Here is a 72,089-nt window from a genome sequence, read left to right on the forward strand (position 1 = left end):
ACAGGCATGCTGCACCTCACCAGGTGGGAAGTTTGCTGACACTGCATACTTGGGCTTCAGTTAAGAGGCAGATGCCCAGGGCCTCCTGCCAATGGGATGTCTTAAAGAAGTCTTTCCCAACATTAAGCTGGAACTCCAAAGGGTTAAACCTAAAGGGAGGATAAAGTAATGAAACCCTATTGCCTCCCTGCCACAGTGATGGGACTGTGGAGAAGTCTGCCTTTCTACTGAACAGAGCAGGAAACAAAAAGAAGAAAAAGATAACCCATTCCTGAGAAGTTGTGACAACAAACTGGCCTTTGTGTAGATATACATCTGCCTATACTGGTTCCCTGGGAGTACTGGGCCACCTCAGGCCATGCAGTTGGCTGAAAGTGGTCTTCTTTCCAGGGGACCTGGCAGAAGAAAGCAAAAAGCATCTCTGGAGGAAGACCATTCATTCTAGACCTCGGGCACTCTTTACAAATTATTTCTCAATGTGCAGGTAACAGTAAGCAAGCTCACGAAGAAATAAGGCAACATAAATGAGAACCAGCTGCTTACTCACACCCCTACCACCCCAAAAATATAGGAATAGGCCATAAACACTTCAAATGCTATAATTATGAGGCACAGATTCTGAAACAATTGTTTCCTGATTTAAAGAAATAAATGACATGTTTAAAAATATTAACAGAACAAGCATCTATAAAAACAACAGATTTGCAGAAAAAATATATAGAACTTCCCCAAATGGAAAATTCAATAATTAGCATTAAAAATTCAGTGAATATGTATGGCCAGATTAGACTCATTAGACAAGTAAAGTACTATATACATCAGAAGAAATTATCCATAATATAACACAGAAGAAAAAATAAGATAGAAAATTCAGAAGAAAGAGTAAGGGACATGGAGGAGATAGAGATCAGAATCCCCCAGAAGCAGAGAAAATCAGGCAGAAGTGATATTTGAAGGCATAATACATGATATATTTCCAGAATTGATTGAAATGACTTAATGCACAGATTCAAGTGAATCAGAAGCATAAAATGAAAATATAAAAATTAAATAACAGTAGAAATCTTAAAAGCAGTCAGAGGAAAAAAAAAGTTGACTTCAAAGAAGTGGCAATTAAAATGACAGTTGACTTTTAAACAGCAAGAAGTCAGAAGGTGTGTTAAATATGCCAAAAAAGAAGGATTACCAAACTAATATTCTATGCCTAGCAAAAATACATTTCAAGAATGGGAACACAATAAAGCCTCTTTAATATAAACAAAAACTGAAGTTTTTTTTTTTTTTTTTTATCACTAGGCAGTATTAAAGGATGTACTTTAAGTAAAAAGAAAGTTATGCCAGATGAGACTGAGGAACAGAAGGAATTATGTGCAAAGAAAGTAGAAAATATGTGGAAAAACATAAACATTAGATGTATGAAGCAGTAATAATATGTAATGATTTTAAAAAAAGAATCAAAATATCAATTTTCTAAAGTTTGTGTATTATCTGAAAACAATGTGAAAGTTTTGATTAACTTTAGACTTTGATCATTTAAGTGTACATATTATAATTCCCAGAACAATCTCTAAAGGAACACAGAAAGTACAATTGCCAAACCCACAGAAAGTGTAATAGAATGAAATAAAAATATTGGCAATCCAAATGGATGCAAGAAAGGAGAGAAAAGGAAGGAGAACACAAGAGATGGAATGAATGCAATGAGCAAAAGGTGATGACAGACTTAAACCTCACAATATTAGTAAAATTGCATTAAATGTAAATGTCCTAAATGTTCAAGTTAAAATTAGAAAGATTATCATCCTAAATTAAAATTCCATCTACTAGCATATGCTATTTACCAGAGTTCGTCTAAAATTTTTAAGGACTCAGAGAGTTTGAAAGCCAAAAAATAGAAATATCAACCAAAAGAAAGTTGGCATAACTAAATTATTATTAGAAAAAATAGACATTAATACTAGAAGTGTTACTAGAGATAATGAGAATTATTTCAAAATGATAAAAAGTCTAGTTCATTGTGATAATATGATAATTTAAATTTGTTATAATTCTCATAGCATTGTCTAAAAATATATAAAGCAAAAGTTGATAGACTTATAAAGAGAATAAAGTACACAATCATGGTGGGAAATGTAAACATGTCTCTCTTATGGAAAAAGTGTTAACATAAAATTTAAGTGAGTTGTTGCCTCTGAGTGAGAAGAGGTTTGCATTAGGAAGGGTACATACATAAAGGGCTTCTGGAGTTCCAGAATGTTCTATGTCTTTGTGTAGGTGGTGCTTAAAGACTTTACAATTATTGAACTGAGCATATGAACTTTACTTCTAAATGTATATTACATAGACATATTATTTTGCCTGCATATCACACATATAATAATATTAAATGATAAACAGAAAGATGAGCAACCAGTATTAAGAATTTAGATGGCACAACTTATGAGGTAGAAGGAATATTTAAGGAAATGGTGTCTTAGCAGGCAAGTGCAGAAAGTATGTCAAGAAAGTTGGTTGAACAACTGTTTCTGTTGATAAGTCAATTAACAAAGGATTAAACATCAGCCTCTTTGTTCAACAATGTGGATGCCATTGGAGACTTAGAAATGAGTTGTTTTATTGAAATAGTGGAGGCAAAACCTGAATGGAGTAGGTTGAGAAGAGACAGGAGGAGAAAATCAGATTGCCATTGTATTCGTTTGTTAAGGCTGCCATAAACAGAGTTCCACAAACTAGGTGACTTAAAAAACAGAAATGTGTCTCATATTTCTGGAGGCTAGAACGCCAAGATCGAAGTGGCATCAGGGTTGGCTTTTTCTGGAGGATTTGAGGGAAACTCTCTCCATGCCTGTCTCCTAGCTTCTGGAGTTTGCTGGGAGTCTTTGGTGTTCCTTGGCTTTTGTTGCATCAGCCTGATCTCTGCCTTCATCTTCACTTGTGTGTGTCTGTGTTCTACAAGGACACTAATCATATCTGATTAGGGGCCCACTCTACTCCCATGTGACCTTGTCTTAACTAATTACATTTGCAATGACGCTATCTCCAAATAAGGTCATATTCTGAGGTGGTGAGGGTTTAACTTCAACATAAAAGTTTTGATGGGACGTAAATGAACCCATAACAATGAATATAGGCAAGCTTTAAAGTGGACAGAGAAATGGAATTTGGTAGAAGGAGATGTAGAATAAAAAATACATATAGTTAAAGATGAAATGATTAAAATTATGTATGTTGATAGAAATTACCCAGTAGAAAGGAGAAAAATTGGTAATTCAGGATAGAGAAGGAACAATGGCTTGAGGGAGATCCTTGAGTGGATAAAAGGATACAAGATCCATTGTCTAAGCAGAAGCATAGGCCTGAGAGATGAGTGAGGACAACCTTCCCACAGTAGCAGGAGGGAAGGCAGATGTATATGTGCAGATAGGGGTAGGCTGGTAAACATGGAACTGGAAGGGTGTGGAAGTTTTCTTTTGTTTGTGTTTTGTGAGGGAATAGAAATAAACTGATAGGGTTGGGAAGAGGTGAGAGGCGTTTGTCAAAAGAAGAGAGGCTGTGAAATAGTCTCATGGGATAACGAGGTAAAGGAATGTAGCAGGACTGCCAGGGCACACTAAAAGCTTGATTTAGTAACTGTGAATTTAAGTCAGTATGTTTGGGTGCTGGTTTCCAGCTGCAGTTAATTGTGGGAGTGCAGGTAGAGAGTAGGCCCAAAGTCGGATTTAACTAGGAATTTTTTTTTTTCCAGATGAACACGGCAGAGTGAGAGAGGCAACGGAGTTGAGGGAATTTGTAAGGGAGTGATTATAGGATGGACAATGAGGTTGGATGAGTGGACTGAAGATCCTGGTAAGGTTAAAAGATTCTGAGAATTGAGTATTGTGGAATACATGGGGAAAATCACACCACTCCTCTGTTCAAAAGCCTCAATGGTGACAGATCTGAGTAATAGCAAAAGTCCTTACCATGGCTGATTAGGGTGCCCTACAAGATCTGCTTTCCCATCCCCTACCCATGTTTCTACCCTTATTTCCTCCTTCTTCCCTCAGGGTCCTTTTTGACCACACTGGTCTACTCATTGTTTCTTGAACACCCGGATAAGCTCCCATCTCACGTCCTTTGCATTTGCTATTTGCTCTTTCAGGAACATTCTTCTTCCAGATGCCTTCCTGGCTCAGTCTTACAGCATTCAGGTCTTAGCTCAAATATTTCTTGTGTGTATGTGTGTGTGTGTGTGTGTGTGTGTGTGTGTGTGTGTACCCCTGGCCACCCTTTAAAAAAGTGGACCTCTTCAATACTGCCTAACTTTCTTTTTTGCTTTATTTTTTTGTAGCACTTATTACAAATTAAATAGTATACATTTGGTTTATCATCTCCCTCAACCCTGTGTAAGTTCAAGAAGGGTATAGATTTTTGCCCATTTGGATCAGTCCTATATCACCAACATCTTGAACAGTGCCTGGAACAACATTCATTTCGCTGGATGACTGAATGAAATATAGAAATGATGAACAGAGTCTAAGGCTTCAAACTGAGCTTACAAAGAAAGAACAAATATGGATAATGCATAAGACAATCTAGAATATGACTTTGAGAGTCATGGCAGATATATAGTAGAGGACAAATTTTTTGGAGAAGAGGATGTCAAGAAAATTCGAGGCCTGGGAGTCTTACTTCCAAGAATTTCAAAATCACTAGGAATTATGGTGAGTCACGTTAGAGACAGTGACAAGGAATGTGGAGACAAAACCCAGGGATGCCGAGGTCCATTGAAGACTTCAATAGGAGGAAATTGTCTAACGGTGTGGGCTTCAAGACTGGGTGTTTAGGGAAGAGAAAGGGAAATAGTTTTAGGATCTGCTACAAAGAACAAGCAGAATACCCTACCCCATTACCAGGCCCAGTGATAGGAAGCATGTGCTTGAGAAAATCACAAGCCCTGGAGAGGGCTGCAGGGGAAGCAGTGTTCTCAGGGAGAACAAAGTTTCTGCAAAGTGGAAAAACAAAGGGAACTCTTCAAAAAAACATTGTTGAAATAGAGATTTTGCTGATATTGCCTTGTGATTTTATACGTTACAGAGGAAAGGGTCTTTAAGAGTTGGAGTAAAACCAGGGATTTGAGAAGGAGAGGATCTGAGTGACGAGGAGTCTGAGAGTCTTGGTCTTCTTGTGATGATCAGGTAGCCAGCAAGGAGGAATTAGCCTTGCTGGAATCAATGTAAGCTGTTTGGCAAAGCTGTGAATGTCAGAGGATGGGGAACAAAGAGAGAGGTGGTAGAATCTGGCCAGGATTATTACATACTTGGGCATTTCCTCTTCCCTTCTGCCAATGGTAATGAGGAGGCTGGGGAGGATGGCCTTATCTGGAGCATACAGGACTGGAATAAATCCATATTCCCTTTGTATTAGGTTGCTAGGGCTGCCATCACAAAGCATCACAGACTGGGCGACTTTAACAATGGAAATTTATTTTCTCATGGTTCTGGAAAGTGGAAGCCAACATCAAGATGTTGGCAGGGTTGGTTCTTTCTGACTTGCAGATGGCTCATGCAAGTCAAGGACCTAATGACCTCATTTTACCTTAATTACCTCTTTAAAGGCCTTATCTCCAACACTGTCAAAATTGTTAGGGCTTCAACAACTTTGGGGAAACACAATTCAGTCCGTAACACTTTCATTCTGGAATAAATACACAGCCACCCAAGGGGACCATTTTTAGGTAATTGTTATTATTACTCCTTTGTTGCAGAAGAAGAAACAGACCCAGAAGTTTCAGTAAGTTGCTCAATCACATTGCCAGGGCAGATTCTGAAACTCATTCTAAAGCATCAAGACAATCTTCCCTGTGCAGATCTAGACCAGTGTCTGGAACATAGTGGGTACAATAAAGAGTAAACAAGTGAGTAACTTTTATTCCAAGTGACTTCTCTGTATTGCCAAAAATGAAATCTGAATAAGAAAGTTCATCACTATTGAGGAAAGACAAAAAAACTTCAACATTTATTGATTATCTGTAGCGTCCAGTATATTAACCAATGATGTTATACTTTATATTGTTTGTTCCAGAATAGCTGTGTTCGGATTGTAGCATAAGAAGCCCTGTGGATTATTAAAGATATGGTAAAATAATTCAATTCCAAAATATAATTTCTGAACAAACTTGGGAATAAATACATGGTTTTCCACAATGATGACTTCAAGGAAATGGTGCTCACTTGGATCTTTGATGGGACCTCTCTCTGTTGCCCAGGCTGACTTTGAACTCCTGGGCTAAAGGGATTCTGCCACCTAAGCCCCCCACGTAGCTGGGATTACTGGAGTGTGCTACTGTGCTTGGCCATGGATCTTTTAACATTTTATATACTAAAATGTTTTATGGTTTCAGTTCACATACTTCTATTTGTATTACTGTAAGCAGATTACTGTGTTTGGAAAGGTCAATTCTCAAGACTTCTCTTTCTACTTAGCAATTAGTTCCATGCTTTATATGTGCAATGTAAACTGTATATCAGTTACCTGGAATATTTTTGTTTTGAAGTGTTTTCCTTTTTGTTTCATCTAAAGAAATGCTCATAACCCATTTTATTAGACTCAGAAAAACCTTCTTGTTCTATTCCTAAATCATCCAATGTCAAATTTGCCAAAGTTGACAGGTATGGGAGAGGTCTTTACCATACTGGTGAATTACACAAGGTCAAATTTATTTGCTTTGATTTTTAAAGACATCCAAGGGGGAAAAGGGAAGTAAATGCTTGGTTATTTATTACAGTCCTGACTCTCAATGTGGTTTCTAACTTCAGCATCCTTTCTTTGTTGACTGTACCTTCATGTTTCAGTGCTCCTCCAAGGGGGCTGTTGGGCTCCTGGAGTTATCTGTCCATCAAAGCCAGAAGCCAACTCGAGGCTGAGCTCGAGCCCAGGCATGTCTAGGAAATGTCTCTATCTAGGTATTACCTAACAGGTGATTTTCTCATTCTACCATGGGTAGCTATATTAATACAGCAGATACTTGGGACAGCAAAGTACCACCCACATTAGCGCTATGATGCTTGGGTCTGGAAAGCTGAATCTTTGAGGCTGTGTAACTCTAACTCTCTAGATGGGACTGGGTTCATAAGACTTCGGATCCATTGGTGATATACAGGCTGCAAAGCACAGCACAGCATAGGAAGGGCACTACATCTATTGGATGGCTATTCAGCTCTTCTTCCCCTGCTCCTCCAGCTCAGCCCACTTGCACCTATTGATACATTTTATCTATTGCCTTTTAAAAAATGTATTAAGGTAAAACTGTTGTACGGTAAACTGCATCCATTTAGAGTACACAGTTTAATGGTGCGTTTCCGGACAAATGTATATATCCATGAAACCACCAAGATAATCCATATATAGAGCATTTACATCATCCCCAAATTTCCGCCATGCCACTTTGTAGCCCATCCTATCCTGCCCTCCTCTCTAGTCTCAGACAACCACTATTCTGCTTTTTGTCTTTATAGGTTAAGGAGCATTTTCTGAAAATTTGCATAAGTGAAATCATCCAGTAGGCATTCTGTTGGGTCTGACTTCTTTCACTTCTTTCACTTTTACTTTTGAGATTAAGTCTACCATTTTTTATTTATCCCTTTTGTGTCTTGTTCCTTCATTCTCCCTTTCTTCTTGTTTTTGAGTTACTTAAATTTGTTTTGAATTTTTTTTTTTCTTTGTGGCATCCTTAGGAATTAGTCTATACATTTAGGCCAGTTATCAATTTAGTGCCTTTCAATTCCAGATCCACCCTTTGTTTCTCCTTTGCCAACTGGTGCAATCTTATACTCTGCCAATAGAGGGCACGAGAGGGCTGCAAGTCTGGCAGAAAAAAAAAAGCGCTTTTCCTTGTTCTTGGGGTCTTTTTTCTCCTATGGTATGGCTGCCAGCCCTCCAGTATGCAGAAGGTCCAGGAGTCCTCACTCTCCAGAGTGTTTTTCTGCTACCAGGAGGCCTCTGCCTGTTGACTAGCTCAGGTCCACCAGCACCACAGCAGGCCATGCCTTGTGGGTGAGCTGCAGCTGGCTTGCACCCTCTGGTAGGTTTCTGTGCCATCCCATGGGCTGCTCCTGCAGACCAGCTTTATTCCACATAGCCTGGCAAATTTCTTTACCTCTGGAGGCCTGTGTGCTCCTGTGGTTGCTATGGCCTCTTGGCATTAATCTCAGCCTTGGAGGGAAAAGGGGTCTTCCAAATTCTTAGTTCTTTCCTTGTGTCATCTCGTTCAGTGCTAGAGATACAGGTTGAACATCTCTTATCCAAAATTCTTGGGGACAGAAGTGTTTTAGATTTTTAATTTTTTTTGGCATATTTACATATACATAATGTGCTATCTTGGGGATGGGACCCAAGTCTAAACACAAAATTTATGTTTCATATACATCCTATACAGATAGTGCAAAGGCAATTTCATAGGGTAGTTTTTTTTATTATTATACTTTAAGTTCTGGGATACATGTGCAGAACGTGAAGTTTGTTACATAGGTATACACATGCCATGGTGGTTTGCTGTACCTGTCAACCCATCATCTTCATAAGGTATTTTTTCTAATGCTGTCCCTCCCCTAGCCCCCCAGCCCCTGACAGGCCCAGTTGTGTGATGTTCCCCTCTCTGTGTCCATGTGTTCTCATTGATCAATTCTCACTTATGAGTGAGAACATGCAGTGTTTGGTTTTCTGTTCCTGTGTTAGTTTGCTGAGAATGATGGTTTCCAGCTTCATCCATGTCCCTGCAAAGGACATGAACTCATCCTTTTTTAATGGCTGCATAGTATTCCATGGGGTGTATGTGCCACATTTTCTTTATCCAGTTTATCATTGACGGGCACTTGGGTTGGTTCCAAGTCTTTGCTATTGTGAATAGTGCTGCACTAAACATACGTGTACATGTGTCTTTATAGTAGAATGATTTATAATCCTTTGGGTATATACCCAGTAATAGAATTGCTGAGTCAAATGGTATTTCTGGTTCTAGATCCTTGAGGAATTACCATACAGTCTTCCACAATGGTTGAACTAATTTACACTCCCACCAACAGTGTAAAAGTGTTCCTATTTTTCCACATCTCTCCAGCATCTGTTGTTTCCTCACTTTTTAATGATCGCCATTTTAACTGGTGTGAGATGATATCTCATTGTGGTTTTGATTTGCATTTCTTTAACGATCAGTGATGATGAGCTTTTTTTCATGTTTGCTGGCTGCATAAATGTCTTCTTTTGAGAAGTGTCTGTTCATATCCTTTGCCCACTTTTTGATGGAGTTGTTTGTTTTTTTTCTCATAAATTCGTTTAAGTTTCTTGTAGATTCTGGATATTAGCCCTTTGACAGATGGATAGATTGCAAAAATTTTCTTCCATTCTGTAGGTTGCCTGTTCACTCTGATGATAGTTTCTTTTGCTGTGCAGAAGCTCTTTAGTTTAATTAGATCCCATTTGTCAATTTTGATTTTTTTTGCCATTGTTTTGGTGTTTTAGTTATGAAGTCTTTGCCCATACCTATGTTCTGAATGGTATTGCCTAGGTTTTCTTCTAGGGTTTTTATGGTTTTAAATTTTACATTTAAGTCTTTAATCCATCTTGAGTTAATTTTTGTATAAGATGTGAGGAAGGGGTCCAGTTTCAGTTTTCTGCATATGACTAGCCAATTTTCCCAACACCACTTATTAAATAGGGAATCCTTTCCCCATTGCTTGTTTTTGTCAGGTTTGTCAAAGATCAGATGGTTGTATATGTGTGGCGTTATTTCTGAGGCCTCTTTTCTCTTCCATGGGTCTATATACCTGTTTTGGTACCAGTACCATGCTGTTTTGGTTACTGTAGCCTTGTAGTATAGTTTGAAATCAGGTAGCACGATGCCTCCAGCTTTGTTCTTTTTGCTTAGGATTGTCTTGGCTATATGGGGTCTTTTTTTGGTTTCATATGAAATTTAAAGTAGCTTTTTCTAATTCTGTGAAAAAAGTTAATGGTAGCTTTATGGGGATAGCATTGAATCTATACATTACTTTGGGCAGTATAGCCATTTTCACGATATTCATTCTTTCTGTCCATGAGCATGGAATGTTTTTCTATTTGTTTGTGCCCTCTCTTATTTCCTTGATCAGTGGTTTGTAATTCTCCTTGAAGAGTACTTCACATCCCTTGTACGTTGTATTGCTAGGTGTTTTATTCTCTTTGTACCAATTGTGAATGGGAGTTTACTCATGATTTGGCACTCTGTTTGTCTATTTTTGGTGTATAGGAATGCTTGTGAGTTTTGCATGTTGATTTTGTATCCCGAGACTTTGCTGAAGTTGATTATCAGCTTAAGGAGATTTTGGGCTGAAGCAATGGGGTTTTCTAAATATGTAATCATGTCGTCTGCAAACAGAGACAATTTGACTCCCTCTCTTCCTATTTGAATACCCTTTATTTCTTTCTCTTGCCTGATTGCCCTGGCCAGAACTTCCAATACTATGTTGAATAGGAGTAGTGAGAGACAGCATCCTTGTCTTGTGCTGGTTTTCAAAGGGAATGCATTCAGCTTTTGCCCATTCAGTATGATATTGGCTGTGGATTTGTCACAAATAGCTCTTATTATTTTGAGATACATTCAATCAATATCTAGTTTATTGAGAGTTTTTAGCATGAAGGGCTGTTGAATTTAGCTGAAGGCGTTTTCTGCATCTATTGAGATAATCATGTGGTTTTTGTCATTGGCTCTGTTTATGTGATAGATTATGTTTATAGATTTGCATATGTTGAACTAGCCTTGCATCCCAGGGATGAAGCTTACTTGATCGTGGTGGATAAGCTTTTTGACGTGCTGCTAAATTCAGTTTGCGAGTGTTTTATTGAGGATTTTCACATCGATGTTCATCAGGGATATTGGCCTGAAATTTTCTTTTTTGTTGTTGTGTCTCTGCTAGGATTTGGTATCAGGATGCTGCTGGCCTCTTAAAATGAGTTATGGAAGAGTCCCTCTTTTTCTATTGTTTGGAATAGTTTCAGAAGGAATGGAACCAGCTCCTCTTTGTACTCCTGGTAGAATTCGGCTGTGAATCTTTCTGGTCCTGGGCTTTTTTTTGGTTGGTAAGCTATTAATTACTGCCTCAATTTCAGAACTTGTTATTGGTCTATTGGACTTCTTCCTGGTTTAGTCTTGGGAGGGTGTATGTGTCCAGGAATTTATCCATTTCTTCCAGATTTTCTAGTTTATTTGTGTAGAGGTGTTTATAGTGTTCTCTGATGGTAGTTTGTATTTCTGTGGGATCAGTGCTGATATCCCATTTATTGTTCTTTATTGTGTCTATTTGATTCTTCTCTCTTTTCTTCTTTATTAGTCTGGCAAGTGGTCTATTTTGTTAATCTCTTGAAAAATCAGCTCCTGGATGCTTTGATTTGTTGAAGGGTTTCTCGTGCCTCTATCTCCTTCTGTTCTGCTCCGATCTTAGTTATTTCTTGTCTTTTGATAGCTTTTGAATTTGTTTGCTCTTGCTTCTCTAGTTCTTTTAATTGTGATGTTATGGTGCCAATTTTAGATCTTTCCCGCTTTCTCCTGTGGGCATTTAGTGCTATAAATATCCCTCTAAACACTGCTTTAGCTATGTCCCAGAGATTCTGGTACATTGTGTGTTTGTTCTAATTAGTTTCAAATAACTTATTTATTTCTGCCTTAACTTCGTTATTTACCCAGTAGTCATTCAGGAGCAGGTTGTTCAGTTTCCATGGTATTGTGTGGTTTTGAGTGAGTTTCTTAATCCTGAGTTCTAATTTGATTACACTGTGGTCTGAGAGACTGTTTGTTATGATTTCCAGTCTTTTGAATTTCCTGAGGAGTGTTTTACTTCCAATTATGTGGTCAATTTTGGAATAAGTGTGGTGTGGTACTGAAAAGAATGTATATTCTGTTGATTTGTGGTGGAGAGTTTTGTAGATGTCTATTAGATGTGCTTGGTCCAGAGCTGAGTTCAAGTCCTAGATATCCTTGTTAATTTTCTGTCTCATTGATCTGTCTAATATTAACAGTGGGGTGTTAAAGTCTCCTACTATTATTGTGTGGGAGTCTAAGTCTCTTTGTAGGTCTCTAAGAACTTGCTTCATAAATCTGGGTGCCCCTGTATCAGGTGCATGTATATTTAAGATAGTTAGCTCTTCTTGTTGCACTGATCCCTTTACCATTATGAAATGCCCTTCTTTGTCTCTTTTGATTTTTGTTGGTTTAAAGTCTGTTTTGTCAGAGACTAGGATTGCAATCCTGGCTTTTTTTTTTTTTTGCTTTCCATATGCTTGGTGAATATTCCTCCATCCCTTTATTTTGAACCTATGTGTGTCTCTGAACGTGAGATGGGTCTCCTGAATACAGCACACCAGTGGATCTTGATTCTTTATCCAGTTTGCCAGTCTTTGTCTTTTAATTGGGGCAGTTGCCCATTTACATTTAAGGTTAATATTGTCATGTGTGAGTCTGATCCTGTCATTATGATGCTAGCTGGTTATTTTCCCTGTTAGTTGATGTGGTTTCTTCATAGCGTTGATGGTCTTTACAATTTGGTATGTTTTTGTAGTGGCTAGTACTGGATTTTCCTTACCATATTTAGTGCTTCCTTCAGGAAGTCTTATAAGGCAGGCCTAGTGGTGACAAAAATCTCTCAGCATTTGCTTATCTGTAAAGGATTTTTTTCTCCTTTGCTTATGAAGCTTAGTTTGGCTGGATATGAAATTCTGGGTTGAAAATTCTTTTCTTTAAGAGTGTTGAATATTGGCCCCCACTCTCTTCTTGCTTGTAGGATATCTGCAGAGAGATCTGCTGTTAGTCTGATGGGCTTCCCTTTGTGGGTAACCTGACTTTTCTCTCTGGCTGCCCTTAACATTTTTTCCTTTATTTCAACCTTGGTGAATCTGATGATTATGTGTCTTGGGGTTGCTCTTCTCTAAAAGTATCTTTGTGGTGTTCTCTGTATTTCCTGAATTTGAATGTTGGTCTGTCTTGCTAGGCTGGAAAAGTTCTCCTGGATAATATCCTGAAGTGTGTTTTTCAACTTGGTTCCATTCTCCCCATCACTTTCATGTACACCAATCAAACGTAGATTTGTTCTTTTCACATAGTCCCATATTTCTTGGAGGCTTTGTTCATTCCTTTTCATTCTTTTTTCTCTAATCTTGTCTTCATGCTTCATTTCATTATGTTGGTCTTCAATCTCTGATATCCTTTCTTCTGCTTGATCAATTCGGCTATTGATACTTGTGTATGGTTCACGGAGTTCTTGTGCTGTGTTTTTCATTTCCATTGGGTCATTTATGTTCTTCTCTAAACTCATTATTCTATTTAGCAATTCCTCTAATCTTTTTTTCAGGGTTCTTAGCTTCCTTGCATTGGGTTGGAATATACTCCTTTGGCTTGGAGGAGTTTGTTATTACCCACCTTCTGAAGCCTACTTCTGTCAATTCATCAAACTCATTCTCCATCCAGTTTTGTTCCCTTGCTGGCAAGGAGTTGTGATCCTTTGGAGGAGAACAGGCATTCTGGTATTTGGAATTTTAAGACTTTTTGTGCTGTTTTTTCCTCATTTTTGTGGATTTATCTACCTTTGGTCTTTGATGTTGGTGACCTTCACATGCGGTTTTTGTGTGGACGTCCTTTTTGTTGATGTTGATGCCATTCCTTTCTGTTTATTAGTTTTCCTTCTAACAGTCAGGTTCCTCTGCTGCTGGTCTGCTGGAGTTTGCTGGAGGTCCACTCCAGACCCTGTTTGCCTGGGTATCATCAGCAGAGGATGCAGAACAACAATGATTGCTGTCTGTTCCTTCCTCTGGAAGATTTGTCCTAGAGGGGCACCCATCAGATGCCAGCCACAGTTCTGCTATATGTGTTGTCTGTTGACCCCTGCTGGGAGGTGTCTCCCAGTTATGTGGCACTGGGTTCAGGGACTCACTTGAGGAGGCAGTCTGTCCCTTGGCAGAGCTTGAGCGCTGTACTGGGAGATCCGCTGCTGTCTTCAGAGCTGGCAGGCAGGAACGTTTAAGTCTACTGAAACTGTGCTCATAGCTGCCCCTTCCACCAGGTGCTCTGTCCCAGGGAGATGGGAGTTTTATCTTTAAGCCCCTGACTGGGGCTGCTGCCTTTCTTTTAGAGATGTCCCACCCAGAGAGGAGGAATCTAGAAAGGCAGTCTGGCTACAGCAGCTTTGCCAAGCTGCGGTGGGCTCCACCTAGTTTGAACTTCCTGGTGGCTTTGTTTACACTGTGATGGGGAAAACCACCTACTCAAGCCTCAGTAATGGTGAACACCCCTCCCCCCACCAAGTTCAAGTGTCTCCGGTTGATTTCTGACTGCTGTACTAGCAGCGAGAATTTCAATAGTGGACCTTAGCTTGCTGGGCTCCATGGGGGTGGGATCAGCTGAGCTAGACCTTGGTTCCCTGGCTTCAGCACCCCTTTCAGGGGAGTGAACGGTTCTATCTCACTGGCGGTACAGGTGCCACTGGGGTATGAAAAATAACTCCTGCTGCTGGCTCTGTGTCTGCCCAAACTGCCACCCAGTTTTGTGCTTGAAACCCAGAGCCCTGGTGGTGTTGGTGCCTGAGGGAATCTTCTGGTCTGCGGGTTGTGAAGCCCATGGGAAAAGCATAGTATCTGTGCCAGAATGCACCCTTCCTCATGGCACAGTCACTCATAGCTTCCCTTGGCTAGCACAGGGAGTTTGCCGAGCCCCTGGGCTTCCTTGGTGAGGCAATGCCCCTCCCTGCTTCAGCTTGCCCTCCGTGGGCTGCACTCATGTCTAACCAGTCCCAATGAGATGAGGCAGATACCTCTGTTGGAAATGCAGAAATCATTAGCCTTCTGCGTTGATCTCGCTGGGAGCTGCAGACCAGAGCTGTTCCCCATTCAGCCATCTTGCCAGCTACCTTCTCATACAGTATTTTAATAATTTTTGCATGAAATGAAGCTTCAATTGCAACTCATCAGGTTTGGAATTTTCCACTTTCGGCATCAGGTCAGTGCTCAAAAAATTTTGGATTTTGGAGCCTTTAGAATTTTGAGTTTTTGAATTAGGGATTTTCAACCTCCTTTCTGTGTTTGCCATTCCTTTCTGTGTTTGCCATTTTTAGTGGTTATTAACAACTTTTTCTATGATCAGATAACTAGTAGAGTTTCTGTCTCCTGACTATTTTTTTTTTTTTTTTTTTTTTTGAGACAGAGTCTCTCTCTGTAGCCCAGACTAGAGTGCAGTGGTGCCATCTCAGTTCACTGCAACCTCCGTCTCCTGGGGTCAAGTGATTCTTGTGCCTCAGCCTCCAGAGTAGCTGAGACTACAGGCCCATGCCATCACACTCGGCTATTTTTTTTTTTTTTTTTTGGTAGAGACAGGGTTTCACCATGTTGCCCAGCCTGGTCTTGAACTTTTGAGCTCAAGTGATCTACCCACCTTGGCCTTCCAAAGTGCTGGGATTACAGGCATGGGCCACTACACCTGGCCTCCTGACTAAATTTTGACTGATAAAACATCCTTAGCTACTCAGAGTTGTAGCATTTGCCACAGAATGTAAAACGCTGAACCATTGGGGTCCATTTGCCAGCCTCCATTCTTTATACTGTCATTGTCACATGTATCATCTCTACCTACGTTCCACACTCAGCAAGGCAATGCCATATCTACTTAACCGAAATAATGAAGATCTGAGCTTTCCTGGTGTCATTTCTCGTAGGGCTTAAGAACTAACTTTAGCATTTCCTATAGTGTAGGTGAGTTTGTATTAGATTCTCTTAATTTCATACTATCTATAAACATCTTCCTGCCACTTTCATTCTTGAGGGGGATTTTCACTGGATATAGAGTTTTGGGTTGATGTGGTCTTCTGTCCTCCATGATTTCTTTTCTTTTCTTTTCTTTTTTTTTTTTGAGACAGAGTCTTGCTCTGTCACCCATACTGGAGTGCAGTGGCATGATCTCGACTTGCTGCAACCTCCACCTCCTGAGTTCAAGCAATTCTCATGCCTCAGCTTCCTGAGTAGCTGGGATTACAGGCATGTGCCACCATACTTGGCAAATTTTTGTATTTTTAGTAGAGACAGGGTTCCACTATGTTGGCCAGGCTGGTCTTGAACTCCTGATCTCAAGCAATTCACCTACCTTAACCTCCCAAAGTGCTGGGATTACAGGTGTAAGACACTGTGCCTGGCCTCTCCATGATTTCTGATAAATTTGCTGGCATTTGAGTCCTCTTTCTTTCTCTCTCTCTCTTTTTAAACTCTGAATGTGATATGCTGTGTTTTTCTTGCTGCTGTCAAGACTTTTATTTTTAATCTCCCTCTCTCTCTCTCTTTTTTTTTGTTTTGGCAGTTTTACTATGATGTGCCTAAGCATACTTTTAGTTTTCTTTGTATTTATGCTGTTTGGTGTCTGCTGAGCATCTGGACTCCTTAAATTTATGTTTTTCATCAAATTTGTGAGGACTGCTAGCCAAGCTTCAAAGCAAGTCTGGATTCCAGTTCTCTCTCCATGTAGAGGTAAAGCAAAAGAATAGGGGACTTGCTAGTTGGAAGTGATGTCAACCACTGTTTCTTAAATATTTTTCTTTCCCCTTCCCTTTATCTTCTCTTTCTGGGTTATATTGTTTGAAATTGTTCCATAGTTTCCTAGGCTCTTTTGACTTTTTTTCAATCTTTTTTTTCTGTTTTTCCAAATTGGATAATTATTATTTTTTGGTTTTCAAAGTCACTGACCTCTGTCATATTCATTCTGATATTAGGCCCATCCAGTGGATTTATAATTTTCAGATATTGTCTTCTTCAGTTCTAACGTTTCCGTTTAGTTCTTTTTTATGTTTTCTACTCTTCTGCAAAGATTTATTTCATTGTGAGCATATTTTCCCTTACTTCATTGAGCATGGTTATAGTAGCTGGGCTGCAGCCCAAATCTCAGCCCAGTTTCCAGCCCTCCCACTTCTCAAAGCTGTGATGTTTGCGGCCTGCCCTGATATTTGTGACTCATTAGCCAGCCAGTGACTGGGTAGAGTTGCATATGACTCTGAGAACCCCTTCTTTGTCTTTCTTCTCTCTGGAATGTTCCCTTACTTTTCTGTGGCCATGGCTGCCGTGCCTCCTCTTTCCTCTGGCCAGAGAGGTGACTAATTTTCTTTCAGAAGCCACTCCATGTCATGTCATGCCCACAGCTCTCCTGTGGACCAAAGCCACAAAGAGGAGGGACTCACCTGGTGCCAATCCCTTCTCCCAAATTTCAGCTCCCTTGCAAATTCTCTTCACTCCTCATAGGCATCGGGTAATATTTTAATAGTGTTCAGAGTTTATATTATTTTATTTTCTTTTAGAAATGCATCTCACTATGTTGCCAAGACTGGTTTCATATTCCCAAGCTCAAGCAATCCTCCTGCCTCAGCCTCCTGAGTAGCTGAGACTACAGGTATATGCCACTGTGCCTACCTTTAGTTATTTGCAAGAAGGTCAGTGGACTGGGAAATTATGCTATCTTTCTAGAAATGAGACTTCCTTCTCCACTAATTTTTATTATCTGGGTAGTGGGTATGCATCTCAAACCATAAACAGAGGTGTATTAGGACTAGAGTATCTCTTTATTTTCTATATTCAACTTTTTATTTCTAGTTGGAGTCCCCAACCTCAGACATGTCCCCTAGTTCCAGGGTCATATAACACAGGATCATCAGTCCAAACAGGTCAACTGTGGAGCCATCCTTTGTCCCTGTGTCTGTGGTCCTATCAAACGACTTGACTCTCTGCTGCTCCTAACCACACCGGTGAGGCTAGGCTCCAGGAAGCTTAGATGAACACACTGTCAATTTTCCCTTTAGGGCATCCTCCTCCCTAGTAGCACTATTGGGAAGGAGGCACAGGCCCCCTCTTCTCCCGGGACCCCTCGATCTCCTCTTCCTCTTGTTCTCTTCTCCTTTCCTCTGAGCACTAGGAGAACCTTGGTCTAGTCTGGGAAAAATTATTTCTTCAAGTTTCTTTAAGACACACTCTTTTTTTTCCTGTAATATTCAATAATTTAGGCTTTTGGAACATTAGAGCCAGAAGTCATATGAGCTACTTTTGTTTCCCCCTGCTAAATGTTTCCCTTGGGGCTGTGAGCTCAGAGCTGGTGAAAGGCTTGCTTAAAGGAGAAACGAGAAGGTCAGGGAAAGAGAAAAGATAGCAGGAAGAAATCCCATAGCATGATGTCTCCAAATATTATTCAGACAGGGAAAATGTCTTCTTCCTCTCTAGTCCCCCAGTATGTATCTCAATGCCTTGCATGTGGTGATTTCTCAATAAATATTTATTAAATGAAGGAACAAATTTGCTGTGTAATATTGGACAAGTCTCATGACCTCTCACTTTGTTCTCTGAGCTCTAAAATGGGGATAATGATACTGATGTCACAGCGTTGCTGTAGGATCAGATGTGATTACACACACTTTGTAAAGAGTTTTCTAATTATAATGTTTTGTCACTGTTATTATGAATGTTCATTGAGCTGAGAGAGTGCTTGGCATCTTTGTCCAAACTATGGGTGATTCCAGGCAGAACTAGTCAGCTGGAAACAGGCTTTTACCTTTTCCCCAGAGAAGCTGCACAATTTCAGTGAATTTTTTTGTTCTCTAAAATTACTTATCCTCCTGATGACAGTTTTTATGTCAGTTTGCTTGATGATTTCTGCATGATGAGAATTGATTTTGGATTAGATTCTTCCCAGCATGGAGTAACTGGTACAGCATAAGAAAATGATAGTAATATTGTATCTCATCTTAAAGGCATGCTTTGGCTATTTGCATATTTTAGTTAGAGTTGAAACTGAATTCTAATCACATGAAATGTTAAGGTGTACTTTAAATGTACGTTTTGAGTATTCTTATAAAGTGCTTTCCAAACTGCCTGATGAAGCAAAGATTGAATGAGCTGTGTCTCTTGCTGCAACCTCTGTAAATGGGCTCAGCATTTAATAAAGATTTATAATTTTTGATGTTCTTTGTATGTGAAAAGGACATTGCTCAACTCTAAAGAACTCAGAAATAGGAAGGGCTGGTACTTCATGACCTGGTGTCTTCCAAGGAGCTCATAGCACATGGCAGATTGCATATCTGCCTCTTGAAATTCTAGGGAATTACCCAGTGTTTGCTGGATAGCAACATGACAGTTATCCCCAGCCCAGGCTAAAGCTTGGGGTTCAACCACAGCAGCAAGTTTAAGGTTAGCATTTGAGGGATGGGCTTATGGGCACATGAATGCTATGTAAGCTTTATAGAAAGAAACAGTGGATGAGGGCTACTGGCTACACCTTAAAGTAAGTCCCAGGTCCCAAACATCTCTCCATGTGGAGCTGGGGCAATAAGTTGGTGGGAATGACAGCAGGAGGTGATTCCATGCACCTGTAGTCCCAGCTACTTGGGAGGCTGAGGCAGGAGAATTGTTTGAACCTGGGAAACAGAGGTTGCAGTGAGCCAAGATTGTGCACTGCACTCTAGCCTGGTGGCAGAGCAAGATCAAAAAAACAATAACAAAAAAAAAAAAAAAAAAAAGAAAAGAAAAAAGAAAGAAAGAAAGGAAAGAAAATGGCCGTTTGAGGTACTAAGATCAGAAGGGGATACGCAGCAACATGGACTTGGTGTTGAGCCAGGGAGGGGCTCCTACATTTCTCCTGGCTGTGGACAGCCCTGGGTTTGGGACTATGGCCTGGCTGAACTTAGATTAGGAATTAAAATTTTAGTTGTTGAAGTAAAAACAAGAACAACAATGCTGCTGCTACTATTATTACTGCTACTAGTAGTGATAACATTTATTGATGGTGTGCTATGATCCAGTATTAAATGTTTCATTTACAACACCATGAGGGAACCTTACTATTCCTGTTTTTCAGATGAGAACATTAAACATAGAGAAATAAGTGTTTTGTAATGGTCACAGACTAGTAAGTAGAGGGGCCAGGTTTGAACCTCAGCAGTCAGATGTCTTCTCTTAACCATGTATTATACTGTCTTCTAAAACTTGGAAGGGAGTTGTCAGATAGCCAGAGGGAAAGAGATCAACTATAATAGAATTGTAGGAATTCAACACCTTGTGTCTGTAAGAGAGAGGTCAGGAGGAGGGATAAAGAAAGAAAATCACATAAATAGAGCAGTCAATAAAGGTCAATACTACATTCAATGAAGGTATGTTTCAGACCCAGAGTGACAGTCAGATTGAAAACAGGAACTGGTTGTTTCCTTGGGAGGGCTCAGCTTCTGATGATGTCTTATGCAGGAAGCCTCTCACTGTGCTGAGTGTGATGCTAGCATTTAAATGCACAGAGTTTTTGCACCACTGATCCTTACAGGCAAGCCAAGTGTTTTACCTTCAAGTGCAATGAAAGAAGTAGCCAACTCTTCCAAAGCTGGAAGATAAGCTGACTGGTTTGGAATTGCTCGGAGATGGTTTGTAGCTGTCCAACATGGTGCTTGCCCAGGAGATCAGCAAAACAATTTTGACTGTAAGTGATCTTTCCTTGGTACTGACCAACCTTTTGGGCTAGGGCAGCACTCATTTTCCTTATCCCAGTGAGCATCAGAAATGAGCAGTGCTGAGGGTCTTAGTAATTTATCAGACTCAAAGTTAAGAGCATGCAGTGTGATCCAATGTATTCTTTATTAACTACATATTTGAAAGTGAAGCTGGTTAGACTGCTGCCAGATTCAGGTCCTGGAATCCTTTGTTATTTAGATTGCAAATTTTCTGTTTGGCTGAACCTGTCCCAATCCTTATTTCATTTAAATGTATTTTTTCTTTGCGTGAATTTTCCCTACTCACAAAAGAAATAGAAGTTGGCAAATGCAGCCAAAATGCTTGCAGAACTCTTCCAGCATTGTTCAGTGATTATATAAGTGGAGAAGTACATACAATTTCCATTTCAATCAAGTTTTCCATTAATAAGGAGACTGAGTTATTTCTTAGTTCAAGTTGTCAGAGACTGCAGCAGGTCACTATGCTACGGGTACCACTAAGGAGTTGGTCCCATGACAATAGAGAGGCTTCACTCAACTTTCAGGTGAATATCTTTTTAGAGATCTGATGACATTAAGATGAAACAGCACCATTCAGTAACTGGGCTCAGGCTACTGTCTTGAAAGTCCTTGAGTCATGATAGAGCTTTGTTGTAACCAGTGACATAACAATGTCTATTGTGTGAGGAAGCAGCTTCCCTTAAAAGAAGAACCAATCTCAGAGCACTGGAAAGTTTTTGCTGAGAGTGTTTGGAAGTAGACTCTCAGGTAAGGATAGTTGAACATTGGTAATGACTGCCTTCCCAGAGACTCAGGTTTCTTTGGGTGTTGGTCCAACTGACTTCCATGGCCGCTATCATGATGGGTGTGTGTCTTGTGTGTGTGTGTTTGTGTGTGTGTGTTTAAGTAGGAGAGCAGGGCAAGTGGCATTGCTTTCATTTTAGAATCTTCAAGTGAAGTGGGGAAAAATTTTGTTTTTCATTTGGCTCGGCTGAGAAAAGAAGGGAATTTCACAAAAACTATATAAAATATAATGGAGAAAGGAAGAGAACAAAATAAGATAAACTACTGACAGCACAAAAACAATTGAGTGAGTGCAGATACGATCATCTGTTTATTTGGGACTCCCATGCACCTTACCTCCCGGTATGTATGCTGTTGTGATTCTGGGCTTGGCCATTTCACTGCTTTGGTCAATGGAGCATTAACATGTGTGGCACAATTAGACAGTGAGAACCTGTCCTTTTGGAATGGTCATTCTTAGGGTCCAGCTGCCATGGAAAGAAGCCCATGTGGAGAGACCACATGGGGAGAGAGAAACACTTCCAGCCAGACATGTGGGAGAAGGTATCCTGGAAGGTGCAGCCACCTGACTGCAGCCTCAGGAGAGACCCCAGAGGAGAGAACCATCCAACTGAGTCCCAGCCAACCTACAGAATAATAGGAAATGAAAATAAAAAGGAGCGGGCTTTAATTCACGAAGTTTTGAGGTAGTTTTAAATGCAGATAACCTAAATTAGATGTCTTAGATTCCATCAGATTTAACTGTCTTGTGAGTCTCCGGGGCTCTGCCCAGAGCTAAACTGCTGCCATAGATGACGATACTCTAGTCCTATGGGTAGGTGGAGTTTTACAGATACTGTTTCTGTCTCTGTCCCTCTGCTCCAGGTCCATCTCCATGGCATGCCTGCCCTGTTGGTGGCATCTCCTATTTTTCTATCTGGTGCAATCCACCAGAGTCTCCTGGCCACCTGGTGGCTTCTCCTTCCTTTTGTCATAGTTTTCAGGCTGCAAAAACTTCAGTGTTCATGCTTAATTGCCTGGGCTGTGGCTGACAGTTAATCACTTCCTTCTTCTGGAGAAGAGCTCTGAGTGCTTTCCATTACTGTCCTTTCTTAGTCATGAGTCCCAAAATGACCAGTACTAATAATATTAAGCAGGAGAACTTGGCAAGACCAGGGCCTTCTAGTCATTGGACAGAGTGAGGGACACAGTATACCAAACCTTATTGTGTAGCCTGAGTCAGGTTAGGGATTGGCCAATCTGGATTCTGGGGGATTGTCGTTAAGTGGTATAAGATCCGAGTACAGCAAGTCTGGGTTGCCCTGGTAGGTCCAAGGTCAAGGCCAGACCACAGCAGCTGGGGTGTGAGCACTCAGCTAGGCAGTGCTGCTCTTGTGAACTGCAGTTCTTTGCAGCTGGGTTCTTTGGAAAGGCCAGGGTTTCTAATAGCTTGTTCTGAATGATTGACATCTAAAGGTTTACACACACATGCAAAAGTTTGCCTCTCCTTTCCTAAATGTCTAGGATGGCATGTCTCTCTGCCTTTGTAACCAAGAAATAGAACTCAGTCCAAAGAGAATTTGGACAGACATTTCAGGAAAAGCTGAAGATCAAGAGATTATTGTTCTCATAAAAATGTACTTTTTTGTGGCAATCTAAACTCTGCTCATTGCAGTCTCTCTTGTAGCAAATGGCACTGCTGACCTATATTGGTCCTGCTGTCTGAGGTGCAGGCATATGTGGATCTCGCCACTCATTATATTCATAATCTTGATCTGAGTAGACGACCATAGCCCACTTGTGAACTGAAGTGACTATTGACCGTCAGTATGGTTTGGCTGTGGCCCCACCCAAATCTCATCTTGAATTGTAGCTCCCATAATTCCCACATGTTGTGGGAGGGACTTGGTGGGAGGTAATTGAATCTTGGGGTCAGGTCTTTCCCATCCTGTTCTCATGATAGTAAGTCTCATGAAATCTGATGGTTTTATAAATGGGAGTTCCCCTGCACAAGCACTCTCTCTTGCCTGCCACCATGTAAGATGTGACACTGTTTATCCTTGCCTTCCGCCATGATTGTGAGGTCTCCCCAACCATGCGGAACTGTGAATCAATTACATCTCTTTCCTTCATAAATTACTCGGTCTCAGGTATGTCTTTATTAGCAGCATGAGAACAGACTACTACAGCCATACACTTCCTTCACTGCCCGATGGGGCTCAAGACAGAAAGGAAAGTACATTAGTTTGCTGGGACTATTGTGACCCCTCTTCCTAGATTCCTACTACTGCCAACCCCCCAGGGCCCCAGCTGTGTACCATTGGGCTGCTGGCTCAGAGAGGACACCTGTTACCCTGACTAAAGCCTTTGAACCTGAGACAGTAGTTGTATCAGAATCTTCCAGGAATTGAGTGGGTCTGAGAGGCTGCTAATCCTCTCTGTGTTCCTTGGGTTAGTTCTTTGGGGAATCCCAAGAAAACGCTTGAGGCCTATGCAGTCTTGCTGACATATCTGGAAAGCAGACTCACAGAGCAAATTGACAGGCTCAAAATATCCAGGATCAACACTAAATCACTGGGGAGGCTTTCCTTCTGTGGCTTTCCTCCGACTCAAATAAAATACTTCTTTCATGATATATACACCTTTTAAAATAAAAACCTTGATAAAATATTTTGGACATAAAAATCAAAGCCTCCATCCCCATATTAAAATACAGATTGCAAACCCCAAACTGCTCAGTTAATCTAGGGGAGGGAAAACAGGGAAATATGGGAAAAATCGGCAAAATAAGAACAGGAGCCATGGAGAAAAGGGAGAGCACAATATTAGAGAAAGGGAGGGGGAGGGAGAGGGAGATAAAAGATTTAGTAAGACAAGAGGAGAAAGCAAAAGACCAGCCAGGCTGGGAGCGGGAAGCCTCCTCTGGCTCTGAGTGGAACGCTTTTATGAGTTGGATCCTTTTGACCCAGCCTGCCATTCATTTATACTGTGGGATTTGAGTTTTCTGTTCCCTTATCTCTGAAATGTTAATTAACTGATTATCCAGTATCTGTTCTATAATTGCTCTTTATTCTTAATCCTTCTGAGCTTCAGCCATAAAGGAGGTGGCCCCAAGGGAGTATGAGTGGGGGAATGTTCACTCGGTCCCACGGAAGGAGCCGACAGCCGCAGGGGCCACCAGGTGGCGCTGTCCTCACCTCCATTTTAGAGGGGAGGGAATCTCATCTTCGTTGGGTGCCAGCTACTCACTAGGGACACCTATTTTTGCTTTAATATCTTTTAGTCCTCACAGAAACCCTGTGAGCCGGCTAGTAAAGTTCAAGGGCTCATCTAGCCAGTGAGTGGCCAGCCAGGTCTTGTATCCATGTCAGTCTGACAAATGCCCAAACTTGCCCCCACCCTTGCGTTCTAAGATGGACATGAATGGGTGGAATGCTTGTAAAATACTGAAAAGGATGGAGAAGGAGAAGATGGCGGTCCTTATTATTCAACTACCCAGAATTAATCACTACTATTACAATCATTTTTGGGTATGCTTTAGGTTTTTTGTTGTTGTTGTTGTTTTAACTGTCAATGTGTTTAAAACAATTTTCTTCTTTATTTCATATTATTTACATTTATGTATATCCTGAACATGGCAAGTAGAACCGTAAATTATTTTTAGTAAAAGGGGAGAAACTATGAAACCAACCTAATTATGAAACTAAAGGTGCGAATTGTCTGAATTTGACTTCTGTTTTTTTGTTTTGTTTTGTTTTGTTTTGTTTTGTTTTGTTTGAGACAGGGTCTCGCTATGTCACCCAGGCTGGTATACAGTGATGTGATCACAGTTCCCTGCAACCTCAACCTCTCAGGCTCAAACAATCCTCCCACCTCAGACTCCTGAGTAGCTAGGACTACGGGCGTGTGCCACCCCGCCTGGCTAATTTTTTAAATTTTTTGTAGAGACAGGTGTCTCACTGTATTGCTCAGGCTGGTGTTGAACTTTTGGGCTCAAGCAATCCTCCCGTTTTGGCCTCTCAAAGTGCTGCAATTATAGGTGTGATCCACTGTGCCCAGCCTGAATTTGATTTCTGAAATTGTGTGTGTGTGTATGTGTGTGTCTGGGGGTGTAACAGAGTTGATCCAAAACAAAACACAACTTCAACTCGTTTGTTGTTTCATACATTTATATTTGAGTAAAAGATTCTGCAGTCATACCGCCTGAGCTGGAAGAAGAAGCTGAAGCTCTGTCAGATATTTTGGGTGACAGCGCTTCTCACTGACAGGAGGCTCATGATAGTCTTGCAGAGAATGAATGACTTAGAATTTGAGAATTGTACAGAAGCCATCCACGTCACTTGACACAGGAATATAATTTACCTAAGAGAATTAAAGAACCGACAAAATACAAAAAAAGTTACATGGTAAAGAGACATATTTTTACTTGCTCTCTAATAGTGATTAATTGGCAACAACCTTTGTATCAAATACTAGAAGACGATTAAGTAAAGTAATGCAACTATTCATTATGATGCCATATTATGCAGCTGTTAAACGTGACCGCCACATGTAATGTTTCAACAGACCAAAGATGAACTGAATGCTAATCATAGTAACTTTGATTTCCTTAGTGCTTACTATTTGCTATATACCCTATCTTATTTCATCTTCCTGCAAACCTCAGTGTCAGGTTTTAGTACTTTTCTCGTGTTAAAGTTAAAGAAATTTGGGCTCAGAGGTACTCCACTGAGGACAAATGCCTAATGCATGCGGGGCTTAAAACCTAGGTGATGGGTTGATAGGTGCAGCAAACCACCACAGCACATGTATACCTATGTAACAAAACTGCACATTCAGCACATGTATCACAGAACTCAAAGTGAAAAAACAAACAAACAAAAAAACTGGTATGTAGAAGAGAGTTAACACCTAGCATTGTGTGATCCTGAAGAAGCCCATAATTTCTCAGCTGACTTGTGTTGCTATATAAGATTGCTAATATAGTGCAGTGCTACTGATCCCTATGCTGTGGATTCCATATGCTTGTTGCATGCCCAGATATGGCCTTTGGGATCAAGGCATTCTTTCCCCCACTTGCCAGGAATGTTGGCTGCTTGTGACTCACAGCTGAGCTCTTCTCTGGACTTGGCCTTTGTGGGAAAGGAACCTTCTCACTGGTGGTGATGGCCTTCCCTGGAGGTGGTCTGACTTCACTCACTGGTTGGTAAATGGGAGGGGCGCCTGCCTTCATCTGGGGGAACTCTGAGGGGCTACTGCATTTCAGGCCAATGTCTTCTTCTGGCCAGCTGTGCTTCCCTTACTCCCAACGATGGCTGCTGTCTGTGCCCAAGAACCTCCAACATGGAGATCTGACTCAGAGTCTGCTTTTCTGGGGAACTGGGCCGAAGAAATATATTCCAATAAGAACTCTAAAATTAGCCACCCAAGTGGAGAACAAGGGCTAGGAGTGAATGCACGAAAAGGAAAGCTGATTGTGTTAAGATGATGTGATTACAGGTGACTCACTGTCTTTTCAAATGTATTTCTTTAAATATTTTATACTTTTACAATTTAAAGGAGAGGGAGCAAGACGGAGAAAAAAATGGCATAAAAGGCGTTGCATGAACGTGTAGCAGGGAGGGCCACCTGAGAACGTCTGCGCTGTCTCTTTTTCTTGCTTACTTTCTCTCATGCCCTCCTGTTCCTGGAGTCCCATGCTCCATTCCGTCTTCACTACTTGAATAGAAAAAATGTTAGGAAACCTGGAGCCCTTGTATTAGAAGTCATATATGGTTGGTAACTCCAGTTTTCTTGGTAGGGACATTTCTTGATGAGTTGCCCTAGACAAGGGGATAAAAGTTGGATGTAGAAACCCTGTGAAAAATGGGACTCTGTTGAAATGAATAACCATGTCACCTTTATAAGATTTATCTCACAACTTGTCCCAGAGGCACCTCTCCTTCTGAAAGGAATGCTCTGGGCCGTAGCCATAAAATAAGGCTTTTTATCTCACTGCCTCCAGTCCACTTCTAGAGACACATAAACATTCATGATAGTATCCACAGGGGTTTCACATGCTGGCTCTGTGCAGTGTGCCCTGGGGATATAGAGATCCAAGGTTGCAATTTAGATGTTTTTAATGGAATATTATCTCCTCTAGTAGAGAGGCAATGTATTGGTGAATCTGCTGTTTCTTCTTTCCTGATTAAATCAAAATCTCAGCAGAAAAAAATCAATCTCCTCCCCCCATTCCATTTATACCACCACTGCTTCAACTTCGATCTTATTACCTCTCACCTGGACGAGTGCAATAGCCTCCTAATAGTTCTCCCTGCTCTGGTCTCTCTCCCACCCCGCATTCAATTCTCCACACCGCTGCCAAGGGATCTCCCGAAAATGCTAATATGATATTGACAGTCTCCTGCTTAAAGTCATTAATGGCTCTCCATTTATTCAATATATAAATGCCCAATCAAGGCATTGAAAAACCTTCATGATCCCTGCCTGCATTTTCAGCACCCTCACTAGTCACTTTTCTTATGCTGCAAATATTTCAACCACATTCACCTTCATTTCCTGAACAATGCATGGTCTCATATGCTTCCTAGCCTTTGCAGATGCAATTCGTTCAGTCCAAGATGTCCTTCTGGAATGACTCATCTTTAACATCACTGCCTCTGAGAAACTTTATTTTTCCGTTTAACTTTAAGTAACCTTGAACAATCTTCATGTATCAGTCAGGTTCTTAATGGCCGATGACAGAATCCACTTTAGTTAGCTTAAGCAAGAAGGAATCAATTGAGGAAATTAGAAAGCTTACTGAGTTGTTGGAAGGGCTTGGGAAATAAGTTTCAGATTCATTCTCCAGCAGCAGCAGCTCCCAGCATCATACCAGGGTCGGGTTCTCCTGGTAAGGAAGCAGCTTTTGCCTTTGGTCCCAAAACCGTGCTGGCCTCCTCTGCTGCCACCACTACCCATGGAGTGCGTGTCCCGCCCTCTTCCTTGTCCCCTCACATAACTTACTTACCAATCCAGGTCTTGTGTAGATGTGTCTGACTGGTAAAAACAAAGCCACATGCCTCCATTCTAACAGCAAGGGAGATTCGGAACTTTTTTTTTTTTTCCTACATCGAGAAGGCAGAATTCAAAATGTGGAGATCCATCAACATGTCGTAAAGATGTTTAAAAGACATGAAGCAGCAGGAATGTCAGCCTTCCACTGTCACTCTCTTTTTTAAAGACTACTATTGCATTTTGCTATTGTTCTCTTTATACACGTGTGCTTTCCCTGCTAAACCAAGGACTTGAGTTAAAGTGATGTCTCACTCGTTTCTGTGTCCACAGCCCTCTGGCACACGGCCTGACATATCAGTAATTCTTTGTTGATTGTTAAAGCAATAGAGCTGTGAGAATTCCTTGCCTAAAACGTTTTGCATGGTCAATTATATAAGATGTTACATCTTGTCTCAAAAACTACTCCCCAGTCTGTATGCTCCGAAATGAATTAAACCAAATCTTAAATAACTCAAGCTGCAGGAAACAGGACTGTAAATACAATTTCAAATTTGGCCTCTAGAAGCAAGACTGCAGATTCAGCGCTCATATTCAGTACCATCTTATACATCATGTGCCATAATAAACAGAGTGGCCTTGCAGCAAATGAAGGAGTAAGGCAAGGTTATCTCCAGTGCTCTCTGCTTCCCTTCTTAGCCCTACTCTCTCTTCTCACCTATGTCATGCTTTCTTGTCTGTAAAGGACTGTCACACCTTTATTTATTTAGTGCTCATAGCTATCCCATGTGTTTTTATTGTCTCCATGTAATATCCTAGGCCAGAGATTAGCAAACTATAGCCTCGGGGCCCAAACCAGCTGCAGTATGTGTTTGCAAATAAAGTTTTATTTGCGGTGTAGCCACGCTCACTCATTTATGTATTGCCTGTGGCTTCCTTGGGTTATAATGGCAGAGTTGTGTATTTTCTACAACCTGCAGAGCCTGAAATGTTTGTTATCTGTCCGTTTATTAGGTCCTGGCCTAAGTCTCTGGAACACAAGTATCAGGTGAAATTGTCCATGTAAGTCAGGACTTGCAACTAGGTCTTCTGATGATGAGTTCCATTCCTTAGATGATCATATTGGGAGTCATCTAAAAACGTGTAGAACTATTTGAAAGTGGCGTTCTCTAACTGCAGTGTTCTTTTTTATCTCAGTTGATTCATACTGCTGACCAAGTGAATCAGACATGGAGTTTATAGCACTCTATATAATGAAAGGATGGAGGAGGGAAGGTACTGGGGTGGGAAATGTCAGTGAAATTCTTATTATAAATACCAGCACAAAAATATTGAGGTAAATGAAGAAACAGCTACAAATGGGGAAGGTGAGGAAGGAGTGTTTGGGGAAGAGTTACCTTTCAAATTTATCCCTTTCATATGACATTTTCAAAAACACTCACACGTTACTTCAATAAAAACATCAAATTATTTTGGAAAAAAAAAAAACAAAAAGTAAAGTCAGAGAGAAAGTACAAAGGAAGCCTGTCACCAGCATAGATTACACTGTAGTATAACTTGCTGTTTCTGGAGATATTTAAGGGTATACATCCTGAGAAATGGCTGCAAAGGCATACTACATACCCCATAATGTCATATCTACTTTAGAGAACGGTAAGTCACAAAGCAAAACAGTAGCCACACATCCCAAGTATGACTTCTATCGTTTGACCAACAGTGATACAAAGAAGAATGCAAGTACCGTACCCTCACTACCACAAGTTATGCAGTCCGGTTTCCTGCAGACGTCAGCACACCCAACATGCAATGGATGAGCCTCACCCTGGGAAAGTCACCTTCATGATCATGGTATTTCCCCCACTAGGTAAGTATGAGTTTACAGTGGCCTGGCATCTCACCCTTGATTCCAAACATTTACACATAGGTTCATTCACTTTGCACAAGCTTTAGCCTGTCACTTGTGACATAAAGACTTTTTCAAATTTTAAGAGCCAGACAATAACATTTTGGATACTAGAATATTTGCAAAATCCTAAAAAATGTATGTACAATGTGAACAAGACCAACCAGAAGACTTTGTGTTCATCTACATACTCCAAGCTCTTCTTGGTGATGTCAAAATCTTTTGAGGAATCTGAGACATTTGTTGATGTGGCTAGACAGAATACTGGCACACAAAATGTTCAAGTCCTTATTCCTGGAACCTGTATATGTGTTACTTTACATTATGGCAATAGGGATTTTGCAGATATGATCAAGGATTTGAGATGAGGACAGTATTCTGGATTATCCAGATTACTGGGCCTACTGTAATCATAGTGTCCTTGTGATAAGGACTCAGGAGGGCCAGATAAATAGATGTAAGGACAGAAGAGAAGGCAGAGGAAAGGTGCTAAATTGCTGGCGAGAAATGTAGGCAGCCTCTTGAAGCTGGAAAATCTATGTAACAATCACTCCAACCTTAGCAGCTTAAAACTGCAGCTGCTTTATTATGTACCTTGAATTTTGAAATTAGGAATTTGGGCAGAGCTCTTCTGGGCAATTTTTCTAGTCCATGTGGTATGCACAGAGGCCATTCAGTGGTCACTGTTTGGTGGACTGATTGATCTGTATGGTCGAAGATGGATTCATACTTATATAACTGGCCTCTGGGTGGGGTTGGCTAGGAGGCTGGGCTTCGCTGGGTCTTTTGGCCAGAGCATCTGCATGTGGTCTCTTCAGTATAGCAGCCTCAGGTAGCCAAGACTTATTTACTTATTTATTTACTTTGGAGATGGAGTCTCTCTCTGTCTCCCAGGATGGAGTGCAGTGGCACAATCTCGACTCACTGCAACCTCCGCCTCTCAGGTTCGGATGATTCTCCTGCCTCAGTCTCTCGCTAGCATGTCTGGCTAATTTTTTGTATTTTTAATAGAGACAGGGTTTCACCATGTTGGCCAGGCTAGTCTCAAACTCTTGACGTTGAGTCATCCACCTTATAGCTGCTCAAGACTCTCAGAGAGAGTGATTCAAGACAAGAGAAAGTGGTAACTGTCAATTTCTCAAAGCCTGGAATTACTTTTGCCATATTTTAATGGTCAGTATATTCATAAACCCACCGAGATTCAAGGGGAGGGGACATAGACACTACCTCTCCATGGGAGGCATGCCAAAGATATCGTGGCTATCTTTAATTTGCCACAGAATTGGATTAGAAACAGTGTAAAATATACCTACATGTGTGTGTGAACAGTGTGTTACGGAAGCTCAGAGAAGGCAGGGACCAACTCAGAGTCATAGTTCAAGAGCGAGCTAAGAGTTTGTCAGACATTTCAGAGGGTAAAGCATTAAGTCATGGTGCCACAAAGGAAGTGGTCATATTTAGGAAATAACAAATTAGGTGTGTTAGAGTCGGGGGGCATGGAGAAAGGAGGGGAGATGATGATGAGTGTGGCGTTGATACAGTGGTGCTATGATGAAGACAATGATAATGTAAACAGAATTACCCATATATTGTGCATGTTATTTCATTTATTCAGATAAGTTCTGGCTCTGTTGCCCAGGCTGGAGTACAGTGCTGGGATCATAGCTCACTGCAGCCTTGAACTCTTGGGCTCAAGTGATCCTCCCGAGTTGCTAGGATTGTAGGCGTGTGCCACCACATCCGGCTAATTTCTTTAATTTTCGTAGAGACAAGGCCTCGCTATGTTGCTCAGGCTAGCCTGAATCTCCTGGCTTCAAGTGATCCTCTCTCCTCTGCCTCCCAAAGTGCTGGCATTACAGGTGTGAGTCACTATGCCTGGCCTTCAAAGGTCTCTTAAATGCAGCAGAATAATCAGGTGGTAACAGCAGTGGGTTGGAGAAAGGGCAGAATGGATTGGGACTGGGGGCCCAGGAGAAGAGGATTCTGACTGAAATAGAAGAGTCATAGTCTGAGAGGAGGCAAAGCAGCAGAGAGAGACCAATATGCCTCTCTACCTTTTTCTACCACAACCCTGCTACAGCCCTGTGAAAAAACCATAACATAGGCCCTGAAGTAAGGAGTACAGCTCTGCCAGTGGTACATTCTTTCCTGGGGATAGAGCTGTATTGGCCAGGAACAGCCAAGAGAAGACAATTTGGGTACCATTTAGGGAAAAGACTAAGGGTGAAGAGGCCCAGCATGGTGGCTCATGTCTGTAATCGCAGCTTTTTGGGAGGCTGAGGCAGGAAGATTGCTTGAGGCCAGTAGTTCAAGACCACTTGGAAAATACAGCAAGACCCTGTCTCTACCAAAACAAAACGCACACACACACAAAAGATTAGCTGGGCTTGATGGCATATGCCTATTGTTCCAGCTGCTCGGGCTGCTGAGGTGGGAGGATCGCTTGAACCCACGAGTTTAAGGCTGTAGTGAGCTATGATCACACCACTTCCCTCCAGCTTGGGCAATAGAGCCAGACCCAGTCTGCAAAAAACAAAAACAATGAAAAATTAAGAGGTGACTCACACCTGTAAAAATTAAGAAGAAAAGTTGACGAAGAGGATGGGTTGCAATGACATGGAGACTCCACTGGACTCTGGAGAAAGGATCACGGTTTGCACAAGTAGGTGAGGTTCTGAGCTGCAGGGAAATGAGGGTGGAGTGGGAAGAAATGACAGAAGACCCTGGGTCATTATGGTCCCTATTATGTTGAGGATGGCGGACATGGGATAAAAAGGGCCTACTTAATTCCTTGGTCCCTAGTCCCTCTCCCGGGAGGTGAAGCCTGAGGTTAGGATAGGGGAGAATGTGAGAGTTGCCCTCTGGGAGCTCAACAAAGGCTCCAGAGAGAGTATGAGGCAGACAAATCTTTCTAGGAATCAGACGGGAGAGTGGGTATAAATGAATTGCTGGTCTTTTTCTCAAAGTCATCCAACTTATCACGAGGACAATACTGTGAAAAGGACATCTTGGAAAACGCAAAACAACATTTTTTGGAAGATAAAATAAATCCGATTTGTTGAGATGTTTCTGTGTGTTTGGAGATAAATCACATTTTTGTATTTTATCAACAGATTGGTGGGTAGTTAAACAGCTTAAAACTGGCAGCAAAATGGAAAGGGTTCCTCGTAGCTATGAATAATCCACTATTTTATGCGGGTTTCTGGACAGCTTAAATCAGGACTGTGCAGAGAAGCACAAAGTGATTATGTAAATTGGGGTGGCTTGTTGGGGAGTGTTTGCAGAGCGTGGGAGGGAGAGGTGGTGAGGGCAGAAGGGAGAGGGAGCAGCAGTAGGCATGGTGGGCAGTTTTCCCCTCAGGTAGGCACTGTCTTGGATGTGAGTGCTGACATGTTGGGGGACACATAACCATGAGGTCAATGTGGTGCGTCTTACTGAAGCGTCCATTCAGTGTAACACAGTATTTAGGAATGCAGGCTCTAAGGTTGCACTGCTTGGTTCCCATCCTGGATCTACCACTTACAACACTGGGGGAATCTTGGTTCTCTCCTGTGTTAAATGGGGTTAATAATTTCACTTACCTCACATGATTACTGTGAGGATAAAGGAAGATGAATGTATGAAAAGTTCTTAGAACAGTTTCTGATACATAGCACACATGGATGTCCCTATTATGGTTGTCTGTACTTTTTGTGTTTTATATTCTGTTCAGACATGGAGGTACAGGGGCCATGATAGTCCAAACCCCCTTTGCTTCCTCTGATGAGACAGAATTAAGGCGTGAATTTTTCCCTCACTAAGTCACAATCATGCAGATACCAGCATGCCAGTGAAGAAGAAACACTGATTTCCTAAACAGAGAACCTGGGTCACTGAAATTACACTGGGGCTGCTCTGGTCTTCACTTTTCACTGAGATGTGAAGGCTTGGTTCTAGTACTACAGTGTCACTGGTTCAGGAAGCCCAACTGGGAGTCATATAAGTGAGTTACAGCTTCAGTTCTGCCACAGCAGAGCTGGGTGCCCTTGGCCTAATTAGGAGCACAGTGGACAGAAAGAGTTCCCACAGGATCTGGCACATGGTAGGCACCTAATAAATGTTCAATAAATGATTAGATTCAAGAATAGATGACCTCTATTTGAGTCACACACTTGCTTAGTTTAGGGACTTGGAGCAAATTTTTAGGTCTCTCATTTTAGTCTGCCCATTATGCTGGGCATACATTAGGCACCCAGTGGATTTGGTTTAGCTGAAATACCTTGCTTCACCATTGCTTGAGGGAACAATCTAGGTTGTGATATATGGTTATTCCCAGATCTTCATCCCTGGCTCCACATTTATGTATCTACCTCTGTTCAGTCTTTCTGCTTAGATGTGCGGTAGCACCTCAAGACTTATGTTCAGACATGACCTCTGGATGGCTACCTCTTGCAAATCTTCTCTCTGTCTCCTCCATCTCAGCAAATGGCATTACCATCTATCCGGTTGCTCAAAACAAAAATGTAGGAGTCATCATTCTGTTTCCCTCTCAGCTAACAGCCAATCCATCAGCAAATCCCCTAAGCTCTCTGAATCTGATTTCTCCTCACCCTCTCCACTATCTCAACCCTTGTCCAAGCTACCCTCATTTCTTACCTGAACTATTGTGGTTATCTCCTAAATAGTCTCTGTGGTTTTACTCTTTTATACTCATCCCTTTTCTACTCTTAAGAATCCTAACTACCCCCAGCTGCTTTCAGGAAAACGATGGGTAGCATGGAATGATGACCTACTCAGCTGGAAGACTGCAGAAAAGAAAAGGAGGGATGTGGGGTGTGTGTGTGTGTGTGTGTGTGTGTGTGTGTATACACATGTGTTTGAGGAGCAGAGTCCTGGAGAGGGGGAATTTTAAGAGAATTGATGTCCTATGACAGGGAGCAAGAAAGGGAACCCACAAATGGGAGCAGGCAGCCCTTAAAAAAGAGGCAACCACATAGATAAGACAAAGAAGGCGCCCTGGAGATGAGCTCAGCAGGGAGGCATCCATCATTATGTGCTCTGAATGGGTTGGGTAAGCTGCTCTGGCAGGAACCACCCTGTCCATTCACCAGACTCTGAGTGTTTAATTCAACAACTAAGTGTTTTCTGGATATAGGCACTACCGTCTCATCCTTTTGATGGATGTTTAGGACATGAAATTAAGATGTGTAATAGAACATTGAATCTCAAAAGAGAATGGAGGCTAGGTCTAGGTCTGAAGCCTTCTCCCAGGAGCCTCCATGCTCCCTGGACATATGTATCAGCTCTCTTCCCAGCAAACCCTGAATTCAGGATGTGGAGGTTGGTTGGCATGTATTGAACGACAACTTTGCACTTTATGGGCAATTCTTGCCTCTATCATATGAGGCTCAAACACAGGGTTGCCCAAGAAGAGGACTCTGTTGAATATTTATAAAGCCCAAAAGAGTATCATAGATTATGGGATATCCACATACCCATCAGTGATCCGCTTTGAGATCTTAGAGAAACCTCATACAATCTCTGTGTCCCATTGCTACAAGATGATCAGTACTGAATTTCTGCAGCCTCACATTGTACTGTTATGCAAAGATTCCAAATATCCTTCTGATTGGAGATAATGTGTCAGCCCTGAGCCTCTTACAGTGGAAATAAAATGCAAGGTAAATCATAATGGGATTCCCAGGCTGCAGACCTCAGCTTAATGTGAATAAACCTCTGGCCAAACATGAACTTTCAGTTTTCAGAGTGTATTTAATTGAGAGCTATGGTTTATTTTGTTCCTTGAGCTAAATTGGGATCTGTACAAATAAAGAATGTGAAAAACCATAGCTGCAGTCTTAGGAGAGCTCCCATAAGAAAAGAGAGAAATTGTGTTTATAAAACCACAGGGTTGAGCTATTCTTCCTTTTTTTTTGGATTATTCTTTCATTTCTTGGTCTTTTTTGGCCAGAGTGCCAGGGCCAGTGATATTTTGGAGCCATCTATATGGAGCCAGGAGGCCAGAAGCACGCCCTGTCCTCCCTCCTTCCTTGGGATTGTTATGAGCTCCAAATCAATGTACAAAATTTGTCCAAAGCCATAAGAAAGGCAATTGTTCATCCTTCCTCCTTTGCATGACAGTTGTATCTGCCCCTTCTTCCCCTTGGTCTGTTGTCAGAACCAGGGAGCTAAAAGTGTAATGCCATTTCAATTTGTGCTTCTGAAGCTTGAACCAGGCTGTGCTGTTTAGGTGAAAGGCTTAAACACCCGAGAATAATCTTAGGTATTAAGTAAAAATAGCTCCCAGCATTTTGTGCTTAAAATGGTAACTCTATGTGTCCAAGGACTACAGTCTTCTATATTTCCTAGCAAATAGAACCACTGGGATGCTTGAATCTCAGAATTGGAAGTGATTTGGAGGTTAGCTCGTCTGACTTTGTAGAAGAAAAATGTCAATTGCAGAAAATTTTTCCCCTTTTGTAAACTAGCACTACTTCTCCCCAGCTTTTAGACTCAAAGAAACAAAATCCACAACAAGGAGGTCTTCCTTGTTTGCTCTTTTTCTTTGCTAGAAAATGTCAGTACTATGATAGATGTAGGTAGTGAGGGAAACCTGCCTTCAATTTGGGATGCCTAAATGTCAGGGAAATCTGCTGAACCCATCATGGCCCGGTTATAATAGATTTTTTATGCTCATCAGTTTTTCTGCAGCAGTCAGCCTCGAAGGCCAATCGGGATTCCAGAAGATGAGGCTGAATGGTGACAGTCCACCTACAGAGGAGGGAGAGCTCTTTGATATTCATGTGCTGTGACCCCTGCTCTCCACAGAACCCACTGACAGCCATTCCCAGCAGGGCTCAGGTCTGTTTGGAGGCTGCACACTTTTGTTCTGTAAACAGGTAGGCATGAGCGAACTGCTTACCCGATACTGAATCCAGCCTCCTTCTCAGGCCGTACACCCTACTCAGTCTGTGATCTAATTACCCCTTCATTTCTGAGGAGTAGCAGCAAGCCTTCCAGGAAGCCAAGCTGAGACAGGAAGAGGAAGCCGACAGGTTGCGGCGAGTTGATCCAGCCCTCTTCTCATTCGTCCTCCTCTCCTTGCTCTTTTCTCTGTCACCAGTGCATCTGAAGACAGTGCAGCGAACTGCTGAGCCAGACATCTTTAAAACGTGCCCTTTGTAAGTCATCACCCTCTGTAGTCACAACGAAGGGAGGACATCAAGCGGAAGTGACTGCCTGCTCTCAGAGCCCAGTCCCAGGAGATGGCAGGCAATGGAGGAAAGATGCTCTCCTGCGTGTCAGCAAGGGCAGACAAATGGCTGTTGCATTTGTTGAGATGTGAGGCTGAACCCAGCAGCTGTTCAGGCCCTCAGAGGGCTGTTCAGAATGTGCTGGAACCTCCAATCAAGCTGTTCTGCTGCTGTGGTTGCCGGTTTTTCAAAAAACTGGCTGCCTGCTTACCTCATATTTCTATGACTTTTTAACAATTGTGAGGACCCGGCTGGGCGCGGTGGCTCATGCCTGTAATTCCAGCACTTTGGGAGGCCGAGGTGGGTGCGTCACCTGAGGTCAGGAATTCGAGACCCGTCTGGCCAACATGGTAAAACCCCGTCTCTACTAAAACTACCAAAAATTACCCGGGCGTGGTGGTGGGCACCTGTAATCCCAGCTACTCAGGAGGCTGAGGCAGGAGAATCACCTGATCTGGGGAGGCAGAGGCTGCAGTGAGCAGAGATCGCACCATTGCACTCCAGCCTAGGCAACAAGAGCAAAACTCCTTCTCAAAAACAACAACAACAACAACAACAACAACAACAACAACAACCACCACCACCAGTTATGAGGGCCTTCTAAACACATGCAGCATATCATTCTTGTGGTAGCTCATGTGAGGTATGAACTGGTTACAACACACACATGTAAACTAGTTCATATATAATGTAGTCTATATATACATATATAATGTAGTTTCTCTCTCTATATGGACTCGGAAAGGATAAATGACATACATGCCCCAAAGCAAACTCAATAAGTGGCAGAAAGCTCCACTATCCCACGGTGTGGCCTCACCTTCCTGTTGAGCCTGATCATTCACAAAGCTCACTGTCTTGGTCACCTTTCTGTAGCATATATCAGTGGTTCTCAAACTTGAGCATGCATCAGAATCCCCTGGCATGCTTGTGAAAGCACAGATTGCTGGTAGTCACCTCCAGACTTTCTAAGGTCTGGGGTGGGCCTGAGAATTTTTATTTCTAACAAAATGCCCTGATACTGATGTTGGTCCATCAGCCACAATTTGAGAATCATTGGTATCTAGAAAATCACCTTTTTGTATTATAAAACCATTGTTAGTTTGCAGATTTTGGAAAACATTTCCGTGTATATTAAGCAGTTTAATGTCAATGTAGGCCAGGCAAAATCGTGGGGTATTTAATTCAGAAAACACCTGTGGAACTTCCATTGCTAAGGTCAGTCTTGACCCTTTGCCTGGTATTTTCTTTCTGTGGGGTAACTTCCAGCAGGCATCATTCCCTTCAAAAACTATGACTGAAGTCATAGCTTCAGTTCCACCAGAGGAGGACTTTGAGACAAGGATTTTAGTGCAACAACTGTTTGGAAAGTTTTGAAGATATTGATAGAACACAAGGCCTTTTCATCGCTGGAGCAAAGCCTGCTTCCTTATACGTTCGCATATGTGCATAAATTAACTTGTGGGGATATTTGTGAATAAACTCATAAAAGCATACATGCACACACAAATATTTTATCTTATTCTTTTGTCCTCATACATAGTTGAAAAGCCTATACATTATTTTGCAGCTTAGGAAAGGAATGGAATGCACCCCAACCCCCATGAAAAAAAATGTAACGTATTTCTTTGGGCATGAGGGTGTGGAGAGCCAAAGGAGTGCAGTGTGGGCAGGTGAAGTAGTGTAGGATACATGGGGTGGATTTATGGGGAACGGAAGACTCATGGTCTAGAACAAATACTCAGGGACAAAATGAATAACCCTACTTCAACCTTTAGACTAGAAAAGAGGCCTTTTGGCTTGAGGGAGAGAAAGAGAGTTGGATAAATGATAAGAACATTGATATCGAGAACCCCAGGAGCCTTCTACTGGGTTCAGTCCTGGGAAGGTGGCTGGACCGCAGAGAAGAAAGGGCAGTATATCAGGGACTTTAACTGCAGGATGATTCTCATGTGCCTAGAATGGCAGGGAAGCAGTGGAAACAGGCCCTGAGTCTGAAGAACACAAGGACAGGGTCTGTCTCAGTGACCCAAGGCCAACTCACATGAACCAAAAACCAAGGGCTGGGCAGGGTGACAGGCATCTCAGCTTACGTGGATAGATGATTTTGAGGACCTGGGTTTCTGCCCCTGTTGCTGCTTTGGTACTACATAATTCTCTTGGAAATTATGCCATCTTAAGCTGCAACTGAGTCATTCATATGAAAAGTAAAGAAAGTTATATTCACTTGACAGTTGAGTTTGTGGCTAGAGATTCAAGCCTGAGACCCAGGTAAGTTATGCTATGGAGTTTCAGGGCCACATGGAAGTATGCCTTGGTCCACTGGCGACCCACAGGAGACAGTGACGGATTCTCAGAGAAGGTCACCTTCCTGGAGGGGTTAAGGCTTGAGTTAGGGGATAATAGATGAATATATATTCAATATATCTTATACATAAACATATTAATGACATTTGCATTTTTAAAGATCATTTTGCCAAATGCAGTTTTGCCAATTACAATATTTTCCAAGACCATAAGCCTGTGCCTAGTGAAAAATTACTGGAGTTTCATTTCATATGTAACACCATTCCTCTCTTTCTAACAATTTTATGCATCATTAAGGCCAAGATCAAGTTCTTTTTCTCTAAAACTTAGGTAGCAGGCCAAGCCCGTGCTATTCTTTTCTTCCCCCTTGGCTGTTTGGAAAGATTGCCAGTTCTGCACATTTTAACACTTTCGATCATGCATTATGTAGTCTTGTTCTCTCATCAATTCATTTGAGCTTTCTTGTCTTCCTGGATGGACCGTACCTCTGTGGAGGTCTCACTGAGTAGACATTCTCAAAGGTCAAGACCAATCAAGGTTCCACTTAGAAAAAAAAAGTTTCTCTAATTCTTACTAAGATCTTGTGTGTATTGGAGCTGCTCTACGTGTTATGCAGATATTATTGTAGCCCCGTATAGTAGGTACTATTATCATCCCTGTTTTACAGATGAACACACATTGATTGAGTCAAGAACCCACTGAAGACAATCACCAGAGCTGAGATAATGAACTAAGAAAAAGATGCATGTGGCTGTAATTAGAAGAAAAACAATTTGCCTGCTCTCATTTGGCTGAGCATTTAAAAAAACCTTTTCAATAAATAAGCATTGAATGTTAACATGAGAACCTCTGTATGGGTTGGTTATGATTTCTTCTATATAGGTTATGCTGAAGTTAATGGTCTAGTAACCATTTGATGGTTGGACCTTGCCATTCTCAATAGATCATTTTGCACAACACCCCAGCAGGTGGTGCTATAACTGGCAAGTGGCACTGCTCTCAGAGTGAATTTTCCCATGTCCCTTGGGATCCTGGGGCGGTGGGGTGGGGGTGGGATGTTCCTTGCAGAGAAGGCTCTTACTCCTCGTGTGTTACCCACACAGGCCTTCCTCTGGCCCATCTCTGTGCGGCTGTGTTTGAATTGCTTCCCATTCATCCCACTGGGGAACAATCCTAGGGTTGTAGGGATGGTCAAACACATGACAGCCAGCCCAGATTGGACAGATGAGCTTGAGACCAATTTATTTATCACACACACACTAATGGCCTGGGAAGAAAGACACAGGGCCACAACAGAGTTGAACTTGGGAACAGAGGCTGTGGGAGGCAGGTTCTGTGATATCAAGTGGATAGGGGGACTCCTGGTTCCCACCAGGAGGGGATGTGGTTAGTTTGTCTGAAATGTTTTATGAGCTGGGAGGGAACTAAGACTCCCCACCCAGGGATAAGGAGGAGCTGCACCTGGTCCATTTGGTGACAAGGGTCTTTTGGCAAGGGATTCTTTTTTTTTTTTTTTCCCCCCACGAGATGGAATCTTGCTCTGTCGCCCAGGCTGGAGTGCAGTGGTATGATCTTGACTCACTGCAACCTCCGCCTCCCAGGTTCAAGCGATTCTCCTGCCTCAGCCTCCTGAGTAGCTGGGATTACAAGTGTGCACCACCACGCCTGGCTAATTTTTGTACTGTTAGTACAGACGGGGTTTCGCCATGTTGGCCAGGCTGGTCTCGAACTCCTGACCTCGTGATCGCCTGTCTCGGCCTCCCAAAGTGCTGGGATTACAGGTGTGAGCCACCATGCCCGGCCAAGGGATTCTTATCCATGGTGTGAAGGGAGAGGAGAACTTGTGGTTAGGACATTCCAGGCCCTCCCAGTTTTACCAGGTATCAAGGCAGCAATTAATAATGAATCTGATTGTTAGGACTTAAACCACATGCTATGGTATTGCCCCACATAAACGTTCTTGCTTTATGTCTATATTTTTATTCTAATTTTTTTTTGTAGAGATAGGGTCTTGCTATGTTGCTCAGGCTGGCCTTGAATTCATGGCACCAAGGGATCCTCCTGCCTTGGCCTCCCAAAGTGCTGGGATTTTCAGGTGTGAGCCACCATGCCTGGCCTAAAATTTTTTTTTTTTGAGTTGGGAGTCTTACTGTGTTTCCCAGACTGGTCTCAAACTCATGGGCTCAAGCAATCCTCCTACTTCAGTCTCCCAAGTAGCTGAGATTACAGGTGTAGGCCACTATGTCTGGCTATTACTATTAGTATTATTATTTTATATTGTGTTTTTTTTTTCTTTGTATTTTTTTGAGATGGAGTCTTGCTCTGTCACCCAGGCTGGAGTGCAATGGCACGATCTTGGCTCACTGCAACCTCTGCCTCCTGGGTCCAAGTGATTCTCCTGCCTCAGCTTCCCGAGTTGCTGGGATTACAGACAACTGCATCATGCCCAGCTAATTTTTGTATTTTTGTAGAGATGGGGTTTCACCATGTTGGCTAGGCTGGTCTTGAACTCCTGACCTCAGGTGATCTGCCTGCCTTGGCCTCCCAAAGTATTGGGATTGATTACAAGCATGAGCCACCGCATCGGGCATATTTTTATTATTTTTTAAGGGATGGGGTTTGCCGTGTTGCTCAGGCTGGTGTGCAGTAGCTATTCACAGGCACAGTTACAGCACACTGTAGCCTCAGACTCCTAGGCTCAAGCCATCATTCTCCCTCAGCCCTCTGAGCTCTTCAGCTAAGAACATAGATTTCTCGCTCTTCAGATTCTTGCCTGAGACTTACTTTCGAATAGTTTTTCGGTTTCTTTCAAATTGAAAGAAGAGATTACTGGCACTTGGGAGGGGAAAAGTTGAAGTATGTGTTCATTATTCAGTTCTCAAACCTCCCCAGGATTCATGTTGTATTTCTGAAACTAGACCACTAGGAAGCTCCAGACCTACTTTGATCAGATGACCCTGAATAGTTAGGGTTCTTTCAGTTCCTAAGGAATTGACAAGATCTTCTTTAAGCATAAAAGGGGAGATTTGTTAAAAGCACACAGATTGGTCTAGGAGGGCACAGGACAGAGAGACGGCCAACCCTCAGGAATGAATGGGAATCAGAAGCAGAGTGCCCACAGTGTTTGCAGACCTTGCCCACCTTCCTCACCCCTGAAGGCCACCTCATTCCTCTTTCTCTGCCACCAGGTCACATGGTAGAAACCATGGTAAGCCCTCAACGCAGCACTTGGATTTTCATTTCCTCTTTTCAATAGACCGGACCAGACTGAATGTTCTCAGTTCTAAATTGAAATTTCCTGAAGAAAGATGTCGGACTTGTTTATCTTGAGTCACTCCTGAGCCAATGATCCGGAACCAGGGTGTATTAATCAGGGTTCTCCAGAGAAACAGAACCAATAGATGTGATTATGGGGGCTGAGAAGTCCTACGATCTACTGTTTGTAAGCTGGGCGGCCAGAAAAGCTGGTGGTGTCATTTTAGTCTGAGTCCGAAGGCCTGAGAACCGGGATCATTGATGGTGTAAAGTTCAGTCCAGGAGCAGAGGAAACCAATGTTCCAGCTCAACCAGTCAGGCAGATAGAGAGAGAGAGAATTTCTTCTTCCCTCCGTTTCTCCCTCTCCTCTCCTTTCCTCTCCTTCCTCCTTCTTCCCCCCCTCCTCTCTTCCTTCTTTCCTCCTTCTTCCTTCTCTTTCTCTCTCTCTCTCTCTTTCTTTATTTTCTTTCTTTCCTTCTATTCCCTCCTCCTCCTCCTCCTCCTCCTCCTCCTCCTCCTCCTCCTCCTCCTCCTCCTCCTCCTCCTCCTCCTTCTTCTTCTTCTTCTTCTTCTTCTTCTTCTTCTTCTTCTTCTTCTTCTTCTTCTTCTTCTTCTTCTTCTTCTTCTTCTTCTTCTTCTTCTTCTTCTCCCTTCTCCTTCTCCTTCTTCTTCTCCCTTCTCCTTCTCCTTCTCCTTCTTCTTCTCCTCCTCTTCCTCCTTTCTTCTACTTCTTCTTCTCTCCCCGCCCCCCCCCCCCTTTCTGTTCTATTCAGGTCTTTAATTGGTTGAAAAGACTCATCCACACTAAGAAGGGTCATCTACTTTACTAAGTCTACCAATTCAAATGCTAATTTTATCCAGAAACACCCTCACAGACACATTCAGAAATCATGTTTAACCAGTAGTTTTATGGGCACCTGATGATCAAGTTAAGTTGACGCATAAATTAACCATCATCCAGGTAGTCTGGATCACCATAGACAAAATAAAGTTGGGAGCCTTGGCTATGTCCATGTGAATTAGGTGGGTGGTAGAGGGGGAGGTTTTATAGGAAGAGCTAGGTTGTCATGGCATTGGTGGCATGGTCTCCAAAGCCATATATTGCACAGAGGCTTCCCTAAAATAATAACATTTCAATTGAAGATATTCATTATTTTCTTCCACAATCTGCATGGAGTGAGATACATGTGGGTTTGAATTTTGTCTTGCAACTATCTTGAATTACACAAGTTACTTAACCTCTATCAACTTCAGCTTCTCTCTAGTAAAATGGGGATAATATACAGGATTATTGTAGGAATTAAATAACACACTATTTGGAAAGTGCTTGCACTTAGAATAGAAGACACTCAATGAACAGTAACTATTATTGTCACTCATTACTAATTTAATGCTAATTATTATTATTTCATGCAGCATGTTCTCAGTCCAACATTGACAAAGGCCATACAAATAAATTGATACTTTCCTTTTGACTGATAGTGACAACAAGATTGCAAGTCAATAGGTGCTCCAACAGGCATGACCCTCGTCTCTGAAAAACATAACATTCACAATTATGTTTTCATGCTAATGAGGACTGAGAAGTAGTAATCTTTAATTTTTTCTTTTTTTGTGTGGTGACACCAACTAACCTCTGTCTAGCATTCTGTGGTGGGAAGATCCCACAATGACACTTCAATCTGTGAGTTAGATGTGAACCTGTGGGCAAACTGAAGCTTATCACTTCCGCCAAATATGTATATAACTGAGAGAGAAGTACCAATTTAAGTTGGAGTATGCTTTCTGCTTTTTGAATACAAAAAATTCTTTAAGGAGGATGTAGAACTAGAACAAACAAAAAATTATGTTGCAATTTGGGATTCAGTACTGTATTGAAAGAGAACAGGAGAAGAAAAGGGGAGTATTTTATAATTTACTAAGATATGGTTCTCAGCATCCTATTTCTGTTTAACCATAAAAACAGTCTCCCTTTAAACACACCCAGGGAATGCATGTTTTTTCTTATTTCAAAGCCTAGAGAAAGTTTGCTTTTCCTAAACCATCACATGTATGTCTTTAGCCAGCCTGTTGGGAAGCTATCCATTTTTACTTAGTGATAGTTTTCCTTAACTACCATTTTTGTCTTCTATCTTAAGTCAAGGTCTTATTATACTTCTTTTAAGCTTATTTGTTTTAAACTCATTCTCTCTCTCCCTCTCTCTGTACATGTAACACATATTATATATATTATAGCATAATGTCCTTCAGGTTCATCCCTGTTGTCACAAAGGGCAGGGTTTTCTTCTTTTTAAAAGCTGAATAGTATTCCATTGTGTATACATACCGCATATATACCACATTTTCTTCATTCATTCGAATATTGCTGGACAGTTACATTGATTCCACATCTTGACTCTTATGTATAATGGTGCAATGAACATTGGAGTGCTGATATATCTTTGAGTATCTGGGGTTCTCAGACCTTTTCTAAGGCTGTGTCCAACTCCACTCCTCTTGCTCCCTCCTAGCAGGGAAGTCTTAGAATTTGATCCTGCAAAGCCAGGCCAGGTCCTGAGAGCCTCCTGTTTATTTTCCACAGGGCAGTGTCCTGAAGTGTTCAGTGTTGTGCAGCATCTTTCATAGCAGCAGAGTCAAGCTGGCTTCTATACTCCTCCTCTGCTATTGAGATCCTCATGCTGTCTGTGGGAGCTTGTGCACTCCATGCACAAGGATGTGCCATCGTGGTGGGAGCATGCCAGGTTTTGGGAGCGCACATTGGCTGGCGGGGGAGCTCTATAAGCAGTTTATTCTGCAGGGTTTGTGGGCAAGACTCTTTCTGGAGTCAGTGAGCTGCTTAGCTGGATCCTTGGCTGATTGCTGAGAACTACATGCCAGCTACTGTCTGCTGCCACCCTGCTCCTAGCTGTCTCCAGATGATTCACCGGTGCTTATCCTCTCATTGTTCTGAGTGAAGCAAGACAGAAGTGGTCCTTCTGGACTGTGTCCAATAAAACTGGGGAGTCTTCCATTCCTTTTACTCTGACTTTTCCTCATGAGAGAGAGCACAGGCACAGGACACCTATCTCAGCATATGTCTGTGCTGCCTTGGGGAAAGGGTAAAGTAGATCAAGGGAGATTGTTTTTCTTACCCTCTTTAATTCATCCACTCTAGGAATTTTTTTCTCTATCAGGTGCTAGAACCTCTCAGTTAGACTTTAGGGCTCCTGCCATTTTGAGTTATGTATGGATGGTTACCAAATGGGTGTTTCTTGGTGTGTGGGGGGGGGGGGATGAGAGCTAGCATCTCCTATTCTGCCATCTTTTTGGACTTGTTTTTGCTGAGTTGGACATTTGGGCTGTGTTTGGGTACTGATGATGTGGGTTGTTGATGAGATTGAATGTGGGGTAACCTGGGAGAGGTGAAGTAGCTGGGAAAAGCTTGAGCAAAGCAAAGAAATATCTCATAGGGATTTTAAAAACTGCTTTTTCTTTAGTGTGTGATTCAATATTTCCTCAGTATCCCCAAGAAATCTTTGGTAAAAGTCAACACTAAGTACTAATGCATGTGGAGGTGGATGTTCTCCTGGGCCAGGGACAAAGCCCTGATTATTGCCTCCGGAGTGAGGGCCGGGTTCTCTGTGGGAGGTTCACTATCTCTGGATGACCTCAGGAGTCAAGGCCCATCTTTCTCCAGGCAGTCCCCTCAGATAGCCCTAGAGAGAGAGGAGGAGAGAGAGAGAGAGAATGATCCTCTTCTGAGTTTTGAAAGCACTGAACTCATTGGATGCCAGTGCTCTAAGCCTGTGGTCTGAAATGATAAATTCATGTATCTGGCTCACTCACTAGACTACGAGTTGCTTGAGGGCAGGATCTGGGCTTTCTTCTTCCTGTATCGCTAGTTTTGACCAGTGATAGGCCTGGAAGTGGTGCCTGGTAAATGGTGGAAATGATGTGTCTGGTCCAGTTCTACAAATAGCATCTTCAGTATATTTGCTATTAGTATTGGCATAGTATATTAACATAATCCTGATGTAGAACATTTAAGAGAACCGTAGTAGGCAGCTCTGTGATCTTCCTGGCCAAGCTACCTAGGGCCATAATGCTATTGGCTAAGACTTTCCATAATTTGACATTTTGCTTATGGGTCTAATAACAATGTTCACCTCTTTTTGTGGCGGCTGGAAAGCTATATTTTTCTTGGCTGCTGACCTGCTTATCCCATTTGGGAACTTGGGGTCCAATTAGGCCTGAGGATGTGCAGACAAAGGAGTGAGGTTATAACCAGGTCAGCCTTTCTCTTGAAATAAATGTCATGAAAAAAAACTCCTAAGCAAAATAGCTGTGAAAAAGGTTTTAAGACACAATAGGAAAAAGCTAAGGCGAGAAATGAATCTTTAGCTACAAGTAAAAAAGGGCCAAACAGGGTGTTTGTTCAGTAGAATGATACTTGCCACCTGATTGAGAGAGGTAGGGCTTAAGGGTGTGTGTGTATGTGTGTGTGGCCACTGACTTGGCCTTTCTGGCATTCTTCTCAGTAAAATCGGGATAAAACTTTTTTTAGGGTGAGATTTCTGAGGGTGCTATAGTTGGTTTTTGCTCAAGCATACAAGATAGCTTCTTACTTGGCTGATTTGAGGATTTCCTGATGCTCTAATTTCTCTATCACTATTCAGTACATAAAATGACCATAGGAGGGTGAAAGTGTAGTGCAGTAGTTAGAATCCTGGGCTTTGGAAACAGACAGAGAGATTCGTGGTGTGATATTTGGGTAGACAGTTGCCCTCTACTTAAAAAGCAAAGTTCTTCTTAATTAACTTATATCACGTTAGACATTTATGTCAAATCGGCACTTCATGGAGTTTGAAGTCAGGACAAATATTAATAATAGATCTATCTTCCAGGCTCACGTCTCAGTTCTGTGACCTTGGGTAAGTTACTTAGCCTCTGTGAAACCTGGTGATATGGCTTGGATGTTTGTCCCCTCCAAATCTCATGTTGAAAGGTGATACTCAATGTTGGAGATGGGGCCTGGTGGGAGGTGTTTGGGTTATCGGGGTGGACCCCTCATGAACGGCTTGGTGTTCTCCCTGTGGTAATGAGTGGGTTCTCATTCTGTGAGTTCATGTGAGAGTCGGTTGTTTGAAAGAGCCTGGAATCTCTCTTGCTTCCACTCTCACCATGTGAAACACAGGCCCCCACTTTGCCTTCTGCCATGATTGTAAGTTTCCTGAGGCCTCACCAGAAGCAGATGTCAGTGCTAGCTTTCTGTACCACCTGCAGAATCATGAGCCACTTAAACCTCTTTTCTTCATAGATTACCTATTCTCAGGTATTCCTTTATGGCAACACAAATGAACTAACACATCCTATTTCCCAACCTGTAAAATTGGGTCATGGTTCCCTTTGTAGGGTTATTGTGAGATCAACTGAACAAAGGTGTGAAGCATAGAAAGTCCTGAGTAAGAAGTGGTGATGATGGCGGTGGAGGGGGATGATGGCCATTGTGACAGAGGTGGATGTTTGCTACCCACTCTCTTTATTTTGTCTATTCCCTTAGGAAAACAGTTCCAGTATAAGAGAGGGTGACAGTGTGTTCAGCGTAGACAACATTTTCCAGGCTCCCTTGTAGCTAGGTGTGAGCATGTGAGTATTTCTGACCATAATGTGAGTTGAAGTTGATGGCTAGAAAATTTAGAAAGGCTTCTTAAAGGAGGAAGAGCCCATTTGTCCTTCCCTGATCTCTTCTCCCTGTTGCCTGGCATTCTGAGGTGAAGGCAAGTGCTCCAGCAGCCATTTGGACCAGGAGATGACTTTGTGAATGAGCCACACTCTGCGAGTGACAGAACAGGAAGATAAAAAAAGGCTGGGTCTATCATCAATATTGGAACACTTTACCAGAGCTGTAAGTTAAGTCATAGTTTTTTCTTTTCTTCATTTTATTTGTAGCCAAACTTTATTCTAACTGGCAGTGATGATAAGGATGATTTCTTTTTGGCTTTCAAGAAACTTGTATTAATTTAGGGGATTTTCCAAGGATTGCCTCTTGGTTGGTTGATTTCCAACTGGGTAGTCAGCTAGAGAAAGGTTCTGAGGGAACTAGATGTAAGGCAAATCCTTGGGAGGGCAGAGGGGGATGCTGGGATAAAGAATGTGGATCGGAAAAGGGAGTTCAGGAAAACAGATTGCCAGCCCTGTACTTACCAGTTGTGTCACCTTGGGCAAGGCCAATAGCACCCTCCCCAAGGGCTGCAGCAGAAATTAAATGAGGACATATTACATGACCTGGTTCATAGGAATTACTTTAAAACGTTTATTTCTTTCTAGCGATTTACTAATATAGTCCTGGAAAGAACCTGTTCCTTGGGCATCAAAAAATATATATCCCTATTTTGCCTAGATTTGCAGTTTGACAAGCAGAGGTGCTGCTGTTTCTTCGTGGGAATTGCTTACTCACCTCGCACTCTGATCTCTCTTCCTGTTTGTGACTCCTGACGGGCCTGGACCTGCCTGAGCTTGCCAGCCTCTGTGGGAGGTGGGAAGAGAGAGGGGTGGATACCAGGCTTCAACTTCCGTTCCAGCACACCCTGGCATGCCTCAGCCCATCACAGAGTGGATGGCTTTTCTGTTCCCTTGGGATGTTATGCTAAACACAATTACATACAGCATTTGACAACAGGGCTGGTAATTTATGTGCTGCTGGAATGGAGAAGGAGGAGGGTAATTGGGATGAATATCAATGTGAGCTGAGAAGACACTGAATTTTCTCATCCCTTTCAGGAATCAGAGGCTGGCTATAGAAGGGAGAATGTTAATTGGTCACTTGGTGGATTGATTTAAAACCTGTCTGCCTTTAGCGGGGATGCATTATCCATTATTCCTCTCAGGATGGTCTGGTTTGGGGGAGGTGGTGTGTTTGCTGGGGGAGTGGGCAGAAGTCAGTATCAGATTGTCAACTTGCAAATGTTTGGTGAAATTGCTGACTTACTGCTTGTGAGATCTCGAGACTTACTACACCTCTATGAATCTTGACTTTGTTATTAGTAGATGAGAGGTGATAACGCTGTCTCACGGGGCTCTTCTGAGGGTTACATGAGATAAATTATACACAGCCCCCTGCCAAAAGGTGCTTCCAGTGGTAAGTGGTCAAAATTAGTTTGCTCCCTCCCATATAGTTGAAGGACACACTTCATTCCTATCAGCCTTTGTGAAAACATATCTTCTGAGTTTTAACAGTGACAGAAGGCATTCCTTCTACTATATTATTAAAGAAGGTTGCTGCGCTGTTTAGCTTCACCACAAGTGAGTGTCATTTTGGGAACAGGTGTGAGTGTGTGAGTGTGTGTGTGTGTGTGAATTCAAACATCTTATAGTTCCTGTTTTTATTCTCACCAGTAATTTAAAAATAACATTGCATGCCATTATCTCTTCAGTGCAGTCTCTTCTTTTTCTTCCTGACAGTGATACTCTGAGATTCAGGCCATCTTCCCACAGTTCCCAAGCAGGGTCTTTCCCTCCTTGGATTACCTTTAAGCACTCCGAAAAAAAACAAAACAAAACAAAAAAAAGATCAAAATCTCAGCTCTTAAAAGGGTAAGAAATAGGAATCTCAGGTTTTTCTTTTCTCTTCTTCCCCACCGTACGATATCTCCAGGCTTCATAGAGACGGATCTGGGCTCTGGGTTGTTGTTTCTGTTTGGGTTCCATGAAAGGTCTTTCTTCATCGGTGGCACATAAACACCAGCCCAGAAAAGAAATTCATCTTTGGAGAAAATCCCTCAAATAAGCCCTTCTCTTACTTTCTTTCTCTCTCTTTTTTTTTTTTTTTTTTTTTGTTGAGATGCAGTTTCATTCTTGTTGCCCAGGCTGAAGTGCAATGGTGTGATCTTGGCTCACTGCAACCTCTGCCTCTTGGATTCAAGCGATTCTCCTGCCTCAGCCTCCTGAGTAGCTGGAATTACAGATGCCCGCCACCATGCCTGGCTAATTTTTGTGTTTTTAGTAGAGACAGAGTTTTGCCATGTTGGCCAGGCTGGTCTCAAACTTCTGACCTCAGGTGATCCACCTGCCTCGGCCTCTCAAAGTGCTGGGATTACAGGCATAAGCCACTGCACCCTGCCTTTGTTTTTTACCTGATTCTCAGGCCCTGGAGCCTGTCACTGCTTTACGGGCTGGGTTTGAGTTTACCCTTTGCTCTCTTATCTCTCCTTAGTCTTCTTTGGCTCTTCACTTGGCTCTCCAGCTGATTTCTTCCTGCAGCCTGAGGTTTAGGTATTTTCAGCTCTGTCTTGGTGAAGCAACAGTTGTCCTCTGACGTCAAAGAGGAGTGAGGAATTTGGGCTGATCCAGCCCTGCTGAAGGCTCAGAAGACCTTTATTCCACAGAGTGATTGAAGATGTCTTGTCTAAACCTCTGGCCCTGGGCCCGGCCTGCAGGAGGCAGAGACTGGGCAGGGGAAGTGATGGTCTGGCTCACTTTTTCTTTTGAGAAATGGGCCACTTAGGATGTAGTCTTTTAACCTGGGCAAAGTCAATGCTCACTTATGTTTCTTTTCATGGCTGCTTTGCTACAGTTACCGCATAGCAGGTGCTTAGTTTGTTTACGGCAAAAAAGTAGAATTGAAATCTCTATGCGCAAGTCCAATGGCTCCAACCTGTGCTTTATTATTGGAAGTGAAGCCTCCTCCTGCTCTGGGGTTCCTGAGTTAAAGCCAAGGCACTTGGACCAGAGGCACTGCTGGCTGGCTGGGATCGCTCAAATTTGTCTGGCTCTCCTGGTGTGGTTCTTAAGTTCCTGTCCGTGTTAATTATGTTCTCTACAGCCCCTGAAGCCAGGTGTTTGGCTACCTGTCTGAATGGGTGATGTCCTCTGGCAAACCCACCAAGGAAGCTGTCTTCATTGCTCTACCTCATAGGTGGTCTCTTTGCTTCAAACTTTGTGCCTTTTGGCTCCCATTCTTCCCTGTTCCTCCTCCTCTCACTTCTGTCATTTTTTTAGGCTTAGCCTGGATATTGTTCCACAGTGTCCTGTCAGTGTTTCTCCGCATGGCAATAGGACACAAGAAGCCTTGTGGGTTTGGGGCTTCAGTGCTTCCCCTTGCCTGCCTCGTTATCCTGACTTTATAGAATGTTTAATTTCTATAACGTGTATGGGAGTTCTTGGTGAAGGCTGGGTGAACAGGTCTATCCTGAATGTAGGAAAATCTTTAGGAAATTATAGCAGTTTTCCAAAGACAGAGTTGGAGATTACATCATTGCAACCTGCATCTCTTATGCTTATGCTGCGTTTACTTCAGTCAACCATGACCTAATCAATCAACCGGCTCACCAATCAATCAATTAGATAACAGAGATTTATTGAGTTTCTGCTGTGTGCTCAGCCATGTGTTTAGGTCCCTAAGGAGCACAGAATAAGGAAAAAGCACGGCCTGTGCTTCAAGCCATTTACAATCCAGTTCAGGAGAAACAATGAACTTTCATGTCCCTACAGTAAACTCCACCAGGCAGTTGCTAACCGACTGCTGCATTCTGTGAGTGTATGGTGAGAGATAGGGGGCAGGAATACCTGCCATGGAAAGGTAGTGTTGTGACGTGAAGCCAGCCTGGGTTTCAGAATGGGAGGAACCAAGTTTGAGTCCCAGTTACCCCTCTTATAGTTGTAGGACTTTGAATCCTGAATCACTAGCAGAAAATATTTATTGAGGACTTTCTGTACACATCACCCAGCTGCAAGTGGGATTGAAGTGGGATTGCAGTGGAAGACAAGCGGGTCACCCACCCTCAAGACACAGTCTTAACAGAGATGATGAGACAAGACAGCAGATGACAACATCCTCCTTCTGTGTTGGCCCCAGAATGGAGGAAGGGGAGCCTATGACTGTGAACATATGTCCCACCAGATTGACACAGAGAAGGGATTTATGGCGCTTTGGTGTGGGGTTTGAATGAAAGACTATCCTGTTTATGGAACTCCTGCCGTATTTCAGGAAGCAAGCAAATGACTGCATGTGAACTCCTACTCCATGTTAGCTTCTGAAAATCCATCACCTGGATAATACTCTGCACGATCAGGTGTGGTGATGCATTTTTTTTTTAGATAAGAAAATTGAGGTTCAAAGAAAGAAAATGAATTGCCCAACATCAAAAACTAGTAAATTGGTGAAGTTCGGATTCCAACTCACACTGCTTGGACACCATCACTAATTTTGTGTGGTTTATCTTGTCTTCACATCATTTCCCCATTTGCAGTTTAGGTCATTAAGACACAGTGAGGTTAAGCTTTTAAATGATCCTATTCAGAACTGGGATCCAAACTCGATGTGTCTGATTCTAAAGCCTGAGACTGTGATAAACATAAACATATGTGTACAGGCATACAATGTAATAAAAGAAGGCCAGAGGCTGTTCCTGTACGCAAGCTTGAGGAGTTGTGGGGAGAATGAGAATGTGGAAGAAATGGTTGCCATGGATGAGAAATCCAGTCTAGCAGTTTAAATGGAAGGGACCTCCCGTTATACAAAATGGCCCTAAATTAGTTTAAACTAGTGCTTCTAAAATCGAATCTGCTTACCAATCACCAGGGGATCTTGTACAAATGCAGATTGTGAGCCAGTAGGTCTGGGGTAGAGTCTGAGGTTCTGTATTTCTATTTCTGTCCCTCTTATATATATATCTCATATAAATATATATATGTGAGAGAGAGAGGGAGAGAGTCTCGCTCTGTCGCCCAGGCTGGAAGATCTTGGCTCACTGCAACCTCCAACCTTCGCCTCCTGGGTTCAAGCAATTTTCGTGTCTCAGTCTCACGAGTAGCTGAGACTACAGGCACCCGCCACCAGGCCAAGCTAATTTTTGTATATATCTTAGGGATGGTGTTTCACCACATTGCCCAGGCTGGCCTCAAACTCCTGGACTTAAGTGATCCACCTGCCTCAGCCTCCCAAAGTGTTGGGATTATAGGTGTGAGCCACCGTGCCCGGCCAGAGGTTCTGTATTTCTAACAAGCTGCTGGTCCGTGAACCACACTTGGAGTTGCAAGGGTCTAAATTAGGTTTCTCACCTGGGACTCTATTGACATTTTGGGCCAGATAATTCTTTCTTGTGAGAATGTTTAGCAGCATTCCCAGCCTTTTCCCACTAGATGTCAGCAGCATCATCCCCCATTTGCGATGACCAAAAGTGTCTCCTGACATTGCAAAATGTCCTTTAAGGAGTGCAGACTTTGCCAGGAAAGAACCACATGTCTAAACCAGTGGTTCCCAAAGCTTGTCTGTACACTGGAATCATCTGGGGAGCTTCGAAACTCCTGGTGCTTGTGTCTTGCCTAACAGATTGCAGTTTACTTAACCTGAAATATGGCTGGGTCAATTTCAAATGTTTACATGCTTTCCCAGGTCATTCTAATGTGCACACACATCTGTCAACCCCTGGTCTAAGTTCCAACTCTGGACCAATCAGCTTATTCTCTTTTTGCTTCCAGGAAGCTGCCACAGCTAATATTCAGAACTGCCTCTGGCTGAACCGGCACCTTGGATGGGAAGAAAGGTTTCCAGGCTTCACTCATCACACAGAAAATCCAGCTCAGAGTTGGCTTAAATCCCCCAGTAAGGAAGAGCAGAAAGAAATTACACAGATCTGGGAAGGAGTTAGCCCTCATCCATCATACTGTCTGGGGCTGCTTTGCATACAGAAGTATTATTTGTTTTAATCTTCAAGAATCCCATTTTGAGCTGGTGATCTCCCATAGGTTATGTAAAGGCCTGTGCCATGTTTTGGCTCCCTTCCTTTCCTCTCCTAGACCCTTGATAGAATCAATCTTTATTCCTGTCACACCTAGAGGCCAGGATAATAGTCTAATGCTTGTCTGAAGTTTGGACTGAGCAGGTGCTTGGAGCTAGAGATTCTTTGCTAGGTAGGATGTCACTCAGTGGACGATGCAAAGAATATATATTTTTAGTTTTCTTCTTAGCTGAGCATGTGCATGTTTATGTGCACTTGTATGTGCTGTAGAAATTGTCTTGCTAAGGTTATTCCCATCTAAAGCCAAGTATATTTTGCTGTCTACTAAGCCATGCTGTAAATGTGGACAAAACAAACCCACACTCAGGTCCTCAAGAATTGTTCATTAAGGACTCAACCCTTGTCATACGAGCTTCTGCTTCTAGGGAAATTAACAGAGGAAGAATAGAGTCTTAGGGCCGTTATCCCCACTACCTATTGCCTGACATTTACTTCTGCTTTCTCTCCCTCAGTAGTACAAGAGAGAAGAGTCTGAATTGTGATGGCTGGAACCATGGATGAGAAAACAACACACACCCATCAGAAAATGTGCCTGGAGTACCTCCTGGGTGGCAGCCTGTTGCAGCAGCACTTATGAGTCCGGGGACATGTAGTCTGGGATAGGTGTCCAGGTACATTCTGCTATCAACATTGCTAGAAAGTTACCAAAACACCCTGAGCCTCAATTTCTTTATTGGTAAGTGGAAAGAATAATAACACCTACAGTCTTGTCATAAAGATTATATAAGAATCAAGGCCGGGCGCGGTGGCTCAAGCCTGTAATCCCAGCACTTTGGGAGGCCGAGACGGGCGGATCACGAGGTCAGGAGATCGAGACCATCCTGGCTAACATGGTGAAACCCCGTCTCTACTAAAAAATACAAAAAACTAGGCGGGCGAGGTGGCGGGCGCCTGTAGTCCCGGCTACTCGGGAGGCTGAGGCGGGAGAATGGCGTAAACCCGGGAGGCGGAGCTTGCAGTGAGCTGAGATCGGGCCACTGCACTCCAGCCTGGGTGATAGAGCGAGACTCCGTCTCCAAAAAAAAAAAAAAAAAAAAAAAAGAATCAAATGTAATGTTTACTGAGCATTAGTTATTGTTAATACTGAGGGTCAACTTGATTGGATTGAAAGATACAAAGTATTGATCCTGGGTATGTCTGTGCGGGTGTTGTCAAGGTGATTAACATTTGAGTCAGTGGGCTGGGAAAGGCAGACCACCCTTAATCTGGGTGGACACAATCTAATCAGCTGCTGGTGCAGCTAGAATATAAGCAGGCAGAAGAATGTGAAAAGAGAGACTGGCCTAGCCTCCCAGCCTACATCTTTCTCTTATGCTGGATGCTTCCTGCCCTCAAATATTGGACTCCAAGTTCTTCAGTTTTGGAGCTTGGGCTGGCTTTCCTTGCTCCTCAGGCTGTTGATGGCCTATTTTGGGAGCTTGTGATTGTGTGAGTTAATACTTAGTAACCCCTCCTTTATATATATCTATATCTATATCACATTAGTTCTGTCCCTCTAGAGAACCCTGACTAATACAGACTTTGGTAACAGCAGTGGTTCTAAAGGAACAGAATATTAAGGATGGAGTTATTTCGTTGGTTTTGGATTTCTGGAATTGGCTGCTTAATATGATTAGACCCCCAATGCTAAGGACTCTACTTTTAATAGTATGGAGAACACTGAGAGTTCTTGGTGTGAACTGTGTAGAGAGTTATGCAAAATAAATGCATTTGACACTCCTGATTCGTTGCTTATGAGAGGCAAGGAGTTTAATGATTCTATACATAATACCTTTGACTATATCTGGAGAGTCAAAGAACATAATGAAGCTGGTTGGTTGCTCCTAAGTTCAGTGGACAAAGTGATGAAAGAAAATGATAAACTCAGGAATTCTATCTCCCAGCTTCAGAAGCAGATACTGAGCCTCAAATCTGCTAGGATTGTCCTGAGTGAGAGTTTTATCTCCTGTGGAGAAAGAGCTGAAATTGTGGAAAAACAGGTACAAGCTCTTATGCGAGTGGCTGACCTGCAACAAAAGATGCATGCACAGCCTTACCAGGTGTCTACTGTTAAAGTGAGGGCATTGATTAGAAAAGAATGGGAGCCTGCAACTTGGAATGGGAGTATGTGGGAGGACCCTAATGAAGCTGGGGATACTGAGTTTGTAAACTCTGATGAAACTTTTTTGCCAGAAGAAACAGCTTCCCTATCCCCAGTAGTGGCAACATCCCCTCCCCGACTCAGGCTACCATCAGTCTTTTATCTGAGGAGATAAACCCTGCGCTGCCTGAGGCAACAGTGATGGCATCCCCTGGGGCAGTTGTCAGGCAACATAATGTTGATTCTCCTCAGGAGCCACCCCCAACACCCCTGTTTGCTTCTAGACCTATAACTAGACTGAAGTCCTGTCTGGCCCCTAGAGGTGAGGTTTAGAGTGACCCATGAGGAAGTGCACTACACTCGAAAAGAACCGCTTGAGTTTCCTAATTTATATAAACAGAAATCTGGAGAACAGGCATGGGAATGGATATTAAGGGTGTGGGATATTGGTGGAAGGAACATAGAGTTGGATCAGGCTGAATTTATTGAATTGGGCCCATTAAGTAGGGACTCTGCATTTATCATTGCAGCTTTGGGAGTTAAACAAGATTCTAATAGTTTATTTGCTTGGTTAGCTGAAATATGGGTTAAAAGATGGCCCACTCTGAGTGAGCTAGAAATGCCTGATCTCCCCTGGTTTAATGTAGAGGAAGGAATCCAGAGGCTTAGGGAGATTGGAATGGTGGAGTGGATTACTCTCTTTAGAGCTACTCATCCCAGCTGGGAGGGTCCAGAAGATATACCCTTGACCAATGCCTCATGAAATAGATTTGTGAGGGCAGTACCTGCATCTTTGAAGAGCCTTGTAATTGCTCTTCTTTGTATGTCAGATCTAACAGTGGGAACCCCCGTCACTCAACTACAAACTTTAAATACAATGGGAATAATTGGATCCCGAGGTGGCAGGGGTCAAGTGGCAGCACTCAACCATCAAAGGCAAGGTGGGCGTAGCTACCATAATGAACAGCAGAGGCAAAGTGGCAATCAGAATAGTCTGACTCGTGTAGAGCTCTGGCACTGGCTAATTAATCACTGTGTTCCTAGAAGTGAAATTGTTAGGAAGCCTGCTTCCTATCAATAAATTCCTACTTAATTTATATAAGCAGAAAACTTCTAGGTTGAATGGACAAAAGACTAATTTGAATTATAAAAGCAGAGGATCACGACCCCTCAGTCAATTTCCAGACCTGAGCAAGTTTACAGACCCAGAAGCCCTTGAATGAAGGGGAGGCCGGGTCCCCTTGAGGGAGGACCCCACTACATTACCGACAATTTATGGAGTGAATCTTTCTCCCATCCTTCCCCAAGGAAAATTCTGACTTTTTACCAGGGTGGGGAAAGGGAAATGATCAGACATTTCAGGGACTACCGGACACTGGCCCTGAGCTGACATTGATTCCAGGGGACCCAAAACATTATTGTGGTCTTCCAGGTAAAGTGGAGGCTTGTGGAGGTCAGGTAATTAATGGAGTTTTAGCTCAGGTCCAACTTACAGCAGGTCCAGTGGGTCCCGGACTCATCCTGTGGTCATTTCCCCAGTGCCAGAATGAATAATTGGCATAGACATACTTAGTGGCTGGCAGAACCCCCACATTGGCTCCCTGACTGGTAGGGTAAGGGCTATTATGGTGGGAAAGGCCAAATGGAAGTCGTTAGAGCTGTCTCTACCTAGAAAAATAGTAAATCAAAAACAATATGGCATCTCTGGAGGGATTGTGGATATGAGTGCCACTATCAAGGACTTGAAAGTTGCAGGAGTAGTGATTCTCATCACATCCCTGTTCAACTCTCCCATTTGGCCTGTGCAGAAGACAAATGGATCTTGGAAAATGACAGTGGATTATTGTAAGCTTAACCAAATAGTGACTCCAGTTGCAGCTGCTGTACCAGATGTGGTTTCATTGCTTGAACAAATTAACACATCTCCTGGTACCTGGTATGCAGCCATTGACTGGCAAATGCTTTTTCTCCATTCCTGTCCATAAGGCCCACCAGAAGCAATTTGCCTTCAGCTGGCAAGGCCAGTAATATACTTTTACTTTCCTACCTTAGGGGTATATCAACCCTCTGGCTTTGTGCCATAATCTTATTCAGCGAGACCTTGATCGCTTTTCATTTCCACAAGATATCACACTGGTCCATTACATTGATCACATTATGCTGATTGGATTCAGTGAGCAAGAAGTAGCAAACACACTGGACTTACTGGTGGGACATTTGTGTGCCAAAGGAAGGGACATAAATCCGACTAAAATTCGGGGGCCTTCTACCTTAGTAAAATTTCTAGGGGTCCAGTGGTGTGGGGCCTGTCAAGATATTTCTTCTAAGGTGAAGAATAAGTTGCTGCATTTGGCCACTCCTACAACCAAGGAAGAGGCACAATGCCTAGTGGACCTATTGGATTTTGGAGGCAACACATTTCTCATTTGGGTGTGTTACTCTGGTCCATTTATCAAGTGACCCAAAAGGCTGCCAGTTTTGAGTGGGGTCCAGAACAGGAGAAAGCTCTGCAACAGGTCCAGGCTGCTGTGCAAGCTGCTCTGCCACTTGGGCTATAAGATCCAGCAGATCCAATGGTGCTTGAGGTGTCAGTGGCAGGTAGGGATGCTGTTTGGAACCTTTGGCAGGCCCCCATAGGTGAATCACAGCAGAGGCCTCTAGGATTTTGGAACAAGGCCCTGCCATCTTCTGTAGATAACTACTGCCCTTTTAAGAGACAGCTCTTGGCCTGTTACTGGGCTTTGGTGGAAACGGAACATTTGACTATGGGCCATCAAGTCACCATGCAACCTGAACTTTCTATCATGAACTGGCTGCCTTCTGACCCATCTAGCCATAAGGTGGTTCATGCATAGCAGCATTCCATCATCAAATGGAAGTGGTATATATGTGATCGGGCTGGAGCAGGTCCTGAAGGCACAAGTTACATGAGGAAGGGCTCAAATGCCCATGGCCTCCACTCTCGCCACCCTGCTTTTTCTCCCCCAGCCTGCACTGATGGTCTCATGGGGAGTTCTCTATGATCACTTGATAGAGGAAGAGAATACTAGGGACTGGTTCACAGATAGTTCTTCACCATATGCGGGCACTACCCCAAAGTGGACAGCTGTAGCACTACAGCTCCTTTCTAGGACATCACTGAAGGACAGCGGTGAAGGAAAATCTTCCCAGTGGGCAGAACTGCGAGCAGTGCACCTGGTTGTGCACTTTGTGTGGAAGGAGAAATGGTCAGATGTGTAATTATATACTGATTCATGGGGTGTAGCCAGTGGTTTGTCTGGATGGTCAGGGTCTTGGAAGAAGCATGATTGGAAAATTGGTGACAAAGAAATTTGGAGAAGAGGTATGTGGATGGACCTTTCTGAATGGTCAAAAACTGTGAAGATATTTGTATCCCATGTGAGTGCTCGCCAACGGGTGACCTCAGCAGAGGAGGATTTTAATAATCAAGTGGATAGGATGACCTGTTCTGTGGACACCACTCAGCCTCTTTCCCCAGCCACCCCTGTCATCATCCAATGGGCCCATGAACAAAGTGGCCATGGTGGCAGGGATGGAGGGACACACGGGCTCAGCAACATGGACTTCCAGTCGCCAAGGCTGACCTGGCTACGGCCACTGCTGAGTGCCCAATTTGCTAGCAGTAGAGCCCTTGATATGGCACCATTCCTCAGGGTGATCAGCCAGCTACCTGGTGGCAGGTTGATTATATTGGACCTCTTCCATCATGGAAAGGGCAGACATTTGTCCTCACTGGAATAGACAATTACTCTGCATATGGATTTGCCTATCCTGCATGCAATGCTTCTGTCACAACTACCACCCGTGAACTCACAGAATGCTTTATCCATCGTCATGGTATTCCACACAGCATTGCCTCTGACCAAGGCACTCACTTTATGGCTAAAGAAGTGTGGCAGTGGGCTCATGGTCCTGGAATTCATTGGTCTTATCATGTTCCCCATCATCCTGAAGCAGCTGGATTGATAGAATGGTTGAATGACCTTTTGAAGTTATAATTACAATGCCACCTAGGTGACAATACCTTGCAGGGCTGGAACAAAGTTCTCCAGAAAGCCGTGTATGCTCTGAATCATCATCCAATGTATGGTACTGTTTCTCCCATAGGCAGGATTCACGGGTCTAGGAATCAAGGGCAGAAGTGGAAGTGGCACCACTCACCATCACCCCTAGTGACCCACTAGCAAAATTTTTGCTTCCTGTTCCTGCAACATTACATTCTGCTGGTCTAGAGGTCTTAGTTCCAGAGGAAGGAGAACTGCCACCAGGAGACACAAGGATTCCGTTAAACTGGAAATTAAGATTGCCACCTGGACACTTTGGGCTCCTGCTACCTTTAAGTCAACAGGCTAAGAAGGGAGTTACGGTGTTGACCGGGGTGATTGACCCAGACTGTCAAGAAGAAATCAGTTCACTACTCCACAACAGAGGTAAGGAAGATTATGCATTTAATACAAGAGATCCATTAGGGTGTCTCTTAGTATTACTGTGCCCTGTGATTAAGGTCAATGGGAAACTACAACAGCCCAATCCAGGCAGGACTACAAATGACCCAGACCCTTCAGGATTGAACTTTTGGGTCACTCCACCAGGGAAAAAACCATGACCTGCTGAGGTGCTTGCTAAAGGTAAAGGGAATACAGGATGGCTAGTAGACAAAGGTAGTCATCAATACCAGCTATGACCACGTGACCAGCTGCAGAAACAAGGACTATAATTGTCATGAATATTTCCCCCTTCTTTTGTTAAAAACATGCTTGTACATGTATACACTTGTACTAAGAAAATATCTTCATTTTATTTCCTTTCTTTTCCCTTTATTATATGACATAAGATTTATTGACTTTACATCAGCATTTAAGTATTGTTAACTTCATGTAATAGTATTTGGGTTGGGGATTGGTGCGTTTCTGGTTGTATGAAAGATAGTTGTATTATGTCAGGTATAATTATCACCTTATTATTGTCTTTATTTGAAGATTATGTATGATCACAGGAGATGTGTATGGGTTCAACTTGACAAGGGGTGGATTTGTGGTGGTTAATACTGAGTGTCAACTCCATTGGATTGAAGAATACAAAATATTGATCCTGGGTGTGTCTGTGAGGGTATTGCCAAAGGAGATTAACATTTGAGTCAGTGGGCTGGGAAAGGCAGACCAACCCTTAATCTGGGTGGGCACCATCTAATCAGCTGCCAGTGCGCTCGAATAGAAACAGGCAGAAAAATGTGAAAGGAGAGACTGGCTTGGCCTCCCAGCCTACATCGTTCTCCTATGCTGGATGCTTCCTGCCTTCAAATATTGTACGCCAAGTTCTTCAGTTTTGGAGCTTGGGCTGGCTCTCCTTGCTCCTCAGCCTGCAGATGCCCTATTGTGGGACCTTGTGATTATGTGAGTTAATACTTAATAAACTCCCTTTTGCATATATATCTATTCCATTAGTGCTATCCCTCTAGAGAACCCTGTCTGAAGAACTTGGAGTTCATACATCAGGAACATGTATTAGCTCAAGTAATGGCCCCAGCAAATCCCCTGAAGTTTGTCTTGTCATCCTCCCTTTCATTCTATAGTTGGGCAAATTAAGGCTCAGAGAGGCAGAGGTGTTTGCCTGAACTCACACAGAGAGTACTGCTTCCAGGCAGTCTGACCCCAGAACACATGATTTTAAGAGCTTAAACCACACTGCTTATGAATAAACTTAAAGGACTGGGTATAATTGGCTTTCTTTTTCTTTCTTTCTTTTTTTTTTTTGAGACAGAGTCTCTCTTTGTAGCCCAGGCTTGAGTGCATTGGCACGATCTTGACTGCCCACAACCTCTGCCTCCCAGGTTCAAGCGATTCTACTACTTCAACCTCCAAGTAGCTGGGATTATAGGCGTGGGCCATCACATCTAGCTAGGTATAATTGGCTTTCTGCAATGCTCCTGTTCCTCTTTCCTACCCTATCCAACATAATTATTTTCCTATCAGCATTATCAATAAGTTAGATAAAGGAGGTACGTGTAGTAGAAAGAGAAATAGTGAATCTTTTGAATGGCAGAATCAAACACCCACAGATTCAGGGCAGGCTGGAGTGAGGAACTGAGTCTAACATGATGGGACACAGGACAGATGCCCTGCTTTTAGATACTGAAAACCACCACAGAGGTGATAGGAGGAGCATCAAGCACTTGCAAAGAAGGGATTTGGGCAAAATGTGAATTAATGCTGTACCTAGATCACAGTTACTGGATCACAGAAGGATCACAGAAGGATATGTGAGATGGCCATGACTTGGCCATCTGTGCTGTTCTCCGTTCTAGAAGGCCATGAGGGCTCGATCCAAACTGGCAGGTAGTTCACAACCTAGTTTCTCAAATAAATGTCTGTACGTGTGCAAACACTTTTTTTAAAACCCAGAGAAATCAACGTGAATATATCATCTAATCTGTGTTCTGAAGTTAAATTCCTGTCTGACCCACTGGCAGATGAGCTACTGTACATGAAAAAGGCAACAGCATGCCTTGGCCTCCCAAAGTGCTAGGATTACAGGCATGAGCCGGGCATGGTGGTGCACACCTGTAATCCCAGCTACTCAGGAGGCTGAGGCAGGGGAATCACTTGAACCTGGGAGGTGGAGGTTGCAGTGAGCCAAGATTGTGCAATTGCACTCCAGTCTGGGCGACAGAGAAAGACTCCATCTCAAAAAAAAAAAAAAAAAAAAAAAAAGGTGAGAGCAGCAGCATCAACAACCATTTCTGGAAAACCTCCTATGCACTGCACACTTTACTGAAAATTTTGCACGCAATGTTTAATTTAGTGCTCACAACAAGCGAATGCATTGGGTCCTTGAGTTGCTTGTCTCATAGATGAGGAAATGGGGCCCAGAGGGATTATATTATTTACCCAATACCACATGCTTAGTAAAAGGAAGTGGAATCTAAAAATGAATCAGATCCAGAAGGTGGTATATCAGGAATCACTGGCTGACTGAGGGCCTTGAATGACCCATAGATTGATTGGTCAATGGGCGCCTAGCCACCAGTGGCCAAGCTCTGGAGACTGCTTTACCAAGTGGTTCTGGCTGACTCTCGATGCATGGCGGCGTACCCTATCACTGCCTAGAGATAGATTTTCTACCCCAAAGCACGACAGCATCTCCTAAGTGTTACTGTCACTGGCTTAGTGATAAAAAGGATGATTTCTATGGTTTTCTCAGCACGTAGAAGATGAGATAGTGTCACATGTAATAAAGCTCAGTAAGGCCATAATATCTCGAGGTTCTGCCTCATCATTCTTCCAGTTCATCTAAACAAGTTCAGATCTGCTCCCATTTTGCATTTATCAAAACATGATGTGGAGGTGAAAATTCAGCTGCTGTAGTTTAGCAGGTTGTCCTGAATCTTGCCAGGAGAGCTTAAGGGAGCCAGAGAATCACAGCGTTCCAGGTCCTCCTCCTGATTAGTTACAAACCCTGAACTACTTTTCTCTGACTAAACTGTAAAAATGTTCTCAGTTCCAAGGGGCTTGTGTAATTTTTTCCAGCATAGGCCTCAGGTAGAACGAGCATTTACACCTCTGTTCTGGGGTCTCTGGGGATTCACTCTGCCTCTTGCTGTCTCCTCTTCCATGGTGCACTGGGAACGTTCCCACATTTGGTCACCAACTTGTTTTTTGACTTTTAGCAAAATGGTGCTTGAAAAGACCCAAGGTTGTTAAGTTACTTTAATACTTTTGTTTCCCCATTGCAAAATTAGGAGTTTCGTTCCTTCAACAAAAATTTTTATTACTTCCTATGTGTTGGGTGCCTTAGGGCCAAGCACCAAAGATACGTTTGCGAGCAAATCTGGACATCCTCTCTTCCCTGAAAAGTTGGAGTGTCTCATGGACCAAAGGGTTGGGACTGAGTGACTGTTCAGGGCTTTCCAGGGTTTCCCATGCAGCAACTCATTGTCCCTCTCCACCGCATGAGGCAGGCATTATCATCTTCAGTAAAGAGATGAGGGGATGAGGCTCAGAGATGGTAAGTGACTTTCCCAACTGCCCACAGCAAGTCAGCACAGGTGAACTCACTTCCATTCTTTCTGCTTCCAAAGCCCATCATTTCTCCAGTGCTCTAATTTTCTACCTTAAGGACAAGGAAGCTAATGTTTACTGGATTATCACTTTCACTGTGCGGATGAAGAACCTCAGATTCAAAAGGGTCTGGAGCCCGCTCAGTGTCACAGCCAGTGCAGGCGGGAGGCATAGGCACTCAAGCCTCCTCTATGTCTTGAACAGCCTGCTGCGGGTTTTAGCTCCCTTGGCTTTGTCTCCCTGGGTTGTAACAGGGGTCATCACTGACCACAGTAAGTTGCCCCCTTCTGTTTATGTATTGTTTTGTCTCCCTGTGTCTCAGTCATTCATCCCAGAAACCCCATCTGTTCTGATGTCATTAATTGCCTCTTGATATGGTATGACTGTGTCCCTAACCAAATCTCCTTTTGAGTTGTAGTTCTCATAATCCCCACGTATCACGGGAGGGAGCCAGTCGGAGGTATTTGAATCATGGGGGCAGTTACCTCCATGCTGTTCTTGTGATAGTGAGTGAGTTCTCATGAGTTCTGATGGTTTCATAAGGGGCTTTTCCCCCACTTCGCTCAGCACTTCTCTTTGCTGCTGTCATGTGAAGGACGTGTTTGCTTCCCCTTCCACCATGATCGTGAGTTTCCTGAGGCCTCTCCAGCTGTGCTGAACTGTGACTCAATTAAACCTCTTTCCTTTATAAATTACCCAGTCTCGAGTATGTCTTTATTAGCAGTGTGAGAATGGACTAACACACTTCTCCTCCTAGCCAGCACATAGTTGGTGCTCAGTAAACATCGGTTAAACAAAAAAGTTAATACTAATGATCATTCTCCAGAAAGCAGAGCCCACCCCCTGTGGCAAATACTCTATTTCTTAGCCTGGAAAGTAAAACCATAAGCTAAAGCTAGTACCGGTTCCTCCTGAGCTAGCATGACCAGAAGAAAACTAACCAGCCTCTTACAGGACATTTGAGATGCCACAATCAAGGAAGCCCAGGACTTTCATTTGTACACCAGGCTTTGTTTATGGGATAAACAGGGTCACTAACAATGCATTCCGGCCTGGATTAAGATGAACTTCAGGGCTGGGCGCGGTGGCTCAAGCCTGTAATCCCAGCCCTTTGGGAGGCTGAGATGGACAGATCATGAGGTCAGGAGATCGAGACCACCCTGGCTAACATGGTGAAACCCCGTCTATACCAAAAAATACAAAAAAACTAGCCTGGCATGGTGGTGGGCGCCTGTAGTCCCAGTTACTTGGGAGGCTGAGGCAGGAAAATGGCGTAAACCTGGGAGGCGGAGCTTGCAGTGAGCTGAGATCTGGCCACTGTACTCCAGCCTGGGCCCGCAGAGTGAGAATCTATCTCAAAAAAAAAAATAAATAAATAAATAAAAAATAAAAAGATGAACTTCAGGTCCCCTAGCAAGGGTGAATTTGTATTGACATGCAACACAGGGGAGCCCAGGTGACCTTCTAGGACCCTGGATTGGTGCTTTGTTTGGGCTTCCCCCAACCTTACACTAGCCCTGTAGATATCCAGATGACTGGGGCCTGGCTTCCATAGGACCTCACCTCTCAGGGGCTCAGCAAGAGCTGTGTGGGCTCAGTTGCTGAAGGCAGTGAGAGGAAGGAGGCCCAGGTACTACAGGGGCCTGGATGCTGAGGTTTGGCATGAAAGATTCTCCTTCTGCACCAGCACACATATGCAGGTTAATTATTTTTCTAAAGAACAACCTTCATCCTCTCTCATCCTCTGTCATTTTACCCATCTGTGTGAACTACCAAGTTGACGGGAAAAATAATGCTAAGAGCACAGGAACAATGCCATCTCCAAAAGGAGTGGGCTGTGCTTTTAATGTACAGATGCTAAATAAAACCTCAGTTTTTCAGGACATAAGGGTTTCCTGAGCTTCACAGCTGTTAGCAGAGATGGCCAGGCATTTGTTTCATTTAATTGCGCAGTCCAGATTCTTACTGCCCACTGACAGCCCATTAAAGGGAGTTGCACCTGCATTTATTAGAAGAGACAGAAGGAAAATTCCAGGTCTCAGTGCCTTCACAGCCAGGTGGAGCGGCTGGACTCTTAACAAAAGAAGCTGGAAACAGGCTAACAAAGAGAAGGGCTCACAGGCTAGTGAGGGAGGGTCAAGGGCATGGTGAAGGCTTTTACAAGCACCTGAATCCTGAAGGGAATGCGGAAGTAATAGGAATTGTACCTCATGTTCCCTTGGGTATTTCAATTATCACGGCAACATTATAAGGCAGACACTGCAAGCACCATTTTTCAGATTGCAAACTGAGGTCCAAAGCACAGAGAATTTGTCTGCAAACTTCATAGCAGAGCCTGGACTCAAACATTGCTTCGTGTGATTCCAAGTTCGGTATTCATGTCCTCATGAAACCTTCACCAGACATCTCCCAGGTGCCTGATCTGCATTAGGTACAACTTGCATGAAGAGGTGAGACCCCGTCTCTGACCTCAGGGGTTTCTGGTCTAGAGAAGAATGACTTAAACACCCACACTATGAGGTTGGGGCTGGGAGCTTGCAGCTGGGGGCTGGGATTTGAAAGGTGCCTGGATGTCTGCCAGGGAACTGTGGCAAGGGTGCTTGAGGTTTTAGACAAAATCCATGAGCAAGGTCACAGAACATGGAGCTGGACTTGAGGTGGGGTGAGGAGGAGGAGCATGCATTTGGGATGGGTAGAGAATAATAAGGGCTAACCTTTACTCAGAGCTTGTTATTTTCCAGGCACTGCTCTAACTGCTTTTCCCATGGTGGCTCCTTGAATCCTCACAAAACTCTCAAATAGTGACTTATTCCCTCATCTTCATTCATACAGGGTCTTGCTCTGTTACTCAGGCTGGAGTGCAGTGGTGTAATCATAGCTCACTGAAGCCTGATTATAGCTCACTGCAGCCTTGACCTCCTGGGCTCAAGCAAACCTCCTGCCTCAGCCTCCTGAGCTGGAATTACAGGTGCCCACCACTAGACCTAGCTAAACTAAAAATATTTTTTTGTAGAGATGGCATCTCACTATGTTGCCCAGGCTGGTCTCCAACTCCTGGCCTCAAGTGATCCTCCTGCCTTGGCCTCTTATAATGTTGGGATTACAGGCATGAGCCACTCTGTCTAGCCTCATTCCCTCAGCTTACTGCTGGTGGAGCTAGAGGCACACAGAGATAAGATGACTTGCTAGATTAGGTCTCTCTGCTGGTAAGAGAGGGAGCCAAGATTCACACCTGGGTGGTCTGGCTTCTGAGTCTCCCCAGCCCTGTGCAGAGGAGGAAGTATATCCAGGAAGGGCAGCATCCACCAAGCATGAGAGCTGGCCAAGACACGGCACAGGGGCTTTGCTCATTCTGCACTCAGTGAACATTTTCCAGTCTAATCTGCCAGGGGTTGTGAAAGGGAAAAACAAAGGAAAACGAGTTAAACTCCAGCAGAGAAGAAAGTACTTTCAAGAACAATGATGACACAAGGAAGAATCTGAATAGTAGCTTGAGGGAGATAGAAGAGGTGCCCACACCATCAGCCCCTTGTTTCATGTTCATTGTTTTATTTATGCCGATCCATTCCCAGGCTCTTTTTACAAACTCCCTGTTTTCCCAGAGAAATTCTATGCCTGTCTGATGCCTGATGCAGTGCATTACACCAAGAACACTTTTTGACAGATGAAGGCCTCTCTGAGCACCCCCTTTGCACACTGAGGGGAAACCTACTTACCCAGGACTTCTGCACTAACCCATGTTGCCCTGCTTGGGACCACAAGAATCAGCAAGGTCCCTTCCACTTGGCACCCTGTCAGATGCTCAAAGAATGTGGTCCTCTCTATATAGGCTAACTATATAAGCTAATAAATAGAGCTTCCTCCTCTGTGACATTGGTTGAACCTGTCTGTGGAGTCACACCCATTCGACTAGGTTTCTTTCTCTTGGCCACTCCATCCAGTCCCTTCTGCAGGTGCATTTGCCTCTGCTCAGCCACTGCATGGTAGATTTCTACAAGATGAGGTCTGATGCCTTCTAGATATTTACTCTATTCTTTCTGCCTGGGAGATTTTATCCATGTCCATGGCTTTAATGACCACCTTTATATATGTGCCATCCAAATTTATATGTCTAGTCTGAGCCTTTCCCCCTTTGCTCCAGACATATATTCACCTGTATCCTTTAAAGCATTTTTTCCCCTCTGGAAAACTTTAAGCACATAGCAAAATAGAACAATTTAATGAACCACTAATAATTAGAATCTAGTTTCAGCTACTCTTGACTTTGTGTCATTTTGTTTCTTTCATCTCCCTGCTCCTCCTCATCCTCTGCCTGGCTAGTGTAATTTGAAGATGATCCAAATCATCACATCATTTTGTCTGTAAATACTTCAGAATCTACTAACTTTCTAAATATTTTCCTTTGGCTTTCTCAAAAGTATCTGAAGATCAACTCTTTCAAAATCAAATGTGAGGGTTTCCTCTTTAGAATTGGTCCTCTGCCAGTGTTCTCCAACTCAATGAACATCACCACCCTACATCCTGAGAATTATTCTTGATACATTCCCCTTTTCCTTACCCACTGTATATCACCAGCTTCCCTTATCTTGAGCTCTCCCTCTCTATCACCATACTCCAAACCATTGTTTCTCACCTGGACCATTTGTGATAGTCTTCTGGCCATCTGCCTGTCTCCACTGTGGTCCTACTCCATTTATTCCCCTCTGCATTACAGATAAGTGATGTTTTCTTTTTTCATTCAGCAAATATCTACTGAATACTTACTGTGTCCTAGGTGTTATAAACAATATGCTGGCCACGTATTGGTGAACAGGTACATTTCTTCTTTATGAAACACACACGCGCACACACATGCACACACGACAATTATATATGTAATTTGAAGTGCTATGAAGGAAATAAAGGTGGGGCTAGATAGTGACGGGGTGCTGTCTTATATAGAGGGGTCTAGAAAGGTCAATTGTGCAAAAACTGATCAATATGAAGGCATTAATCACACCCAAATCTAGGGATAGATTATTTCAGCCAGAGAAAACAGTATGTATAGGGGCCCTGATATAGCTCATCTAGCAACTTAGTTTTTTTCTTGTGAGGGGGAGTTCCTAAACTTTTTAAAAGATTTTACTTCTTTTTAGAACAGTTTTAGGCTCAGCAAAATTGAGAGGAAGGCACAGAGATTTCCTACATACCAGAGACTTGTGTGTCTGGCTCTGACCTTGACCCCATTGCCCACTGTGTTCCAGGCATAGGGACCTGTCTCTAGGCCTTTGGGTATCCTTCTTGCTGCCGCAGATGCTTTGCACAGAATCCTTCCCTCTGTTTGGCATGTTCCTTTTCCCGCTCCTACTTCACCTTGTCCTAGTTCAGGCTTAGAGTCCTTGATTCCACCTGTTTTAATTGGTTCAGGCTGCTGTAGAAAAACACCATAGACCGGGTGGCTTATAAAAAACATACGTTTATTTCTAACAGTTCTGGAGGCTGGGAAGATCAGGCTACCAGCATGGTCAATTCTGGTGAAGGCCCTTTTCTGGGTTGCAGACTGCTGACTTCTCATTGTATCCTCACATGGCAGAAAGAGAGTGAGAGGTCCAATACCATTCATGAGGGCTCCATCCTCATGATCTAATTACCTCCCAAAGCTCTTATCTTCTAAGGAGGTGAAGCTTTCCACATAGGAACCTTGGGGGGAACACATTCAGACCATAACACCTCCTTAATAATTACTTCCTTGATAAAGTCCCAGGCCCCCTTCTCCTCTCTCACCCCTCCAATCCTGATTAAACTTGCCTTGCTATAGCCACCATGGGCTTCTTTTGGCTGTTCAAATGCACCAGCCGACTTACCACTGTCAGCCTTTGTATTGGGTTTCCCCTGCCTGCAATGCTGCTTCTCTTGACCTCATAGCTGGCATTGCTCAGACCTCAGTTGAACTGCCTCAGAGCAGTCATCCAAAGCCACCTAGCCTAAAGTGGCCATACAATCTCTCCTTCTCATATCCCCCTCTTCTAGTTCTCTGCTAATATTTTTCTTGATTGACTGATTTAATTGATCTCTCCCACTCCACCCCAAATGTAAGCTCCAAGACCGAGGAATATTATCTGTCTTCTTCATTCTGCATCTCCTGAAGTGCATGGTAGGTGCCTAACGACTGTTAAGTGAATGAAGGCATTATATATTTGTGAGCGGGGAAGAGCAAGATGAAAGTGGTGCTTAAGGAGGACTACAGATCAATAACATTCAGGGGGATCAAGGAGAGCTTAGATGTAGAAACCACAGAGAAAGGAAACTGAAGGAGAATACATTTCATTGTGTTTCTGTCAATTACATCCCTCCACCACTTGAATCAGTACCTGTGAGGGTGGGGCCCCCACATCTGTATATTTTACAAGCTCCTCAGGAGATTCTGATCCTCAGCAGGGCTGAGAACAATGAGGGTAGATGAGATATAACTGTGCTAGTACTTATAATAAAAAAGTAAAAAAAAAAAAATCCAACTTGGTAAAATTAATTTTATAGTATATTTTATTATTATTATATTTTTTTTTTGGTTTTTTTTTTTTTTGAGACGGAGTCTCCCTGTGTCGCCCAGGCTGGAGTGCAGTGGCCCGATCTCGGCTCACTGCAAGCTCCGCCTCCTGGGTTCACGCCATTCTCCCGCCTCAGCCTCTGAGTAGCTGGGACTACAGGCGCCCGCCACCACGCCCGGCTAGTTTTTTGTATTTTTAGTAGACACGGGGTTTCACCATGTTAGCCAGGATGGTCTCGATCTCCTGACCTCGTGATCCACCCGCCTCAGCCTCCCAAAGTGCTGGGATTAACCCAACATAATCGAAAATATTATTTCAGCATGCCATAAATATAAAAATTATCAATGAGATAGTTTGTATATTTTTTCATTAATAATCGTTCAAAATCAGTGTGTAGCTCATGCTTACAGCACATTGCCATTCAGACTGGCCATAACCTAAGAGCTCAGTAATCACGAGGGGTCAGGATCCTGTACTAGATGGTGCAGAACCACAGGTCCCTCCGGCTCTGGTGTCTGGCAGTTGATTTGAGCACAGTGAGGAGACTCCTGTAATTCCCAAAGCAGCCTGGCATGTAGTGGGGAATCACATTTCCTCCTTGTTCTTACTAACATCTCTGTTCTCTCAAGATCTGCTTTGTCTTGACTCTGGATTACTTTCT

The 72,089-nt window shown here is 43.0% G+C and overlaps 1 pseudogene; it reads right to left on the bottom strand.

Annotated features, from left to right (window-relative positions):
* Window positions 1–29,990: 29,990 nt before the first annotated feature.
* LOC119628241 (U1 spliceosomal RNA) lies at window positions 29,991–30,140 on the bottom strand (annotated as a pseudogene).
* Window positions 30,141–72,089: the final 41,949 nt, after the last annotated feature.

This window comes from Chlorocebus sabaeus, chromosome 9 (genome assembly GCF_047675955.1).
Source record: "Chlorocebus sabaeus isolate Y175 chromosome 9, mChlSab1.0.hap1, whole genome shotgun sequence".
NCBI lineage: Eukaryota > Metazoa > Chordata > Mammalia > Primates > Cercopithecidae > Chlorocebus > Chlorocebus sabaeus.